At 37.5% G+C, this 67192-nt stretch overlaps 3 protein-coding genes and 1 long non-coding RNA gene across 4 annotated transcripts; 2 read left to right on the plus strand and 2 right to left on the minus strand.

The window, feature by feature from the left end:
* Positions 1 to 5779: 5779 nt before the first annotated feature.
* On the minus strand, positions 5780 to 6290 carry LOC128868152 (uncharacterized). Its single transcript, XR_008455066.1, has 2 exons — positions 6097 to 6290; positions 5780 to 6017 (listed from the first exon to the last, which is right to left on the minus strand). It is a non-coding gene; the product is annotated as an uncharacterized LOC128868152 (long non-coding RNA).
* LOC128868134 (inhibitor of nuclear factor kappa-B kinase subunit beta) lies at positions 5921 to 34890 on the plus strand. The gene is made up of 6 exons (XM_054109901.1): positions 5921 to 6032; positions 31896 to 32302; positions 32366 to 33409; positions 33480 to 33667; positions 33748 to 34182; positions 34371 to 34890. The coding sequence occupies exons 1-6, from the start codon at positions 5921 to 5923 to the stop codon at positions 34429 to 34431; spliced, it is 2247 nt and encodes a 748-aa protein (XP_053965876.1). The 3' UTR covers positions 34432 to 34890.
* A 5541-nt stretch (positions 34891 to 40431) lies between these two features.
* LOC128868142 (circadian clock-controlled protein daywake) lies at positions 40432 to 44854 on the plus strand. Its single transcript, XM_054109913.1, has 3 exons — positions 40432 to 42980; positions 43047 to 43421; positions 43488 to 44854. Exons 1-3 carry the CDS (start codon positions 42881 to 42883, stop codon positions 43787 to 43789), a joined length of 777 nt encoding a protein of 258 aa, XP_053965888.1. The 5' UTR covers positions 40432 to 42880; the 3' UTR covers positions 43790 to 44854.
* A 3635-nt stretch (positions 44855 to 48489) lies between these two features.
* On the minus strand, positions 48490 to 55019 carry LOC128857139 (circadian clock-controlled protein daywake). Its single transcript, XM_054092737.1, has 4 exons — positions 54584 to 55019; positions 49166 to 49406; positions 48901 to 49087; positions 48490 to 48802 (listed from the first exon to the last, which is right to left on the minus strand). Exons 1-4 carry the CDS (start codon positions 54711 to 54713, stop codon positions 48560 to 48562), a joined length of 801 nt encoding a protein of 266 aa, XP_053948712.1. The 5' UTR covers positions 54714 to 55019; the 3' UTR covers positions 48490 to 48559.
* Positions 55020 to 67192: the final 12173 nt, after the last annotated feature.

Raw genomic sequence — 67192 nt, forward strand, 5'->3', positions numbered from 1 at the left:
TGCGTTATATTTGGCTGGAAAATCACAACCAGCCATTGATCGTGACCTCAGTCACCTCAAAGTGAATAAAATGTTTGTGTATCGGACTATAAAACGTTACAATAATACTGGTAGCATTGCAAAACGTTATGGAGGTGGACCAAAAAAAAACGCAACAACGCCAGAAATGGTGCGGAAAGTGAAGGCTCGACCTGAACGAAATCCACGTCGAAGTGGAAGAAAAATGGCCAAAGAACTGAAAATATCGCAAGACAGCATTCGACTCATATTGAAAAATGAGCTCAAGGTCAAAGCTTACAAGTTCCAAAACGCACACGGTCTTTCACCCCGCAAAAAAAAATTCGGTGCGAAAGAGCAAAGGAGTTGTTGCGTTTGCTCGAACGTGGCGAATTTCCTAGCATTGTGTTTTTTGATGAAAATAATTTCCCAATTGAGCAGTTCATAAACACTCAAAACGATCGTGTTTACTTGACCGAACGCTCATACGAGACTTTGAGCCTACGTATGGCCACTCGAAGCAATTTCCCATCGCAAGTAATGGTTTGGGCCGCAATGACCGCTGATGGATACGCTCCAATCGTTTTTATCGAGCCTGGTGTCAAAGTGAATGCGACTTATTATCGGGAAAATGTTTTACAAGCTGCTTTAGAGCCGTGGACACGCAAACATTTCGGTCGTAGGCCATGGACGTTCCAACAGGACTCGGCACCGTCTCATAAAGCTCATGTGAACCAAGAATGGTTAAAAAATTATGTTCCACACTTCATTTCGTCCATACAATGACTTTCGAATTCGCCAGACGCAAATCCGATGAACTATTCCATCTGGTCCATTTTAGAGACCAAGGTGAGGACTAAAAAATATGCCAGTATGGATGCGCTGAAAAAAGCAATTATACGAGAATGGGCCAAAATACCTCAAGATCACATTCGTGCAGTATGCAACTCATTTTTTGACCGTTTGAAGGCTACAGTTAAGGCAAAAGGTGGTCATATGGAGCTAAAGTGAATATATGTGAAAATTGTTTTTGAACAATTTTGTCTTTCAAAGCAATAAAAACAAATTTCACACAAAAAAGTTATGGTGTTTTGAATAGGTAACACTTCATATCGTTCACCCGTATTTATACAAGGTGGCACATTGGAAGATTTATAATTTTTTCGAACGGCGTCGTCCGTCAGTCATACATTTTTGACACTTGTGAACTAAACAGCTGCAGTATACGACCAGACAGGCAATGGAGTGCGTAAAGGTCAAAACAAAGATTTCCATCACTTAACCCTTTACCGCATATTGATTCAATTTTATTTCCCAATTAAGTATTATAAAATAACTTAAACTATTTTAATCCATTAAATTTGTATTTAGCAAAAATAAAATGCAAAAAACTTGTCTATGATTTTATGACATTTCGAAATAACCTCACTTTTGTGCATGGGGTGAAAAAGCAGAATTGAAGTACAAGTGATTCATTTTCAAAAAACGCTGACAGGGTAAAACGTAAGTACTTTTTGACAAAAAAAAATATTTTCATGGAGTCGATTGTACATATTTCTCGACGGATAATAATTTTTCTGATTTTCAAATGTTTTTTGTATTTTACAACTAGTTTTTATATAATATATGGTTACCTATGAAAAAAAAACAAGCTTTTTCATTATTTTTCTTTTAATATGTCTTATTGAGAATTAAATAAAGCTATTTCCACCGAGAAACAATTTCTTTCCAACGCTTTATTATTTCATGCAGGTTAAAATATTTTTTATTTTATTTAGTAAAAAAGTTATTCAAATTCAAAATTAGATTATTAATTTTGCGCCACCTTGTACTTGATTTCATTTGGAATTTTTACTCAATTTAATAGCTGCATAACAACCGATTTTAATTAATTGAAAAAATTTAAGCGAGGAATTGGCAAATTTATTCCGCTTCTCTCATTTTGATCAAGAACGAAATGCAAATTGATATTTATGAAATTAAACTACTTTTTTGAATTTATTTTCATATATGTATGTATATTACATATGTATGCATGCCCATAAATATAGTATGTACAACTGACATTGTGCTAAAAACCCGCATCGGACATTTAGAGTCTCGTTTCCGGTGTCATTAACCCTTTACGTAGTAGTAGTTACTTACTTGCGACCTATGGTCCACTTAAAGGTAAATCAAATCATTTATTACGTAAATCAAATCATTTATTACGTTATTACAGTTGCACGCGTTTCCATAGATTATTAAAATTGTTGTGTACAGGTGTGGACATATGAACTCTCCGTTGGGCACCAGGGTCTGGCTCCACTTTTTCGTATTTGGATGTGAATTTAACATACAGTGGCTCACAGCTTATTTCAAGCAGTTTCAGTTTATGAATTTAAATTACAGCGCACGCTCGATAACGTGAACTAATTCAAACCAAGGCAGTTCACGTTAACAAAAGTGTTCACGTTTTGGAATGCCCAAAAAGACTATGTAAATATATTTTTTCACATTTAAATTCACATTTTATTCTTGTTTTCGTTACATATTAATTGAAAATTAAGTTATACGATGGTTTTATTTAAAAAAAACAGTCATCTTATTTTGTATCTTCTATTTTTCTAAAACTTGAAGCACAGCTTTCTCCCTTAACCGTTTTAGCACACTCATATCATTTTGATCGACGTCTTCATGACCAGTCCATATTAACGCCTTGTTGAAAATTTCAACTGCTTAAGCGGCTTCATTTTCACCAGTTGCTCTGATGCGCTGTCATCATCGGATTCGTCCTCTTGTTGATGATCGCCATCTGCATTGCGCTCTTCGATATCTTTGTTCCATTCATGAATGGCTGGTAATGTGAATTCAACCTGCAATTTTTAATAAAAGAAAGTTTTTTCAATAACTCACATACATATCTTTGAGCATACCTGCGAACACGAACGAACCTCAGGACTTAAACTACTAAAGAGATCGACAGTGTTGCTCATCAGAGTGCGAAGTTCAGCTTCCCTTCTTTTTTTTTAAACCGCCAACGGAACATCAACTTCGGGATCATCATTGTTTACCGCAAAATTTAAAATACTGTTCCAGCACTTAGCTAATGTTGCTTTACCAATACGAAACCAAGCCGCATCCAAAAGATTTATAGCTGTTTATAAGTTAATTTTTTTCAACGACTCGAGCAAATCAGACTTTGTCGCTGTTATTGAAGCTACAAGGCTGTTTCTGTAATGCAACTTAGTGATTTGTACAGCATTCTTATCCATCGGTTGAATGAGGGGAGTAACGTTTGGTGGCATAATATACATATATATAATTGGAGCGTACACCCTTTTTGGGTGTTTAGCCGAGCTCCTCCTCCTATTTGTGGTGTGCGTCTTGATGGAGGGACCTACAGTTTCAAGCCGACTCCGAACGGTAGATATTTTTATGAGGAGCTTTTTTATGCCATTGGTGGCATAAACCTTGCCGAAATTCGCCCATTCTCCGTTGTCAGTTCAGCTTCATTTGGGTGAGAAGGAGCGTTGTCGATTAGGTAATTTAATTGGTAAAGCTTTCTCCTTTAAAAACGATATAACCTTAAAAAACAACCAGTTAACCTTAAAAATCGGGAAAAACTTAAAAGGTATATTCACCTGTGGAGCAAATGACTCATTTAGCAACATCATATTTCTTTGCTAAAATCGTGACAGATGAGCCTTTTTTTAAAAAGCCGAGAATTTTAGCCCTTTGTTTTAATGTCGAGCACACGGGTTTTTTAGAACTCATTTTCACCAGAAAACATAAGACGAAACACTCTTTGCAAAACAAAATGGGCCGACGTACTACGATTGAACAGCGAGAACTGGTCATCAAGCATTTTCAAAGTGGAAAGTCGCAGCGAAAAATAGCGGAAATAGTTTGTTTGAGTAGTGCTACAGGGCAAAGTATCATTGCACGCTTCGTTCATGAAAATCGGGTGCAAAATAAAGGCCGATGTGCCCCGAATACAATTTTTGACGAGCGTTTAATTGGTCGAAAAATAAAAGTAAACCCAATGCTATCGGCTGCCAAAACTGCTAAACTGCTAAACGAAATTCAGCAAGAAGTGGGCAAATCACGTTGCGTCGAAACAGTGGGACGAGTACTACGTGAAAAGAACTTTAATAGTCGAGTAGCACGAAAGAAGCCATTCATAAATAAAAAAATCAATTGAGCCGAGTTGCCTTCGCCAGAGAGCTCGAAATTAAAGATTTTGATTTCTGGAAAACGGTAATATTTTCTGACTAGTCCAAATTCAACCTATTCGTCTCAGATGGAATATCTTATGTACGTCTGGCGGAAACTTAATACAGAGCTCTACAAAGGCAACTTAAAACCGACTGGTGGTAGCAATGTAATGGTATGGGCATGTATGTCAGCAGCCGGAGTAGGAAATTTAGTGTTTGTCGAGGGTATTATGGACAAAACAATGTACCTCAATATTCTAAAAGATAATCTACTCCAAAGTGCTGCGAAGCTTGGAATACCTCAAGATTTCCGTTTCTACCAGGACAATGACGCTAAACATAAGGCGGCAATCGTGCTGACATGGCTCATATGGAACTGTCCACATTTAATGCAACCACCGGCTCGATCTCCTGACATGCACGTCATCGAAAATTTATGCTCACTACTGGAAAATCCGCACACATCACATAAGCAATAGAGGTCAGATAAAAACCGTAATTTTGGAGGAGTGGAACAAAATCGGACGGAAAGGCTAGTGGAGTCAATGCCAGAAATGTTAAAAGCTGTTAATAAAGCCAAAGGATACCACACAAAGTACTGAATCATTAGTTTAACTTAAATTTAAGAAAAAATTAATACTGCATGAAATAAGCTGTGACATAAAATTGTGAACTGTTCTGTGTTTTTGTTTTTTATATTTTTTATTTAAAGCTTAATAAAATATTTATACTGCAATTCCGTATTAATAAATAAATTTTTTCAAAAAAAGTTTTAGCTTTCAAAATACAGCATTCGAAGTTTTAGTGAAATTATCGTGATCCACTGTATTTCTATTATGGCTAATTTGAACTTGCAGGTAAATTCCTAGAATTTAATTTTCTAAAAAATATCCGCGAACAAAACGAAAAAAGGTGCCAAAAGGAGGGTAAAAATCAAATTTAAATTCAACACCGTTTGACGGAATTGGGGACATTATCAATTATTTTTCTTTTTTTTTTGTAATTTTCTGTACACATATGTATGTATATGTGAAAATCTAATCAAAATGGCGCTTTAGTGCTACTTGCGGAGTGCCAGACTGGCACTTCAACCATTTCACCATTTCATGTATGTACATTTACTTAAACTTTAAATATTTACATTTACTTATAATTGTGTTAATCAACGAGAGAAGCAATCAACCTGCTTTCTGTTCAGATTGTGTAAGCGATTATTATGGTATATAGGTATTTGAGATGCAACGCTGTGCTACATCAAAAATGCCTCAACTACCGCGTAAAAATCCATCGTTTAGAGATTCGCTGCCAAATGCATTCCGTATAATTTTAGTGAAGCGTTTCCAAGAACTGCTGCTTACGTTTAGTGGTTTCTGAATAACTATTTTTTTGTACTTTTAACAATACAAAATGTTATTAATTCTAAATTACACATGGGAGTAAATATTGTATTTGTAATGATAGTCTGATAATCCTCATAGCACACTTGGTGGCACTGGCAACACTGGTGCGTTATCAACTTCTATTCTGTTTTGATTTTAATTTCCACGATACCGACATTTTTCAAGTTTGTGAACCTGAATTTGTTATTTGTCGTCTATTGCTTGTTTAATGTGATTTTGTGCGGAAGTTAAACGGGTGGCCGGTAATACAATTGCGTGGCGCTGAACTGGCTCGCGACTAAAAAAAGATACACTCTGCGCGCTTAAATCCTACGTAACAAATTTATAATGAATAACTCTTTGGGATATTTCGGTCCTTGGCAGTTGAAGCGTCAACTAGGTGTGGGCGGCTTTGGGGAGGTGCACCTGTGGCAGAATGTTAAGACTGGACAAGAGATTGGTATGTGTACAAAATTTGTTATTTTATTATTAATGTCTGATTTCTAACAAAGGTAACAACTTACATTTTGTTGAGCACTGCAGTTACATGCAAACAATAGCATTTTTCGTAAATCTGTGCCAAGTGGATTAGCTATAGATATTAAAAGTTTGCAAATGCACACACAGCAATCTATATAAGCAAACGGCAAAACAAAACTGACTGCATTAGTCACCGTATCAATTCCGAGAATTCTTAATATAACTGCATATGTAGGTATATGCATATGCATATATGTTGGATACTGATAGCAGGCGCATGGTTAGTTGGCGCGCGTGTTTGTACATTAGTTATTACATTCATAGTCATTTATTTTCATTGTGAGCTAAACGCCACCGCTACTTGTAATATATGCACAGGTTTCTAAAGAGTTGTTGTATGCATTGTCGTCCTACTACGATTATTATTGCATTCATAACAAATACACTAAATATAACTTTGTTCTTGTTTATGAAGCGGCAAAATACTCCTACCTTGAGACACATACATACATACATATGTACATTTAAAAGGGAGAAATTATTATTTTGTGTTGTGGCATCTTGCCAAAGAGATTAAAATAGTTCTATGCCCTGTGTCGATTATCACTACGCGGAGCAAACATTTGTAGAATCAAATGCATAAATATTTCTGTACAGAAGAACAACAAAGGGAGGTATACTTTCGCTGCTCGAATATTATCGGTGAACACATTTTGCACGTTTGTGTCAAATATCATTTATGTGCATACATATATAACCGCATTAATATATGAAGGTGTATATATATTATATATGTATATGTATACACATATATGTATATCTACACAAATGCAATATTAAATACATTTGTGTGTTAAGGAATTGAATTTATTAGTTTGTTTAGCAAAATTTACACATTCATAAAAATATTGAGAATGCCGTGTGTAATTGCATTCTTCGTTTGAGTTTGCTCAAATGGTTGTAGGGTTTGAAAATGAAGCACTTTCATTGATAAGAAGTTGGTCAACAAGTTTTTCCTGGAAAAATATAAAAATGGTATTATAGATAAAAAGTCATAAGTGCAATAAAGCGGTGCAACCGTATTTCCGGTGCCTGCCAGAATTAGTCCGTTTCGGCAGCGCTTTTGACGGACAGCCGAATTAATTTTCTGTATTTGTATGGAAAGTGTCTTATCGTGCCGCACCTTTTGACGTAACGGACAAAAGGCTTCAACGCTCTACTTATGCCGCACAACAAGTCTGACGCAACAACAATATAGGCAACCTTGAATACCTAGCGGGATTTCTGTCTCTGTCCAGGATAGGAGGCTAAACTGGGGACTCACAACTTTACGGACCGACCCGGATTTATATCCGGCCAAGGCACCATTCCCCGTACATGTAAGGGAATGCTTAGGCTGCTACAACAACAACAATGACTTTACACCTTCTACGCCACTGTCCTGCTCTATCCTGACACAGATTTACCATTTTATAGTCGGTACATAACTGTTAAAGGCCGACGGCAATGAGCTGATTGAGTGCATGCATCAGTAAATTACGGCTAGGAGTAAGCATGCCCAATGATTGGAATCTCTGTGTCCTTTGTCCTATATTTAAGAAAGGCAACCCTACTATATTCGCCAACTACCAGCTCACTAATTGTACCTTATCAGTGTAGTTTGGTCTAAGAAAGTCCACCATCTACCAGTTCTTCAAACTATGCCAAATCCTGACAAAAACCCATGAAAAAGATGACGACATTATCCATCATCTCTTTGTCGATTATAAGGCTGCCTTCGATAGCCCGATACGTCACAATGTCTGAGTTCGGTATTGCTGCAAAACTGATTCGACTTTCAAAATGACAATGAGAAACATGTCCAGCTCTGTCAAGGTAAGAAAAGATCTCTTTTAACCCTCTTAACCGGTTCAACTTCCACATGAAAAGGGTACCGCGGAGAGCCGGTGTTCATTGAAATGATACTATTTTCCCCAAAAGTTGTCCAGCTCCTTACGAGATGTTACTGCAGCATTTTCCGCTATCAAAAGAGAGCCCTCATCTTACCCGTGCTACTCCATGGCGCTTAAACATGGGTTGTGTCACAGACTGATGCAGCCGCTCTTGGGGTATTCGAGAGAAAGATGCTTCGGAAAATCACACAGCAGAGCCGCCTGGTGAGACCTGTTGCAGTCGGTCTTAACCCGGTAACGGGTTGTGATCCTTGATTAGGCCATATAAGTAAGAAAGTAAGTAAGATACTTTTTCAATGCGTTTGAAGATTTCAGCTCGGTGGAAATCAGGGACCTACTAAAGTTTATTAACAGTTCACGTTGGTTTCAGGACAGATAACGACAAGTTCGACATCCGGCATCACCATTACCATTAACATACTACATACACACAACAGTTGATTTTTTTTTGTATTTTCGATTTCCCTCTGCATTTTGTATCGGTATGCCAATCGACGCCGTTGCCGCCATCGAGGCAGGGAACTTATTCTGACAGGCCTGTAATAGCGATACCGATAGCAATTCGGTGTGTATACTTGCCACAATGCTACTTTCGCAACGTAATCGCCAAAAGTGTTAGTTAGTAGGGTAGTTATCTCGCCCGAGTACGTCGAGAAGAGGGGTACATATGTTCGCCCGTCACTTTTGCTCTTCACTTATCCCGAGTCTTCATACCCATAAAATCGAACCCTCGCTAAGCACTGCCCAATAAGTCAAAGACACCCTGAAACTTATCCACCAAATGGACTCGTCCATAAACATTTTTTCGAAAAATGAAGTAAAGTCAGCAATAAAAAGACTCAAAACAAAGAAAGCTCTCGGATATTATCTCATCACCGGAGAACCACCCAAACAACTGCCCGATAAGGCAATCTCTTTTCTAACTAACAGGTGTTGTTCCTCCTCAATGGAAATTCGCACAAATAAATAAATATGATCCTTAAACCAGTAAAAAAGGCATAAAAAGTGTAATCTTATAGTCCCATCAGCTTATTGCCCATTGCCTCTAGAGTTATGGAATATCTTTTTTCCAAAATAATGATGCCCATAATTGAAGACCGAAAATTAATCCCAAATCACCAATTCAGCTTGAGAAAAATGCACGGTACCATCGAATAGGTACACAGTGTCGTGAATAGTATTCACAAAGCTTTTGAGCAGAAGAAGCATCGCACGGCCGCATTTCTCGACATATCTCAAGCCTTCGACCGCGTTTGGCATGACGGCTTACTTTGCAAAATAAAACTCACTCTACCCACTAATTATTGTACTTTTATCAAGCCCTACCTCAAAGAGTGAGACTTCTTTGTTAAACAAAACGAAGAGTAGTCTGAACTCTATGAGAGTTTAGCTGGCACAAAAGACTTCAATCACACACAATCCCTTTGGTCACAGAAATACCTCTCAATCTCATCTGCTATAACAGACTGAAGAGGAAGTCAACAATGGACTTATTATGCTAATAAGCTAACATTTCAGAAATGGTTGCACCACTGGGAGCTTTCAAAAAGTTCTTAGTTTTAAGTACAAATATTGCTGAAAACAGATTGCAGTAAATGAATATGAAGATTACAAAAAAAAAAAAATTCGCCCGCTGCCATTCTAGGTTTATTGAGTAAACTGGGTTTGCATGAGGCTCTGTGATGAGTAGAGTTCGCAAAAGATGCTACGATCGAAGCGCAAACTTAGTTTTCAGTCATTCATTCATAGTAGCGTAATCGTGTGACGCCTAACGTAATCGTGTAGGAGCCTACTGTGCACAGGTGTGTGTGCATGCAAATGTTTGTAATTATTTAGCTTAATTATAAATGTTTAAATATTCATTATTGTTTGATAGGCAGCCGCCATTAAACAGTATTTAAAATATAATATATAAAAACGGGGTTTTCGTATTATTCATGTGGCGATGCAAAAAAGATCCGTTACACAGCACATGCGACTATCTCTGGGCTATTCAAGCGGGACTTAACATCCGTGTTAAATCAAACACGTTAATGAGGGTTGAGTAATCTTCTTAAACAGAACATTATTTCCCAAAATATTTCTTACCTGCTAGGTTTGGCAGCTGCATCGCACATTGGAACAGCGATGCCACTCAGACCACGAAATAGGTCCGCTGTGAGCAGCAGAGGCTGGACTACATTTCCCCTTCCAGATTGAATCATCCTGAGCTTTGGACAAAGCCTAAAATATTGTTGATACCTAAAGTGTATAGATCATCCATAGATATTCAGTAAGAAGTAGGATCTTAAATATCGGTTCCTGCTTTTGGCCAGAGCCAAGCATTTGCAAAGAAGTTGTTGAATTGTTTCCAACTCCGCCCCTTATAATCGAAGTTATCGTAAGTTGGCAGATACAATAGAATTCATTTCTGAACAAATTACAAGAGGCAATTACCATCCAGTTCCAGGTGTGCACACCTAGAAATAATCTATCTATAATATTTAGAAAACTTAATTAAATTAAATTAATTTTTAACATCAAATTCATTAAATAAGCCAATTAAATAATATTATTCTCGGTTGACTTTTCAAAATCCATTGATTTGCCTTTTTTCTGGCTGCAGTTGGCCGAGATACCTCAACCTTCTCCACGCCATAGCGCTACATTGAAGCAAAAGGTGCATTGCACTCGCCTGGGATTAGTCGCAGTAACAGCAAGAATCAGTAGACCACAGCCCAATCATGTGCCGATGACTGCTCAGTCTGAGACCGAGGCTCAGTTTATCCATAGGGAGGGTTATAAGTCTTTTAAACTTATTTTGGTTGTACCCTCCTAATAAGGATTTTGCCTGGGGTAGCTCCATATTTTGGTGCCAGCAAACCTCCTTATCCTTAGTTCTTCACCCCTAAGCTTCTCCCAGAGGGTATGTCGTCCCATAGCAAGGAAGGGTTCGGGGTTTTATTAATGGCGAAGCCGCAGTCTCTCTCGCCAATGCGTCCGGTATTTCGTTCCCAGTTATACCCCTATGTCCTGCGATTGTGCGTACCGAACAGATTCGGTTTCTCGATACACTCAAGGTCCAGTGAGGACTTAATCTCACAGGATGAAATAGCCTGGCTGTCGCCTAGAATGGCAATTCGCTCATTTTTAAATTGATCTCTGTACATTGACAGATGATATCCATCCTCCGCTTGGAGATGGTTGAAAAACTATACATCGGTTTGGTGCGGGGGCCATATATATCAGCGCCTATGCTCTCTTGTGTCTTCGAGCCATCTGCGTACCTGTGCAGGGTACATTCCTGGAATTTCCTTTCAAAGGCAGGTATATTCCAGTTTATCTTATCATCCAGTTCAATTCTGAACTTCTTTTTGAATTTGATGACTTTAGTGATATCTATGACATCACTTTTCCTCTCCCGAAGCTATCCCTGGTAATAATATCAATAATATTGAAGCTCAAGCGTCATCTCCATCGCAGCTGTAAGGCAGGTCCGTGTTAGCGCTGCCTGCTCTGTCGACAGAGCGGTTTTCGATGCCCGAGCGACCGCTCCATATGTTATGATTGATCTTATTATCATGATGTACATCTATCTCAGGATTCTTGGGATGCAGCCCAGGATTTTCTCCCTAGACGTTTGGAGATCATGAGAGCCTTTGTTGCTTTGGACAAGGTTGCTTCAGGATACTTAACTTTTCTTAAGATGATAGCATACCCCTGTTTGCTTAGGGTTGTTAAGGCTTAAGCTAATGTACGTCTTAACTGCAGCAGCCTTACCTCCAACGTTTTGTGGCGGGAGCCATTCGATCCATTCGAGACCTTCGAGTATTGTTTGCCTTTGCGTGCATTTGCTGAACGGCTGCTGGTTGTTGTGTTATTCCTTGCATGCCATACCTAACAAGCCTTCGGCACGACGCATACACAAAAATACAAACCAGCAATCATGCCAACTCGAAAATAGAATGTTTCGTCTCGTACATGTCTGCATAGCTGGGGACGGTTGTACCAAATTTAGAGGATGATGCACGAGACGGCTCGAGCCGATGCCGGTCTCTGTTGTTTATATTTATATCACGTCTTCAGAACTCATGTCGTTAGTATGTAAGTACCTATAAAGGGAGATGAATTTAGCGGTATCGGATTTTAAATTGAAATAACATAACGAAAATTCAAATTGATTGGGCAATATTTATTACTTTTGTGTGGAACCATTCATCATGCCATTTATTATTTAAAGATAATCGTGCGACCGGCGTAGCCGAATGGGTTGGTGCATGACTACCATTTGGAATTCACAGAGATAACGTTGGTTCGAATCTCGGTGAAACCAAAATTAATAAAAACATTTTTCTAATAGCGGTCGCCCCTCGGCAGGCAATAGCAAACCTCCAAGTGTATTTCTGCCATGGAAAAGCTCCTCATAAAAATATCTGCCGTTCGGAGTCGGCTTGAAACTGTAGGTCCCTCCATTTGTGGAACAACATCAAGGCGCACATCACAAATAGGAGGAGGAGCTCGGCCAAACACCCAAAAAGGGTGTACGCGCCAATTATATATATATATATAATCGTGCCTCATTCGCAGCTGATTTATCCACAAAGCATTTAGACTTTATAAATCCACACAAATAAAAGTCCAAATGTGTGACATGACACGATCTTGGTGGTCAATCCACTGGTTCGAGACGAGAGAAAAAATTGCTCACCGTTGTTTCACGGGCTGTATGGCAAGTAGCTTCGTGTTTTTGGAACCAAATGTTGTGGAGTTCATGGACTTCAATTTCCGCCATCAAAAAGTCGTCATGACGCGATAGCATTCGCCATGCACTGTTACATTGGCGCTAGCCTCGTCTTTAAAGAAATATGGGTCGATGACTCCTCCGGCTTATTGGCCGCACCAAACGGTTGTTTTAAGTGGATATAATGGCTGTTCTTGAATGGCTTCGGGTTGCTCTTCATCCCAAACACGGTAATTTTTCTTATTGACGTTAACCATTAAATTAAAAATGGGTCTCATCCCTGAACGATTATATTCTCCATAAATTGGTCTGAGCGCGCGATCAACACTTTTAACAGAGCATCGATTTTCGTACTAAAATTGTACGATTTGTACACGTTGTTGAGGCGTAAGTCTTTCCATGATGAAATACCAACGAATACTGAAAAAATTCATATATTTAGTTAGACAATAGTCACAAAAAACCCTATTGGAAAAAGTACCTCCAATCTGATCACCCTTTATATGTATTTATGTCTTGGGTGGCCAATTAAACATTGGCACGTACACTTCTGTGTTTAGGTATTTGGCCGAGCTTCTCCTCCAATTTGTGGAGTGCGTTTTGATGCTGTTGTACAAAAACGACACAATTTTAAGCTGCCACCGAACGGCAAATTATTTTTTGTGAACCATTTTCCATAGCATAGCAACACTCGGTGGTTGCCTTTGCCTGGTGAGGGGCGACTGCCGCTATTAGAAAATAGTTTCTATCTTTTGGTTTTCCCTACCGCGTTAAGGTACTTGACCACCTTGGAAAGCTAAAAAGTACAACATATTCAATAATTTTTTTTTCATGTTCTGTATAATATATTAAAATAAATTTTTTTTTTAATTTTTATTTAGAGCTTATATAATACAAAAAAAAATTGATTTATTAAAATTTCTTTTTTTAACATATATCCAGGAGGCGCCAAAGTCGAGGCCTGAAGAAAATCATGTCTTGCGGCGGACAGTTAATCTTAGAAATGGTAATTCTAAAACAAAAGAGAGAAACAAAATTTTCAAAAGGAAGGTTCCTTGCGTGAGAATTTACCACAAACTGACAAAAAAAAAAAAAAAATAATAAAAAAAATGGCGGATGTTTGAAAAAAAGTTAAGAAAACACCCCTGTTTTTCACAATGTTATGCTTAAAAAGCAATACTTTATTAACTTTTTTTTTGCAAAATGTGGTAAATTGGCATACAAAACATCTTAACAAATAAAACAAGACCAAAATCATTAAAATCGGCTAAGCAGTTTCGGAGATAAAGTGTCCGCCATTCGAAAAAAGTAATTTCTGGAAAAACGCGTTTAAAGTTAAAACTTGCTATTTTCTTTCCGCTGAGTCAGCAAGTAATGAGTGCAGGATGCGCCTGCACATTTTCACTGATTTCACTTTGTTAGAATTCGAATTTAAAAAAACAGTTTCAGGTGATGATTTTTAAAAGTATAAGGATTGAAAAAATGTAAAAAAAAAAATTTAATTTTTTGAAACTTATAAGGTGGTCAAGTACCTTAATAGAAAGATACTTTTTTGCTCTCTTTTAAACTTTTATTCGATAATTTTAATGTCCGCTGCTCCTTTTTATTAAAACAAATTACTCGGTCAACTTACTAAATCGCGCAGACCGGGAGCCGTTCTGCAAGTTATTTATTATTATTATTATATTCATAAAGACTACAACCATTTCCCCTCCGGGCGGAATACAAATTTGATTCGGCTGGTTTCTCAGTAATGCATGCGTCAAACTCAACACAAACAGCAGTTTTGGTATTCGCCCATAGGAATGGTTTATGGATTGTCTGCAATACATCAATTTTTAAGGGGTTATTCTGGTCTAGAAATTTGAAAAAATCTATTTTTTTTGGTTTTTGCGTGTTTTCAAAGTTTAGACCTTCAAAAATATGCCCTTCAACGGATTTTTCAAAATTCGAATTATTTTCGGAGATACAGCGGATTTTGTGACGTGGCGTCTAAGCCGGCCGAGTGGAGCGAATCGCACAATGAACGGCAGAGGACTCGTTCTTTCCAGAAAATCTTTTGTATCCCACACAACCTTTATTTATTCTATACATACATATGTATATACTTTATACTTCTATAATATTTACCTGGAAATATATCACCGATTAATCCAGAGTGAGTAGTAAATATTGCGATCTAAGTTATTCTATTGGAATTGTTGCTCAAACTTCAAACGCGATTTTCTCAAAACTACTTTTTTTGAGATGGTCGTCATAATATCTCAAGTTCTACTAGGCCGATCGCTTTGAAGTTTGATAAGAATGTTTTATTATACATCTGTCTATCGCGTATGTCTCGGATTTTTAAAAATTTAAGTTTGAAGTAGTTTAAAAAAATTTAAAAAGGTAAACAAAGAGGGTAAAAAAAATTTCTTTGTCACTTTGACGCCATTTTGTGATTTTTTTTCTTTGATTTGGCGTAATCTGACAGCGACATCCTAACTAATGAAGAATTTTTTTAATTTGTTTGTTTTAGACACCTACAAGGGTTGGAATCATGTCAACCATGGAGCACCGTTTTTTATGTAGCCCCCACTCCGCCGGCCTGTAATTCCACGATTTTTTTATTTTTTTTAATATATTTTTTTTATACTTTTCCAATATTAATAAAAACCATAAAAAATGGGTAGTAAAAATGTTTTTCATTTTTTTATCTTAGTTTTAAAAATACCTAAAATTAAGGCGTCTAGACCAGAATACCCCCTTAAAGCACCTCACAAAATAATGTGCAGTGAGGCCAAATAGAAGCTCCCAGGTATTTAACTAGCCCTGTCAAGACAGCTAATAGTTTATTACCACAGGCCCAACTCCAGCAGACAGTTGTAGGGTACAGCCGATTCGCTTGCCAGATACATGGAAGAACTATGAACGGGCTTAAAATGGCATTCATCGGGAAATGGGGAAATGAAAATCTTGAGCTGCCTCGTATGAACCGCGTAACACTAAAACGTCTATGTACGTTCAGCATTTTGTAACAGGTTGAACTGCTACTTATACAGGATAGACCATGATATGCCAAAAATACGAGGTGTGCTCAAAAAGTATCGCGAATTTTGTATTTTTATTTAAATTATTTATTTATTCATTAATATCTATTTTGTCCCATTTAAAGTAATCCCCATGAGATATTATGCACTTGTGCCAACGTTTTTTCCAATCCTCGAAGCACTTCAAAAAATATTTTTTTTGTTTTTATCTTGTTCAGCTCTTCCTTCGATGCCGTCTTGCCGTATGCCTCTTTAATTTCGGGAACAAGACAAATTCACAGGCGGCCAGATCTGGGGAATACGGTGGCTGTGGCAACATTAGTGTGTTGTTTTTGGCCGAAAAGTCACTTACAAGCAACGATGTGTGAGCAGGGGCGTTATCGTGAGGGCCATTTTTTGTTTTTCCACAAATCGGGGCGTTTCTGGGGGATTTCTTCGCGCAAATTGCGCTTAACTTGCAGGTAATATTCCTTATTGACCGTTTTACCCTGCGGCAAGAACTCATGATGCACAACGCCCCTGCAATCGAAGAAAACGGTAAGCCAAACTTTTACATTCGACCGAACTTGGCACTCTTTTTTCGATCTTGGTTCGTGCAGCAGCTTCAATTGAGATGATTGAGCTTTGGTTTCCACGTCATAACCATAGGCCCACGATTCGTCATCAGTTATGACCCTCTGGAGCAAATTCGGGTCGTCGCGGACAGAGTCCAATATCTCATTAGCAATGTTCATGCGATGCTACTTTTGGTCGAAATTGAGCAGTTTTGGTACGAATTTTGCGGCAACCCGTCTCATGCTCAAATCATTGAAAAAAAATCGAATGGCACGAGCCAATGGATATGTCTGGGTCCTCAGCAACTTCTCTAACGGTGATTCGACGATTTGCCAATACCATTTTCTTCACTTCATCAATTTTTTCGTCTGTTGTTGAAGTGCTCGGTCATCCGGAACGCTTTTCGTCGTTCACATCTTCTCGGCCTTCTGAGAACATTTTGTACCACCGATAAACGTTGCTTTGGCCCAAAGTAGCTTCTCCGTATGAAAGAGTCAACATTCGGAATGCATCCGCGCACTTAATTTGTTACAGGTTCTTTGATCCATCTTTTTGAATAGGTAAAAATCGAAGGCGAGCCGAAACACGTGCAAGCAAAGCAGCTGTCAACAATTAACTGAACATTCAAAATGACCAACTCGTCCACATGAGTGAGAGACATGAGTACCAACATATCGCCACAAAAAAATCGAAATTCGAATATACGTAATCTGCGAAAATTCAAAATTCGGGATTTTTTTTTGAACACACCTCGTATCAGGCATTATTTTCGAAAGGAAACTCGGCTCGCTCTCCAAATTTTGTTTATGACATCATCAATGTCGGTTCCATTTCAAGTATTCTAGAAGAGGTTTTTATATCCCAGCGTCAGCAAATAAAACTTATTCAATTAGCGGATTAATTTAACGGGCGTACATTTTGTTCCAGATTAAATTTTTGCAACACCTTCTCCACTTCCAAGTTTCCAAATATGAATCAATATGAAAATATGTATGCACATTAAGTTGGGTCAAATTATTTCACCACTTTGTTTCGGCGACTGAGGTACATTCTATCAAAAAAGTACCGAGAATCGTTCAACAAAACGCAAAATTATTGTTTAATCATCAAAATTTATTTTATCGCCTTCAAAATAGGCTCCATTCGAAGCAATACACATATGCCAACGATTAGTCCAGTCATCAAAGCACCTTTTAAACGCGCTGGAAGAGATCTTCTTCAGCTCCTTCAGCGAATTCTCCTTAATGGCCTCTATCGACTCAAAGCGGCGTCTGCGGAGCGGCAATTTAAGTTTTGTCAAACTCATATACCCATGTCTCTTCACCTGTTATGATGCGCTGGATAAACGTTGGGTCCAAATTCACTTGCTCAAGCGCGTCTTCAGCCACCTTTTTCCGATGAATTTTTTGAAAGTAATTCAACTCTTTTGGCACCAGTCTCATGCCCAATACTCGTAGATGGTGTAAAATGTTGCGAATTGATTCGTGCGACACACTAGATCACGAGCTACCACCCTCAAACTTAAATGATGGTTTTCCAGCACCGCTTTCCTTGACTTTGACGCCTTTTTCATCCGTTGAAGACGTTGATGGGCGACCAGATCGGGGCAATCTTTCCACGACTTCTCGGCGCTCTGCAAAAGCCTTATACCACTCGTAGACCCGTGTTTTTGAGAAAGCACACTCGCTATAGGCTTTCTGCAACATTTTCAACAAATCGGCGCGTGAAATCCTGTTCAAAACACAAAATATAAGACACATTTTTTGTTCGATATTTTTATCCATAGTGAAAATCGCAGAGCACACCTGCGGTTGATTGATATAATTAAATGCCAAAAACAAGCTAATTGACAGATCGCGCTCAAACTCTGCGGCACTATAGCGGACAGTTGTACCAACATTCCAGGAAAAAAAATTAGACATACATATGTGTAACGTGTGCTTTTTAAATGAACAATTCCTGATATTTTTTTACCGGCAATTTTGAACAAAAAAATCTACGTAAGCATAGCTCTAAAGTGGGTATCTCACCTCCTTACTTTTAATTTTAGTTATTTATCCACAATAAATTTGGTTTTTATATTTTCCTAAGCTTTAAGAGAATGTTTTTACATACATCAATATGTATGTGGTTTTTGGGTAAGAGAATTCATTTTTGGGCTATTTTGCTGAGAACAGGGCAAACAAAGTTTACTCAATTTGACTATAAAAGTAATATCGATTTCAACGTTAGTTTTTTACAATTAGCTTCATAAAAACATTCAAAATATTTTGGAAATGCATAAAAAACGAAATTTGATTAATAATCGTCCCCGTGTTGTTGTTGTTTTAAATATTTCCCAAGCATGTACGGGGAATGCTGCTGGAGTGACAGTCTTTGGCCGAATAGAAATCCGGGTGGTTCCGGTAACGTAGAACCGATTGTCGTGGGAACGCCCACATGTCTCCTCTCCCAGTGTGATTACTCTAACATTGCAACATTCTCTGTAGCTCTTTCGCTCTCTTGTCACTTTTTTCGTCCGTTGCTTAATTGCCTGCCTTTTCAGTAAATCCTATTATAGAATATCTTAACATTGCGCAGGGTGAACTATAAAGATGTTGACATTAAAATATGGTTTTGTAACAGCTTAAACATGCTTTCTATATGTTTGCGGAATGTTTCTGGAGTCTCAGCAAATCATCTGATTCATTGAAAGCCGCTGAGAACCGATTGAAGGTCTGATGTTGGCCACACCTCTGCATTCTGTAAATCGTGATTCATTTCGCCATACATTAGGGATCGGTTGACAATGTTCATTTCGCGTTGTTCGCCACGGGAAAGAAAATAGTTCCCATGTTTATTGGTGTTTATTACCCCCTGCGTCGGCATGCGAACGCTGATCGCACGCAAACCATCTCATGGGAAGCAATGCAATATAATGGGAGTCCACTCATCGCAGAGCTTATGGTATGAGGTTTAGGTTTATCGCATGCAATGAATTGCCACCTTGGCGTTTTGACAGCTATATTTTCATATACAGTCTGTGTCAGTAAAAAAGAACCGCGATTATTCATGAAGTATAAAAGATATATGTATGTACATATATTTAAATTTTTTTACATGAAAATATGTACAAAATTACGAGCCTCAATTACTCAAAAAGCGTGTAGTCTTCATCGTGTTCGAGTCTAGCCTGGCATCTTCTTCATGCTTTGAACCAGCGAACTTGACGCACGAGTTGCTTTAAAGCATGGACTGGTCTTCCGGTAAGATGCGTTTTCACAGTTCCCCACACATTATCAATGGAGTTGGCGTCTGGAGACTAGGAAGGCCTGTCCAATACTGTGACGCCATTTTCTTGTTTTGTTGTTTCTCAATGTGTTTTTCTGAGAGCAGTGGTTTTGATGATGTGGGACGGTAGGATATGTTCGCCTCCTTCAGTCGACGTTCGCTGGTGTTGATACTCACATCTATTCCCTTTTTGGCAAGAACTAATCGTGCTTGGCGTAGTCACAAAGAAGGGTCCCGCTTAAAAAGTTGGACGATCACTTTATCCTGCTTTTTTGTCGTCACTCGCTTCAAGCCGCGCCCGGAAAAGTCTCAACATTTGTACCCAAAAAATCAAAAAAGTTTGTTGTGATGTGGAATCAGCGGTATTCACATCACAACCAACTATTTTCATTTTTTAATTACTTTTGCAGCCGCGGTGTAAGATAATTTCGGTCCTTTCGAATGCGTGCACAAAAATACCGCCTCAAAACACTTCGCGTACTTCTCACTCATTTTTGTTTGGTTGCGTTTACGGAAAAGTTTTGAACGACACTAACCTGAGTTGGCACTTTCGTCGTAGCCCTTGAGTAGAACTATTATGCAGCAAAAAGCAGAACGAAATATATCTTGAAGTTACCGATTCTATTTTTTTGACACAGACTGTAGACGATTTTTTTGCAGTGGCAATATTAGCAAATTAAATGAGAAACTTAAAAGCGAAGTATTTTTCTTTCATTCCATTAGCCTATTTAACATTTTTAGCGCATAAAGGCAGGAAATAGTTTGATTTGCCGACATTTTTCTTAATTTTTTGTTGAACAAATTATTTTCTTTTGCTCGAAAATGTGAGGGAATTCCTTTGTACGGGGTCTTTATCTAATGAAAGTAATTCGATGTAATGCCCACAAAGAAGATAAATCTACTATAGGCCTCTTCTATTCGCCATTTTCCCGCTCGCTATCTCTATGCTCGATTAACTTAACGAACAATTTGCTTGCGAAAGCAACAACAAAGTTATCGAGCAAGATTCGCCGCTAGCGAGTATGGCTACAGCTCATTAGACTTGTGTAACTCACTGTCGTACAAACACATGAAATTTAAGGCAGCTTTATTACCGCGTTGCCAATATGTGTACATACATATCTGTTACATGATGCCATAATGGGTTAAGAGCCCTAATTCAGTTGTTCAATATCCACTTCAAAATTTGTTTGTATAATTGTTTGTTTATAAAAATTGCATCAAGTAAATGAAGGAACATTTCACATTGTGTGGCATTTGTGTACTTAATATATATGTATATATATTAGGGTGCATCACTCTCCATACGAAAAAATCGGTACTGTTTTTCCATCGGAATTACAACATGCATTATGTTTCGGCAAAAAATTTTAAGACTTACCTAAGCTGGACCGTTGTGAAAGTACCTCCGAAAATCGAGTTTTTTTTGTAAAAAAAATATGTTTTCCAAAAAATTATCTTCAAATTTAGTAAGCTAAACATATCTGTATAAAAATGTTCAAAAATTTAAGTGACTTCGATTCGCCACTTCTCTGCTCGCTATGCTTTTGGACTCTGTTCGCTTGATGAAAAATTTGCATGCGAAATCAACAACAAAGCTATCGAGCAAGATTCGTCGCTAGCGAGTATGGGTCATAGTAAAAAGTTGTTAAAGGTCAGCTTTTTAGCAGACCGTTATTTGGCTCTGAACGCTTTTGACAGAATCAGTTGATGAGCTGACGTCACTTGGGCTGTGTTTTAAAAAAAAACAAAAATGAGATTGTGTTAGTGATGTACGAAAAAAATCAACCAATGACACTTCGTTGCCGTCTGAACAATGACTAATTGGACGAGTGTGTGAATGCATGTGAAATAATCGGGCAGAATTCGACTGCCGAATCTTCCTAGTTGCGTGGCAGGCGAAGTTCCCCCTACGCATTTTGTTTTTCACCATAGCTAAAGAGCAAACCTGGGAATGTATCATCCTTGAGTATGATTTTACCTCATGGTAAAAAAGATTTTTAGAGGTGCACTACCAGCAGACCGTTATTCGGCTCTGAACGAATTTGACAGGTATGCCGAAGTCATTCGTTTTGTGTTTCACTAAGCCAAAGCCAAATTTTGTAAAACACAAAACGAATGACGTAGAATCCAAAGTCCCCCTCATTTTTTTTCAACATACCTAACGAGAAAACCTGGGTTTAACTCATAAAACTGGTATTCTTCTTCTTAATTGGCGCTATAACCGCTTACGCGATTTTGGCCGAGTTTAGCAAAGCGCGCCAGTCGTTTCTTTCTCGTGCTAACCGGCGCCAGTTGGACACACCAAGTGAAGCCAAGTCCTTCTCCACCTGATCTTTCCAACGCAGAGGAGGCCGCCCCCTTCCTCTGCTAGCACCAGCTGGTACCGCATCGAATACTTTTAAAGCCGGAGCGTTTGTATCCATTCGGACGACATGACCCAGCCAACGTAGCCGCTGGATCTTTATTCGCTGCGCTATGTCTATGTCGTCGTAAAGCTCATACAGCTCATCGTTCCATCGCCTGCGATATTCGCCATTGCCAACGTGCAAAGGTCCAAAAATCTTACGCAGAATCTTTCTCTCGAACACTCCAAGCGTCGCTTCATCGGATGTTGTCATCGTCCACGCTTCTGCGCCATACGTTAGGACGGGCATGATGAGAGTCTTGTAGAGTGTTAGTTTTGTTCGTCGAGAGAGGACTTTACTGCTCAGTTGCCTACTTAGTCCAAAGTAGCACTTGTTGGCAAGAGAGATTCTACGTTGGATTTCAAGGCTGACATTGTTATCGGTGTTAATGCTGGTTCCTAAATAGACGAAGTCTTTTACAACCTCGGAATTATAACTGCCTACAGTGACGTGGGTGCCGATACGCGAGTGCGCCGACTGTTTGTTTGAAGACAGGAGGTACTTCGTTTTGTCCTCGTTCACCACCAAACCCATTCGCTTTGCCTCTTTGTCCAGTTTGGAGAAGGCAGAACTAACAGCGCGGTTGTTAAGGCCGATGATGTCAATATCATCGGCATACGCCAACAATTGTACACTCTTATAAAAAATTGTGCCTGAGCGATTAAGTTCTGCGGCTCGTACGATGCTCTCCAACATCAGGTTAAAGAAGTCACACGACAGCGAGTCACCCTGTCTGAAACCTCGTTTGGTATCAAACGGCTCGGAGAGGTCCTTCCCAATTCTGACGGCGCTGCTGGTGTTGAGCAACGTCATCTTACATAGCCGTATTAGGTTTGCGGGGATACCAAATTCAGACATCGCGGCATACAGGTAACTCCTTTCCGTACTGTCGAATGCAGCTTTGAAGTCGACGAAAAGATGGTGTGTGTCGATTCTCCTTTCATGGGTCTTTTCCAAGATTTGGCGTATTGAGAATATTTGGTCGATGGTAGACCTTCCAGGTCTGAAGCCACACTGATAAGGCCCAATCAGTTGGTTGACGGTGGGCTTCATCCTTTCACACAATACGCTCGCTAGAACCTTATAGGCGATATTTAGAAGACTAATCCCGCGGTAATTGGCACAAATGATGCATGCACCTTACCAGCTCCTCGCCGCCATGTTTGAATAGCTCACCCGGCAGTCCGTCGGCGCCCGCGGCTTTGTTGTTCTTTAGCCGCGTTATCGCTATTCTCACCTCGTCATGATCGGGTAGCGGAACGACAATTCCGTCGTCAACGATTGGGGTATCGGGATCTTCACTTTCTCGGTGACATGCGCAGCTGTCACTGTTTAATAAGTTCGAGAAGTGTTCCCTCCATAATTTAAGATTGCTCTGTACGTCAGTCACCAGTTCGCCGTCTTTGTTCTTACAGGAAAACGCCCCGGTCTTAAAACCTTCTGTAAGCCGCCGAACTTTCTGGTAGAATTTTCGGGCGTTGTTCCTGTTGGCCAGCATCTCAAGCTCTTCGCACTCACGTATTTCGGCCTCTCGTTTCTTCTTTCGGAAGAAACGTCTCTCTTCCTTTTTCAGCTCTCTGTAGCGATCCCACATGGCTCGCGTTGCGCCCGATCGCAGCGTGGCTCTATAGGCGGCATCCTTTCTTTCTGCGGCAGCATGACATTCCTCGTCGTACCAATTGTTTTTTCGGGCTCGCCGGAATCCGATTTCTTCTTCGGCGGCGGTACGTAGAGAACGAGAAATGTTGCTCCATTGTTCGTGGATGCCGGTTTGTTGGGCAGTACTCTCTGAGAGCAGGAGTGAGAGTCGAGTGGCGAATCTTCTGGCTGTCTGTTGTGATTGCAGCTTTTCGATGTCGAACATTCTTTGCGCAGGTAGATGTACGTTTTTTGCTGCACAGAGGCGTGTGCGCAGTTTGGCTGCAACAAGGTAATGATCCGAGTCGATGTTGGGTCCTCGGATCGTACGTACATCTAATACACTAGAAGCGTGTCTTCCATCTATCACAACATGATCGATCTGGTTTCGTGTTTTTCGATCAGGAGACAGCCAGGTGGCTTGGTGAATCTTCTTATGCTGGAATTTGGTGCTGCAGACTACCATGTTTCGGGCCCCGGCGAAGTCGATCAGCCTCTGTCCGTTACCGGATGTTTCGTTGTGCAGGCTGAATTTTCCGACTGTGGGACCAAAAATTCCCTCCTTGCCCACCCTTTCGTTGAAGTCGCCAAGCACGATTTTTATGTCGTGGCGGGGGCAGCGCTCATAGGAGCGTTCCAGGCGCTCATAGAAAGAATCTTTGGTCGCATCGTCCTTCTCTTCCGTCGGGGCGTGGGCGCAAATTAGCGATATGTTAAAAAAACGGGCTTTGATGCGGATTGTTGCGAGACGCTCGTCCACCGGAGTGAACGACAGTACTTGGCGACGAAGTCTCTCTCCCACAACAAATCCGACACCGAATTTGCGCTCCTTTACATGGCAGCTGTAGTAGACGTCGCAAGGTCCTATGGTTTTCTTACCTTGCCCCGTCCATCGCATCTCTTGGATGGCAGTGATGTCAGCCTTTACTCTCACGCGGACATCAACCAGCCGGGCAGAGGCACCTTCCCCATTAAGGGACCGGACATTCCAGGTGCATGCCCTCAAATCATATTCCTTATTTCGTTTGCAGGGGTCGTCATCAGCATAGGGAGGTCTCATCCGAGGCTTTTTCAAACTTTTCATTGGGGGGGGATTTTTAAGTGGCGGGTCCCAAACCCAACGCACAACCAGCTATCCTGGAATGTTTCGCCTTCTCACGTTAGCTCACTCCCGAACGGGTGTTCGGAAGCTACCCAGAGGATACGTGGGATAATCCCGGCCGTTGTGAGCTGCTTGAACCATATGCAGAAGAATCGTCCTGGCCATTCCCAAGTGAATGGCGATCAGTAACTTTCCCCACTTGCGTGGACTTCTACACATGGAACCATCCTCCAAAACTGGTATAACTCACTATTATTAATGCTCCCAACTCTCTTTTTTGATATTTCGTAAGTTTCATTAGACCGCGTGCATACAGCGCAAATTTTATTGCTTCAATTTTGCGAATTTTTTCTTGGTGTTCCCGTTGTGTTCACACACTTTGCAATTATTAGTTTTTAATCAACAGGCGACAAGAACGGGAAACATAAAAGGGGTTGACAGGGCACGAGCGTCACAAGTAACGCGTTAAAGCCACAAAAGCTGCCCTATGTGAATGCGGTCTTGCTAATACTCATTAAGTGCTTCCAAAGAAATGTAATTTTTGGCAGCTCCTTCCCAGTTTAGCCTTCATAGGTTTATTTATTCCAGTTGCTTCATCTATTCGCTACTCGCTAACGTTTGGCGAACCGAAGTCGCCTTCTATCAACTGAAGCAAAGTAATGCGATTTTTTTTCGATCTAATATATTTTAGACCTATTTTTTGCAGTATGGGTTTAGGAAAAACTGGAACAACTCAGCCAAAACTTCATCGATTTAGGTATAATACATTTTAGGCTAGACTTGTTTGATCCTGTATATCGCACATAGACCAGAAATCGATCCATAGTGAAATTGTTACCTAAATATCTAGAAATAAATCCTAAATCACTGGAACGTGTCGGCAATGCTGTGGTTCAATCCTAATTGTAGATTATTTTTGATATTTGAAAAGTATTTCAACCTAAATTGAACTATCGAGTGAGCAAGTTTTTATAATATTCGTAAGGAAATGGGGCATAATTTATTATATTGCTAAAGGTACCAAAGTCGATACAAAATTATTCATTTTATACATTTAATTGATAAAAGTAGACAAATTCAAATTTGAAAACCAGAAATTTTGGTTGCCAAACGAACTCGCACTCTTTAGCTGCTATTTTTCTATTGGGTTGGCAACTAAGTAATTGCAGATTTTTTTAGAAAATCAAAGACAATTTTTTCATGGAACTGAATAGCTTTATTCTATAATGTATTGCCCATTTGAATCAATGACCTTTTGCCATCTTTCAGGCAGCATCCTAATCCCATGTTCATAAAACTTCTGGTTTTTATTGGCAAAAAACTGAATCAGGTACGATTTGCCATCATCACCATTATTGAAATTTTTACCATTCAAGGAGTTTTGTAAAGATCGAAACAAAAAGTAATCAGATGGTGCAAAACATCCCAACCAAGCTCTAATAAATTTTGCCGAGTGGCCAAAGATGTGTGTGGCCTTGCATAGTCATGATGGAATACAATACTTTTTCGATTTCAATTCGGGCCGCTTTTCTTCAACTGCATTGGATAATTTCGTTAGTTGTTCAATGTAGATATCTGGGTTGATCGTTCGATTGGTTGGTAAGAGTTCAAAGTAGACAATTCCTTTGTAATCCCACCAAACTGATAACAACACCTTCTTTTGATGAATATCAGCTTATGATGTTTTTGAGTTAGTTCACCTGGCCTGCTCCACGATCTCTTCCGCTTGATATTGTTGTCAACAACCCATTTTTCATCGCCAGTTATCAGTCAATTTAAAAATGGATCATTTTCATCACGTTTCTTTAGCAAATCGCAGCTGTTAATGCGTTGTATTAAATACGTTTCTTTCTGCAATCTCACGTGTTTTACTGTGACGATCCGAATCGATTTTTACTTTGATTACGACATCATCAACTTCAACTGGACGACCAGAGCGTTTTTCATCTTTGAGTGAAAAATCACCAGAACGAAATTTGGCAAACCAATTTTGACACTGCCGTTTTTTCAAAGGCTTCGCCACCATAACTTTTTATGAGCTTGCAAAGCAGTTTTCCCTTTGCGGAAATAAAAAAAAACAAAATATGACGAAAATCTTCCTTATGGATTTTCCATTTTTCAACGAACGCCAAACAAAAACTACCTAACCGATCAAAACAGCTGAGTTGTCAACTATCAAATAACAAAATATGTTTTACATTTGTACTACGCCTGCAAGCCTAAAATTCAACTGAAGCCATCTATGAGAGAATTCCGCAATTACTTACAGTGGCTCACAGCTATTTCGTGTGGATGTATGTTAAACTAAAGAATTGTAAAATTATTTTTATTTGATTTACTTTAAAAAAAATTTAAATGCACAATCAAAGATAAATTATTTCTAATTACAAACATGTATAAATGCATTCAAATTTTTTCTGCTTTAGTAGAATATTTACAACAAAAACAGAATACTAGGTAAATTGACGTCACAGCTTATTTCGTGTGTTCACTTTTACCGTTATCGGCGCCAGTAAACCGGTTAGCAATTATAAGAAATTTGTTTTGCATAGTATATTAGATTATATCCTTATTTAGTTTACACATTGAAAGTAGTCGGTTGTCCAGCTTAATTTAAAAATACCGTGATGGGTCGTCGTACGTCGATTGAAAGGCGCGAATTAGTGATTACGCATTACAAAAATGGAAAGTCGAAGAAAAAAATTGCTCAAATTGTTAATTTAAGTACTTCCACAGTACAGTACATTATTCAACGCTTTTCTCGTGAAAAAAGAGTGGTTGACAAAGGCCGCCAAGCTCCAAACAAAATTTTTACAGAAGCTGATGAAAGGTGGATATTAAGAAAAATTAAAAAAGACCCATGAATTAGTGCGTCAGCTTTGACAAAAGAGGTTGAAAAAGTACTTGGTAAGTCATGTAATCCTGAAACAATAAGAATTCTGCGCAAAGCTGATTTCCATGGTCGTACAGCTCGAAACAAACCGTTTGTTAATGAGCGTAACAGAAGATTAAGGGTGGAGTTTGCCGAAAATCATGTTAATAAAGACCAAACATTTTGGAATGACGTTATTTTCGCCGACGAAAGCAAATTAAACCTCTTTGGTTCCGATGGAAAGTTTTTCGTTTGGCGTAAGCCCAACGCGGAGCTGGACCCGAAGAATCTGCGTGGTACAGTAAAACACGGTGGGGGCCATGTAGTGGTTAGGGGCTGCATGTCAACAGCTGGTGTCGGAAACTTGGTTTTATCGACGAAATTATGGATAAAACAGTTTATTTGAATTTATTAAAAAATAATTTACTACAAAGTGCTGAAAAATTAGGCATTCGGGACAGGTTCAGGTTCTATCAGGACAATGATCTGAAGCATAAGTCGGAATTAGTGCAACGGTGGCTTATATGGAATTGCCCTCATGTGGTAAAAACGCCAGCACAATCACCTGATCTCAATGTAATTGAGAATTTATGGAATATTCTGGATCAAAAAATTGGAAAACATAACATAAGCAACAAACAAGATCTAAAAACAGCATTGCAAGTGGAGTGGGAGAAAATATCTCCTGAATACACTGGAAAACTTGTTAGCTCCATGCAATCCCGGTTAAAAGCTGTATTAAAACAAAAAGGCTACCCCTACAAAATATTAGATTAGTAAAAGTTTAATAAATTTAAAAAAAAACATGTTTTTTCTAGTTTGGTTAAGCACACGAAATAAGGTGTGACGTGGATTTAGTTATAATTTTGATTTTGCTGTAAATATATTACTTAAGAAGAAATAATTTAAGTTTATTTATGTATGTTTGTAACAAGAAATAATTTATCTTTGAATGTACGTTTAAGTTTTTTTTCTAAATAAAGTTTATACAAAAATATTAAACTTTTTTATTTTGTGATGATCGGGCACACGAAATAAGCTGTGAGCCACTGTAGTTGCCAACCCAATAAATTAAAGCAGTACTGGAAATCTCCAGTGCAATATTAGTTTAGATGCTAAAATTTAGACGAACGCGCACACAGCCATAATTCCGATGGGAAAATCCCAACTGTTTTTTTGGTGAGGCACCCTAATACGTACGTTTTTACATTTTTACATTTGCTTGGCGATTTGTTTGCTTGCTTACATTCACACACATACACGTATATGTGCATTTATAAATAAACAAAACGTGTATGTGCTTCACAGAAATTTTGAAGTTATGTACATCCATACATACCTACAAATATACGGAAGTTTATATTCATATCAGCAAAAACCCAACCCACTGCGCTGTGCCGCTGTAATTCACACGTTTTAAAAATGGCCATTGGCAGCAGTTTAATACGCAAATTCATTCTCAAGTGGCCGTCATCAAGAAAATACTAAAAATCTCTGATTTGGCCGGTCGTTGTGTTTTGCTGAAACCCTGATAAAAACATAGTAAAGTAGAGCCGTTCCCGCAATTCGTCCGTCATGATTTTTTTGTTTGTTTTGTAAGTTTGCCGGCATAGTAAATCGTTTATCAGAGAGTATGCAAATGCCATATGAAAACAAAGTACATATAAACATACATATATGTACATATAAGTAAATAAATATAACCATAAACAATCAGTTTCAAATTTCAAGTTTATTACTTTTACTTGGGATTGATTTTGAATTGATGCCCTTTCCAAAAGAATAGAGAAAATGATTTATAGTTATAAGGAATGCGCAAATAAAATATTTAAAAAATCATCGCATTATTCAAGCCATTTGTTTTATTTCCTAAAGGATTGTTTACCTTATAAAGGGTGATCAATTTAGAGCTATCGGATTTTAAATTGAAATAAAACCAAGAATATTCAAATTATGTAATTGGGCAATCTTTAATATTTTCGTGCAGAACCATTCATGACACTTCTTTTGTAATGATAATCCCTCTCAAATGTTGCCCGCAACTGCGCCCAAATTCGGCCATACGTAAACACCAATTTTGAATCACTCGCTGGACGACTTCGGTCGGTATCTCGTGAATAACTTTAGTAATGTGGGCTTTCAATGCCTCAATCGGCGAAGCGGGCTTATCCGGAAAGCATTTAGACTTTGCATACTCCTACAAATGAACATCCAAAGGTGTGAAATCACACGATCTTGGTGGCCAATCCACTGGTCCGAGACGAGAGATAAATTGCTCACCGAAACGACGACACAGTAAATCCATTGTTTCACGAGCCATATGACAAGTAGCGTCGTCTTGTTAGAACCAAATGTCGTCTTGTTAGAACCAAAAAGTCGTTTATCATGGCGCGATAGCGTTCGCCGTTCACTGTTGCATTGGCGCTAGCCTCGTCTTTAAAGAAATATGGGTCGATGATTCCTCCGGCTCATTGGCTGCACCAAACGGTTGTTTTCAATGAATGTAATGGCTGTTTGTTGGTTCTTGAATGGCTTCGGGTAGCTCTTCAGTCCAAATATGGCAATTTTGCTTATTGACGCAGCCATAATAGGCTTCATCGCTGAACAAAATTCGGGTCTCAAAATACGGATCTTCGGCGAATTTTTCAAGACACCAACGACTGAAATTATGGCGCTTTGGAAGATCGGTCGGCTTCAAATCTTGTACTAGGTTTATTTAATACACTTTCAAACCAAGATCTTTGCGTAAAATCGCCCAAGTAGTGCCATAAGATAAGCTAAGTTGTTGAGATCGGCGCCGAATGGATTCTTCGGGGTCTTCGGTTAAACTCTCTTTTACAGCCGCAATATTCTCTTCTTTTCGGGCTGTACGTGGCCTAATCGGTCGAGTATCATCCAATAATGTAAAATTATTCTCAAATTCGCCGACGGTCACCGAATAATCGGTAGGACGGTTTTATAGTATATTCCATAAATTGGCCTGAGCGCGCGAAGAATACTTTTCACAAAGCATCGATTTTCGTTGTAAAATTGTACAATTTATGAGGCGTAAGTCTTTCCATGATGAAATATCAATAAACACTGAAATATTATATTTACTTTGACAGTAGACACACGCGCGATCTGTCAAAAAAATATTGGAAATCTTTATTTTAACCTTTACTCGCTCCATTGCTTGCCTGTTTGTATACTGCAGCTGTCTAGTTCACGAATGTCAAATAAAATTGATGTACGACCCCACTTACGAAAATTATTTTCGGATAGGGTGATTAAATTTGCGCCACCTTGTATAACGAGTATTCCTATAAATATAGATGTATGTGCTATATATTTAAAATCGGAAGTAGAAACGAAAAACTTCTTATAAAAGTAAATGTAGAGATTCTTGTAAAATGCTTCAAAATTTTCCAATGGGTGTGAGAGAGTTAAGACCGCCGAAGGCTACGCTTGCTTATGGCGTACTTTTAAGGTACTTGACCACCTTATAAGTTTCAAAAAATTAAATTTTTTTTTTACATTTTTTCAATCCTTATACTTTTAAAAATCATCACCTGAAACTGTTTTTTTAAATTCGAATTCTAACAAAGTGAAATCAGTGAAAATGTGCAGGCGCATCCTGCACTCATTACTTGCTGACTCAGCTGAAAGAAAATAGCAAGTTTTAACTTTAAACGCGTTTTTCCAGAAATTACTTTTTTTCGAATGGCGGACACTTTATCTCCGAAACTGCTTAGCCGATTTTAATGATTTTGGTCTTGTTTTATTTGTTAAGATGTTTTGTATGCCAATTTACCACATTTTGCAAAAAAAAAGTTAATAAAGTATTGCTTTTTAAGCATAACATTGTGAAAAACAGGGGTGTTTTCTTAACTTTTTTTCAAACATCCGCCATTTTTTTATTATTTTTTTTTTTTGTCAGTTTGTGGTAAATTCTCACGCAAGGAACCTTCCTTTTGAAAATTTTGTTTCTCTCTTTTGTTTTAGAATTACCATTTCTAGATTAACTGTCCGCCGCAAGACATGATTTTCTTCAGGCCTCGACTTTGGCGCCTCCTGGATATATGTTAAAAAAAGAAATTTTAATAAATCAATTTTTTTTTGTATTATATAAGCTCTAAATAAAAATTTAAAAAAAAATTTATTTTAATATATTATACAGAACATGAAAAAAAAATTATTGAATATGTTGTACTTTTTAGCTTTCCAAGGTGGTCAAGTACCTTAATGCGTAAATTTTCTGATTACTTTTTAACAAAACATACGTTATAAAGATCTGTTTTTTGACTCAATCTCACAGCCACAAAAAGTTTAAAGGAGAATCCCAATCTCAGCAAAGATGAAGTGGCCAAACTACACCAACGTTGGGAGCAAGAATGCCAATGGATGATGCAATGTGACACACCATACATAGTGCGCGGCCTAAACGACCGGGTCGATCAAGAGTTTATCGCATATCTAACAGAGCGCCACCCCTGGCGGCCGTTGCAGCCCGTTGTAATGGAGTACTGCAACGGTGGGGACCTGCGTACGCAATTACAGTTAGTTCACAATGTAAATGGACTAGTGGAATTCGAAGTGCGCGAAGTATTGCATGCCCTCCGTCACGCCATCGAATATTTACACATCAAATGCCACATCGAGCATCGAGATCTCAAGCCGGACAATGTGGTCATACATCAGGAAGCTGGACGGCGGATCTATAAGGTACCAAGTAAATCGTTTTTTAAATGCTTTGCACTACTCTAACATTTCCATTTTCTTCTCCAGCTCACTGATTTCGGCTTCGCACGTACCATCACCGAGAATACGATGCTGAAGAGCATTGTCGGTACGCGAAACTATGTAGCGCCAGAGGTTTTAGACACCGCGGAATATAAAAATACGGTCGATTATTGGTCATTGGGCATAATTGCCTACGAAGTGATTTGCGGTAATCTACCATTCATACCGCATCAAACTTTGTACGATATCGTAACAAGCATACGCAAGAAGCCAGCCAAATGCATTGCGATAACTGAGAATTTTGGCGGAGAGAAAGGAGCAAAGTATGAATTCCATGAGCGAATTCCGGTTGAGAATCACATGAGTCCAGTATTCTTAAATAAAATTGAAAATTGGTTAACCACAGCTTTGGATCAGAACTATCACACGCGCGGCACACGACTAGCGCCGTCCTCAAAGGAGCGCACGCTCACATTTTATACTGAGTTAGATGCCATTTTGGCACAAAAGGTGTTGACCGTTTTCTTTTTACCAACTTTAAAGTTTTATTCATGGGAAATAACGGCTGACATGACACTGTTAGATTTTAGAAAACTTGTGCAAGGTGAGACGGGTGTAGCGGATATTTATTGTATTTTCCCAACGGGTCATCCCAGGCCGGTGCTTTCACAAACTTACAAGCCGATCGATTTTTTCGTTGAAGAATGGGAGCACAATCGTAATGGCAACAATCCGCCGGTGATGCTGTATATTGCGGGCATGAAATGTGAATACAATGCAGCGCCACCGGAAATTCCCACACATTTTAAAAAATATTTGCATTCAAAAGAAGAAATACCCAATTGGCTGTTGAGCAGCATCGAACAAAGTACGCATTTTTTGCTTAGTAATGAACAGTTCCATCTCGAGGCATTCGTCGGCGGGTTAAAGGAATATGCGCTGACTATGGAGCACGAAATATTTCAATACGATACAGACCAAAATGGAAATAAGTTGCAGCAATACTTCAACGAGCTCATCGAAATGCATGGACGCGTAGAACAATTTGGCGTGAATATTGAAGCAGCAAAGCAGGCGTCCGCAGCACAGGTGATATTTATTACCAATGCTTGCAAAGCATTTAAGTATTGAAAATTGTTTTTATTTTTATAATTTTTAGATTGAAAATTGTGACGGCTTCTTTGGGGAATGGTGTGCTCGTGCGTTGAAATTTAAAGAAGATTTCGCTACTTTGGAGGGTCTCAAAAACAAAGTTAATCGCTACTATAAATCCGGATTGCGGCGTGCCAAAGAAATGGCGATTAATCCCTTTTTCGACCAACTGAAGAATAAAGACGCCTACAAACTGTAAGTTCTTAGACAAAACAATATTCAAATTGATTGCTTCTTTGTTTCACAAACACATTTATATTATATTTACTGCTTAGCCTTGAGTTTAGACGCCATCTTGAAAATGTGCAGAAAGTGAGACTAAATGGAAAGGAACGTTTGGAGCTTTGCAGAACGGCCGTGTATGATTGTCTGGGTCAAAGGGAAAAAATCATTATGAACGAGCACTTAAAATATGCATACTCGGCGATAACTTCAGTGCAAATGGAATTTGGCATGTTGAAACGCATCGTCCATCATAGTTTAGAGGAATTAGTCGAAATGAGGAACGCCTTAGCGCAAAACACTATAAACTTCCATACCAAAATTCTGAACATTTACAAAAGTGGCAAAGTACAACGCACCACTTTGGCACAGGACGGAAGTTCGCCTATAATCGTTAATGGCAATAGTGAAATGGCCAACAGCATTAATGAAATTTTCCAATATCCTTTGACGTCATTAATCGAAGAAGTTACGGGGAGAATTATCCAGTAAGTTTTGCATTGCTACTAAAGCACTTATAATATTAAAGCGCTAGCTACTGGGGCCTTTGGCTTATTGCTAAAAGGAAGAAGAGTAGTCTGAGAGAATTAAAAATATTTAAATATTTATTGGCTCCTATGGTTAAAATTCCAAATGTTGTAGTTTTAAAATAAAATCGTTTCTTATTTTATTACAGGATGGATATCGATGAAGATATGAATAGAAATAGCGATCTGCCAGCCACCATCGACGAATGACGAGCATTAACATTTATTTTGACAAATACGCATTTGCATTTGGAATGAGTAAAAGAGATAATGTTTAGGCAAAACATGACTGATTGTGATAACACATTTATTTATTACAAGTGTTAATGTTTAATTACTTTTATGTCCTACATCATGTCCATATGTATACTAGATGGCAAAAAAAAAAAAAATGTTTTCTTGATGCTGCCACCTAAATTTGTTCTAAGGCCAAAGAAATTAGTCACCTAAACTTTTTTTTGCTTTTCTCTTGAGTTTTTTTTTTTTTAATTTTTAACTGTGCTGCCAACGCTTGAAAATCAGCATTGAATTTGCATGAGAAAAAATGCACGCTTCCGTAAATTTTGTATGAATTGACTTGCGGATCGATATTATTTAAACTCCTTGAAATTTCACTACAAAAATGTACAAAAAATGTTTTCAAAAATAAGAAAACAAAACGAAAGTTATACGTATTTTTTTAAATATATATTTTTTTCAGTATAGTTTATTTGTTTTTTTGAATATTTTTTATTATAATTTTCATTAAACTTTTTAATTATAATTATTTTTATTAAATTTTTGTTCTATAATTCTTTTTATTTCATTTTTTTTTTCTTAAATTGTTGTATTATAATTTTTGTCTTTATTAAAATTTTTTAATGAAAGTTAGCATTGAATTTGCATAAGAAAAAATTCACTCTTCCATAAATTTGATATGAGATGATTTACTACAGATCGATATTATTTAATCTCTTTGAAATTTCACTTCAAAAATGTACAAAAAAAATTAACAAAAATAAGAACAAAAACGAACATAATACGTATTTTTTTAATTATAATTTCTTTTATTATACTTTTTTTTCTTAAATTTTTAATTTTTTATTCATTTTTTTTTTATTATAATTTTATAAGAACTATAAATTATATTATAATTTATATATAAGAAATATTTTTTATTAATTTTTTTTTTATTATAATTTTTTTAATATTGTACATTTTTTGATTATAATTTTTTTATTTTGTAAAATTTTTTTTATAAATTTGTTTTTTCATAAAATTTTTTTTTTTTATTATATATAAATATATTTTTTTTTTTTTACTTTTTAATGAAAATTAGCGATTGCATAAAAAATGCACTCTTTCGTAAATCTTGTATGAAATGATTTACAGATCGATCGATATTATTTAATCTCCTTTAAATTTCACTTCAAAAATATACAATACAAAAAATATTAATAAAAATAAGAAAAAAAAGGAAAATAATACGATTTTTTTAAATTATACTTTTATTATCAAATTTTTGTTTTTTATACATTTTTTTTATTATAATTTTATAAGAACTGTAAGTTATATTATAATTTATATATAAGAAATATTTGTTATTCATTTTTTTTTATTATACTTTTTTTAATACATTTTTTGGTTAAAATTTTTTTTTATTTTATTTCATTTTTTATATTAAATTTTTTATTTCTTCATTAAAGTTGTTTTTTATTATAATATATTTTTTTTACTTTTTAATGGAAATTAGCCTTGAATTTGCATAAAAAATGCACTCTTTCGTAAATCTTGTATGAAATGATTTACAGATCGATCGATATTATTTAATCTCCCTTAAATTTCACTTCAAAAATTTACTAAAAATGTTTACAAAAATAAGAGAAAAAAACGGAAGTATGTAATACGCTTTTTTAAGGTAATTTTGTTTTTATTATACATTTTTTTATACATTTTTTTCTACAAAATGATTTTGTTTTTCATTATAATTTTGATTTTATTAATTTTTTTATTACAATTTTATTAAATTGTTTTTTTTTTATTATAATTGATTTTTCTTTTTGCTCTTATTAAATATAATTGTTTTTTGATACATTTTTTTCTACAAAATGTTTTTGTTTTTCATTATAATTTTTTTATTATAATTTCGATTTTAATATTTTTTTTAGTACAATTTTATTAAATTTTTTGTTTTTTTTTATTATAATTTTTTTATTTTAATTATAGATACTTCTATCTTTTTTGTGCTCTTATTTAAATTTTTTTTATTATAATTTCGATTTTATTAATTTTTTTTATTATAATTTCGATTTTATTAATTTTTTTTATTACAATTCTATTAAATTGTTTTGTTTTTTTTTATTATAATTTTTTTTTATTTTTATTGTAATTTGTGTTTTTTTTTTGCTCTTATTATAATAGTTTTTTTTTATATATAATTTTTTTATGATAATTTTTTATTATAATTTCGATTTTATTAATTTTTTTTATTACAATTTTATTAAATGTTTTTTTTATTATACTTTTTTTATTTTTATTGTAATTTGTTGTTTTTTTTGCTCTTATTATATTATAATTGTTTTTTTTTTTTTAAATACAATTTTTTTGTATGATAATTTTTTTTTATTAAATTTGTTCGTATTAATTTTTTTTTTTTTCATTTTGCGAAATTTTCAGCTAGTTTTCACTATAAAAAGTAGTTGATTCTCTTTTTTTTTAATAAAGCATTTAAATAAATAAAAGTACAGGTGACTAATGTTTTTTACTATAGATTTAGGGGGCAGCAAAGCGAGAAAATATTTTTGTTTCGACCATCCTAATATACAACTTTCCTGCAATAAGTCAGGATTTCTCACAACTAGCGTTAAATATCTAAGAAATATTTTTTAAAATGTATATTTTATGTAACTTTTATTGTAGTCAAGTACGACCACAGTCACAAAGCGGGTAGTATTGAACAACTACTACTTTGTTCCGTATTTTACTGCAGGCCAGCTGGCAAATATGGCTAAGTGTATTTTAAACCTGAATCGTCTAAATGCAAAAACAAATATTCGGCATAATTTGTAGTAGTTTTGAGTAAACGGCAAGAAATGCTTGTAGGCAAATATTTTCGTTTGATTTCAAAGAAGTCAGAGAGCCAATTTAGTTTTTATGCTTATCTTACGAATAGATAAAATTATGTTTTAAGTCGTTATCTTCGTCCTTCTAAACGTATCGTGTAACGCATGAAACCGTTTGTAGTTAAATGGTTTTTCCTCTTTTATGCTTCATTTAGTGTTTCGCAATTATCCTTCTGAGTGTTTGCTATCATATTTTTCGCCACTTTTGCGGAAGTGGTAAATCACTTTTTCTTTTAATGTCGAATGTGTGTTTTTGCATCTAGAGGCTTCACATACTTTTTAATTAATGTATATGTATGTGCATATATGTATATTATTAGAAATACTTACGTATAAGTCGCAATAATGCAACAAAAACTTGTTCTTTTATAATTATAAAGAGAGGCGCAGATGCTTGACAAATGCCAGCAGTCGTTGTATTGGTTTGAATAAATGTTTATGGGTGAAAGTACGCGTATGTATGTACGCCTATAGATGAATATTTAGAGAAGTAACATTTTCGGCGGCCGCCGTAGCCGAATGGGTTCGTGCGTGATTACCATTCGGAATTCACAGAGAGATCGTTGGTTCGAATCTCGGTGAAAGCATAATTAATAAAAACATTTTTCTAATAGCGGTCGCCCCTCGGGAGGCAATGGCAAACCTCCGAGTGTATTTCTGCCATGAAAAAGCTCCTCATAAAAATATCTGCCGTTCGGAGTCGGCTTGAAACTGTAGGTCTCTCCATTTGTGAAACAACATCAAGACGCACACCACAAATAGGAGGAGGAGTTCGGCCAAACACCTAACAGAAGTGTACGCGCCAATTATTTATTTATTTTATTTAACATTTTCTGAATGTTGTATTTTCTGAAGCATTGCAACGAATGCAGCAGCAGTGCGCTGATTCCAACGATTACGTTCTGGTAAATACATATACAGCGCCTCACAAAAGTATTCGGAAATACTTATTCTCGATTATAAAATATCGGAAACTCCTTTCACTTTTTATTTATTGTTCAAAAACTCATTCAGTCAATTCATTGTGGTCTAAGTTTCAATTGAAATATAATTTTTTTTTCTCAGCGAGACTCCTATAAATTTCTGGGGCTGAAGTGCGTGGCCCTCGCTTGATTTTTTTTTCTAATAATAACGACCTTCTGGTGGGAATTCAATTTTTCAGCACCTCTTGATCGCTGTGCTAAGTTTATCGCTTTACAAAATGTTATGGCTGGTTGAATTGCTTTTTTTTATATCTGATACCTTGTTTTGAAATTAGAAATCTCTTTTAATCTTCATTTTGTAAATTAAATATTATTTTTCTTTCTTCGAAAGTGATTTATTTTGACCCATATTTTAAACAACTTCTCGTATTTTATTACAAATTAAGTGAAAACTAAGGAAAGCATCGAACTTTACTAATAGAACGAAAATTAAATTACACCAACAGCAACGCGCTTTTGTGTGGATAATGGTACCTTTGCAAAGCTTATTACTACTAATTAAGATTTCGAATACTTATGTGATGTGAATTCAAGTGGTCGCACTTATAATTTTTTATTAAATTTTCTTTTTTTTTCAAAAAAAGCAAAGCGTTTATCAGTGTTAAAAAATGAGTTTTTGAATGTGAACCCGAAATAAAGTTTTTGTGTTTTTGTATGTACTTTCTACTACGAAAACTAGATTTCCAAATACTTTTGTGAGGCAGTGTATACGCATTTACCGTACATATATACATTTCATGTAACTTTTTTTTTTTTTTTTTTTTTAGCTTTTATACCTAAAAAGTAGAGTTCTTAAGAAATAAGAGCTGTAAATGTCGTTGTTTGGTACTTTTATTATACTGACTTGAATAAATGTGTCTCTTTTATTGAGCAAAGAATTTTTTTAACCATATTCTTAAGAAAAATTTTATATGAACTAACAAAATGTTATTAAAGCCAAAAATTTTTAAAAATGTTACAAATTACAAATGTGTTTTTTTCTTATGTCTCGTTTTCATTTTTAAAAAGTATTATAACAGAATTATAAATTACAAATTTTTATAACGAGAATTGCCTATGTTGTGAAAATGCCCGACATTCCGATTGGCTGCCATGACTAATAGTGTAATTACTCTTCACGTAAACTCAACTTAAGTTACGTGAGACTTTAAGGTATTTACTCAAGCTGTCAAATCAGTTTGCGTGTACAGCCTCATGCCAAATAAATAAGAGCTCACAATTTTTTAAATGTTTTTCTTCTCAGCATTCTTGAGCTCAATGAGCGCTCACACCAGTTGCTTAGTGTTTAGCCGAGCTCTTTCTCCAATTTGTGGTGTGCGTCTTCATGTTGATCCACAAATGGAGGGACATGCAGTTTTAAGCCGACTCCGAACCATACACGTTTTTATGAGGAGCTTTTTATGGCAGAAATATACTTGGAGGCTTGCCATTGCCTGCCGAGGGGCGACCGGTGTTAGACAAAACTTGTTTCTATCAATTGGTGTTTCGTGCCCGGTGTCTCGAACCTCTGTGTTTCCGAATGGTGGTAGTCACGTGCCAACTCATTCGGTTACAGCGGCCGCCGAGCTCAATAAGTACTCCTAACAAAAAGCGTCGCCACCTGCCGTAAATTGATCCTAACTTTAAGTCTGGTTGTTGTTGTAGCCGTTTTCTCTAAACCTGTGGTCGCATCATCGCATATGTGAACTTTTGTTGAGCGTATCCGTTTGATCAAACTGTTGAGGTGACAGTCCTTGGCCAGATATAAACCCGGCTCGTTTCGGTTACGTAGAACCGACTGTCGTGGCACATATTTGGTCTCTTATTGGAATCGTCGTTAGTCCATGAAATATTAATTAATTTGCGCACTAATTTCATTAATCGTGAAAACGTCAATTAATTTTGTGCAGGATTTATAAAAATTCAAGTTTTATAGACCATAGTCCTCTCAGTCTGATTGCTGTACGTGAACTCTCTCCAGCTTCTTCCCCGATGCCATCGTCTCCACCAGATAATGACTCCATACTACAAAGTTTGCTTTTTAATGGTATTATAGAGCCAAAATACAACTCTAGGCGAGAGGCTCCATCTTTTGCCAATCGCGCCATTGCATCCATACAAGGCTATGGTGACCTTCGTTATCCTCTCCTTAATGTTGGCCTTCCATGTCAGGTTTTTGTCAAGGACTAGACCTAGGTATTTCACCTTGTCAGAAAGCACTAACGAAGCACGCCCTATCGTTACAATGATACTGGTAGCATCGCGAAGCGCCATGGAAGTGGCCATCAAAAGGCTGTAATGTCACGTGAAAATGTTCAAATAGTGAAGAAGCGACTTGAGCGAAGTCCCCGACGAAAATATCTGACCGTAGCATCCGCCGTATACTGAAAAATGATCTGAAAGTCAAGCCTTACAAGATCCAAAAGGGGCATGATCTCACACCAAAGCAGCAACAAGTTAGACTCGAGAGCGATCAATTTCGAAAGCGGTCAATTTCCGAACATTGTTTTTTTTGACGAGAAGATTTTTCAAATTGAGCAATTCGTAAACTCCGTAAGGTTTATTTGACCGACCGATCGTACGAAAATTTGAACCATCGATTGGCCACCAGGAGGTAGCACCCGTCACAGGTAATGGTTTGGGCCTCTATAACCGCAGATGGGCGCTCCCCAATCGTTTTACTCGAGCCTGGCGTCAAGGTAAATGCCAAATATTATCGGGAAGTATTCTGGAGGTTGCCTGAACCACGAATGGCTAAAAAACAATGTTTCGAACTTTAAAACATCCGCACAATGGCTCTGAAATGCACCGAATGCGAATCCGATGGATTATTTTCTTTTGGCTATTTTCGCGAGCAAAGTCTGAACTAAAAGATTCACCAGTTCCGAATCGTTGAAAAAAGCCATTGTCCGCCAGTGGCCCAAAATACCTACAAGTCACATTCGGGCAGCTTGCGATTCGTTTCTGGACCGTCTTAAGGCCATAGCTAAGGCAAATATGGTGTTCATATCAAGCAAAAGTAAATTGGTTCTTAATTTTGTATTATTTTTACACATTTTATGGCTCTTTCAATTGGTTAAAATTTGAGTGCCGGACCCTGTATGTATGAGGTCATAATTAAATAATAAAAGGTTTACTCAGTAAGCAGCTTTCCCGTTCCCTCTTGACAAATCGGCTCCCTTAGCAAGACACTGAGTTGCTACTCTAGAAAATTTGAGTAAAAGTAAAATTTGTAGAAAAAACATTTCGTTTTCGGAATGTCTAGGTTCAAAACGATATTGAATGCATCCTGACATACCGCTTAAGTCAGGATATCATAGAGCATCTTTCTGAAGCAATGCGCGTGAAAGATGGATACTTAGGCAATTTGAGCTCGATACGCCTTTAAAATAAAGGTTGCGGAAGTACTTAATAGGTTCCTAGGTTCAAAGAAATCGTGCCAAATATCTTGGCGATTATTTTTTTGAAGCTGGGAACCAGTTTGCAAAATGTCTCACTGGAGGGAGTAGTTACCTTCTCAAAACGATGTAAGTATTTAAGCAACTTAGTTAGCGGATAGAAATCAAAGGCAGGGCTACCGAGTGCCTTTTTTGGACTAACAACCTGGCTAACCTAAACAAATACATCCATAAGTTACCAATTAATCCCAGCGTCCGAACGGTCAGTGGTTTTTTATGAGGAGCTTTTTCAATACACTCGGAAGTTTGCCATTACCTGCCGAGGGGCGATCGCTATTATAAACATTTCCTATCATTTGATGTTTCTTGCCCGGGGTTTCGAACTCGTGGCACCCCGAGGTAATTAATAAGTACAGGTAGTTTGTCGAGTAGTTAGGAATGTAAGAATAATCGTGAATTCCGGGTCAAAACTCCAAACTTACGTGGGCCAAGCCTAGTAAAGTTAGCCGTGATTTTCCGCTTCCTGATGAATCCGCTTCTTCTATGAAAGAACTCATTAGGGTCATAAAGCTTAGGTAACAACAGCATCATATTGGCGATCAGTTTTTAGTTTAAAATTAATTCACAAAATATAATTCTGGGATTAAGGAAGCCCATTTTTTATATAATACTTGGCAATTTACAGATATTTACTTATAACTATTCGAAACAGTTCTACTCTCCACTCTTGACAATTCGCCTTTCAGGCGCATTTAGTGCGACTTATTAGCCACTGGAAGAGTCAGAAACAGTCAATAACTGGTCTTGGCAAATTGAGTGAACAACTTGCGCTACTGCGAGAGCAGTCAAGACAGGCACTTTGATAAAATTGCATAGCGATTAAAATAGATTTTTATTAATTCATTTTATTTTTAAAAATAAACTTTTATTTGGACTACCCTGTATTTCCATCTGCGTTTTAAGTTAAATACATTGTACGATACTTAAAGTAAGATTCTCACTTAAAAAAGTTCCATTTGCAGACTCAGCAATGCCAATGGTTGATCAGCGAAAATGTGGGCTGTAACCCTGAAGAATTCTTTAGGAAATTGATTAGTTCAGCGATTTCTGCGCTTTATAAAACCAACCGTTAAGCGCTTGCAACAGCTTACAAATAACTAAGCTCTGCGCGGGTGTAAAATTCCGCACAAATTTCGAAATGGAAAATATGAAATTTTATGCCATTTTAATGCTGTTGGCCACTTGCAGCAGTGGCGTGTTGGCCGCACCCAGGTTTAAGACGGAGCGCACCCAATTACGTAAGATGTACGTTTTTGCTTTTACACTTCTCAACTATACATTTTTAATTTTTCTATTTTCGATAGCATCTTTTGTGAAAGTTTGCCATCGCAGTGATCCGAATTTGGATATGTGCGCACGCCAATCGCTGCTCGCTTTGAAAGACCTATTTAATTATGGAATTCCAGAGCTATTCATACCACCCATCGCGCCGTTGGTGGTGCCCGAGATTAAAATGTATCAGGACTCGGGCGCAATTTATCTGCACTCAACCTTCAAAAATATCACCATAAATAATTTGGCCAATTTCACGCTCAACGAGCTGCACATTGATCCGGAGAAAATGAGATTGTCGCTGTTGATGAGCATTCCGAATGTGACCATGGACGGGAAGTATGCGATGAGTGCCAAAATTATGATGATGCCTTTAGGTGGCGAGGGCGATTTCAGGGCGAATTTCAGTGAGTCTCCTTGTTAGCGAAAAGTGTTTATTGATTAATAACTGTTTTGTATTAATTCTTTGCTAGCCGATGTCGAATTGGACACAGTAATTACCGCAGAGCGTTACGTGAAAGATGATCGCGTATTTGGCAAAGTGAAGGATGTGAAGGTGCAGTATACGCTGGGTAAGGCGCAATTGCATTTGAGCAATCTCTTTAATGGCGATGAAGCGCTGGGCGAGCGTATGAATACATTTTTGAATGAGAATTTCAATTCACTTTCGGATGAGTTACGGCCGCTGCTGGAAAGTTCAATATCGGATATTGTGCGCGCCTCGGCGGTGAAAATCTTCGATACTTACAGTTTTGATGACTTGCTGCCGGAATGATTTCTTGCAAAGATGTAAATTAGGAAAATTAAAAGTAAAGTGTTTTTTATAAGTAACGTATTTGTAGTTTGCGACTTGGGTCTTCAAAACCAGCAGAAAATAATTTCCTTAGAAAAAGAAAGAAAAATAATATCAATATAAGACGATCGAAGTGTTGATCTATTTAGTTTTTCAAAAAACTTGTTTGTTGTTGATGTGTCTCGGATTAATATATTAGTTTAAAGATGCTTCGATGGAACTCTCTTGAAATGTATGTTAGTATTGGATTTAAATTTTTCTGCTATAGCCGAATTGGTTGATGCGTGACTACTATTCGGAAGTGTGTAGGTTCGCATCTCCATCTAGTCCGGGAGCCAGGGGTCATTTTGACCTCATCATTTCATGCCGATTGATTATCATAATATAATAATGATGGTCAGCTGCGTTTATAGCGGTGGGTCAGCCGAAGCAAAAATGTATCATTGCGTTCATACATCTCGGCGGCGCGTGGAATTTTCAATGATTCGGCTGACCCACCGCTATAAACGCAACTGGCCAGCATTATTATATTTTTATGTGTCCAAAATTATGTAAAAAAAAAATTCAATCGGCATAAAGTAGTTTTACTTTTTAATTTATTTTACAAGTTCGCCTGTTCAGCTGACGTATTTTCCCCCCTCTACGGCGCAGCTGACTTTATTTTTTATTCTACTAAATGTCAACAATACATGAAAAAAATTTCAGCCGGTATAAAATGAGTTGGTGGACTTTTTTTTTCGACACGTTTCGTACCCTCCCACAATCACACCCACCGCTAGTGCGCCAGCTGACGTTCACTTTCGTTATTCATGAAGGCTAAATCACAAGTATAGTCAAGAATTTAAAGGTATAAAAACGCAGTCCAAAATCGACCCCTGGCTCCCGGACTAATGGTCCCTCCATTTGTGGAACAGCATCAAGACGCTTGCCACAAATAAGAGGATGAGCTCGGCCAAACAAATTAGAACGAGTAAAAAAAGAGGATTTAAAAGGAAGCAAATAAAAAAGCTGTAAAATGTATGTTCTGTATTAATATAACTAAACTATAAATAAAAAGAAATTTTTGAAGTATATAGTATGTACTTTTATGTGACTTCCATAGGTGTAAAGTTGTAACAATCAATGGAGAAGTCAAGCATTGCATTGATACTGTAGTAGCCCTTTCGGTTGTTGCGGAGGAATTTTTCTTTAGTGGGAGAAATAATTTTTATGTGCGTCCCATCCACACACAAAATGATGCCAGGAATTCTATATTTTTGCTTTGCCGTTTTTCATTGGCACTCATGTCGAGATTTACCCACTGAGGACACAATCGTGTTTGTAGTGACGCCAATACGTCTTTTAGCACATAGCTAAATGTGGACTGCCCCGAAATCTTTGCCAACTCCGTGCTGATAGCCTCCCTTCGCAAGAAATCGTAAAACAGAGGATAGTCGAAGAGCTGGAGTTAAGGACGACGACCTCGCTGAGCTTATGCTGTCTTCAATAAAACTCAAAACGTATGTAAATAAAGCTTTATTTAATCGGTAATTTTTGATAAACCTGTTTTAAACCATATTTAAATAAACGTTGTCTTTAACAAAAAGGCTACTACTTACATTGGTTCGCCCATATCGAAAGGTTTCCTGCATTTTTCAATATTTTTCGCTCAACTCTGAGACTCCGTTTGCTTTTCTTACTTTCCTGCTCCATAACACAACCGCACAAGTCAACGAATACATTTTAATTTGAAAATTCAGCTAACTTGACAAAAAACTTGAAGATTATTTGCGAAATTGTCTATTACATTGATGTGAGCTGTTGTCGAAATATCAAAATTTCACATTTGAGTTTGGCAGCACTTTTTTCGTGTTCACATGGAACCCACAATTACAATTTTTTCGTATTCGTAGTAGACATTCGTATTCGAAGCTTTTCTACGACGGATTCTATGATAGGGGAGCCATTTTTTTTTATTTTATAATAAAAATATTTTTGTTTTTATAAATTTTGCTTTTTACAATTTTGTTGCTTTTTTTTGGCCGAGTTTAAAAATTAAGGGAATGAAGGATGGCTCCGTGTATAGAAATCCGCGCAAGTGGGGAAAGTCGCTGATGGTCATTCACCTGGGAGTGGCCTAGACAATTTTTCGATATACGGTTGAAGCAGCTCACAACTTCCGCGTTTCGCCCGAGGATACTCTGGGTAGCTTCCCAACACCATTTTAGGAGCGAGTTAAGTTGAGAAATCGAAACAGCACAGGATATCTTATTGCACGTTGGGTTCGGAACCAGCTATGTAATAATCCTTTCCAATGAAAGCTCGGATACGAGCTCCCCTACTCGTATGACGACTACGGCAAACGTAATCACTTTATTACTCCCATCCAAATCGGATTTTTGACGTTATTGTAAAGAATGGTGGCCATATACCATATTAAATAAAATAACTAACAGTTAACAACTTCAACGTTTTTTTTTTTATTTTAACATTTTCCTCTGCGGCCTTAGTCAAGGCAATAAAAAATTATTACTCGTCAAGGTAAATCAAGTCTTAATTAGCAGTTATCTTCGAGAGAAGAAAATTTTTCTAGCGATTAGTTTTCTTATAAAGGAATTCAATTCTGGGAACTCTGAGGAGTATTTCGACACAAAAACTAATGGAAAATAGTTGGCCCGAATCAAGGTAGAGGAAGTGTATTTAAAAAGTATCACATCTTTATTTGCATTTATAGAAACTCTTTGATGACTTGTATTCCAAAATATATGTTTAACTCGCTGGCCTTTCTCGCTTCTTCACTACGAGGAATATCCAGGTTTCCCCCACTAAAGGAGGTCAAACTGTCGTTCAAATGTGAAAGCCGGGGACACACCAATGCCAGCCGCTGAACAAATCTAAAATCCTGTGTGTCCCTTCGCCAGTTTGCTTCCATCTCGACGAATACAACCACAATTGACACTAAGGTCTAAAACCGCTACAAGCAGCTCAAATCCTCAAATCGCTAACCGGTAGCAGTTGGGGCAAAGACAAAGAAATGGTGCTGGCGACATTTAAAGCAATTGGCGGGTCTGTGATAAATGATGCTGCGCTCAACTGGCCGCGTGGCCGCGTGGCGCTAGTGATTCACAGTGGAGAAAGCTTTATGCCTATTAGAATACTGCTATCAGGATAGCCACGGAATGTCGCGTGATATCTCCCTTGCAACATCTTCACAACGAGGCTTCCATGCTCTCCGTTAAGGAGCATAGTAGGATGCTCAGCAAGCAATTCCTGCCAGGTCGTTACCGCAGAGCCTGAGTCACCACCCAGCCTCGAGTCAGGAGACATATCTTCAACCACTCCGATGAGATCCAGGACCAAACACGACTACCATTTCTGGATCGAACAGTGCGCAGACAGACATTAAACGACATTCAACAGAAGCCTCTTACATACTCCTAAACTCCCAAACGTCGAACGCCTTCATCGCAATTCAACCACCACTCATTGCGACGATGAGTTTCAGCTTCCTTGTGAGGCCCGCATAATTTTGGTTCAATCACCTACCCATTCGCATGCCCTATTAAACATACTCCCCTAACACCCCTCTCCCTCTGGACCCAACCTGTCGAAACAGCACGTTTTTTGGGTCTACCGTTAGATGAGTTAGTGGAAGACGACCAGTGACTACATCGCACTGGCAGGGCTTAATGAACTGCTTCAATAACAACAGACTCAAATTTCCATGGTGGAGAGATAAATTTGCTGAGGACAAGCGACGAGTCGAAATCAAACTATACATACTTACTTATGTGGCGTAATGACTGGGTGTCGGTTTGGCCGAATTCAAAATAGTGTGGTGCTGTTTCTGTCTTGCGCTTGCTGATGCCAGTTGGAAATCTTGAGTGATGACAGGTCCTTCAGAAGTTGGTCCTTCATATGAAGATGTGGTCTTCCTCTTCCACGTCTTCCTTTTGGTCCACTTCGTCCTTCCGTGTCGTAAATTCGCCTTGCTGGAGCGTTTTCTTTCATATGGATGACATGGCCAAGCCAGCGTACCTGGTGTATTTTCACACGCTTAACTATGTCTATGCCCGTATGTACCTTATATAGATCACTGTTCCACCGTAGCGGTACTATTGACTAAAGCGGAGGGGGCCAAAGATACTACGTAGAATTTTTCTCTCGAAGGCGCCCAAAACTTTTTCATCCGCTGTTGACAACGTCCATGCTTCTATGCCATGTAGCAGGCTGGGAATGATGAGCTTTTTGTAGAGTGTCAGTTTGGACCTTCGAGAGAGAAAGCTCTATTTCTCAAGTGCCTACTGAGCCCAAAGTAAAGCATGTTGGGTAGAGTTTTTCTCCGTTTCCGTTCGAAATCAAACTATATGACTATGAATCTAATTTAGTTTCATAAAAAAATGTAATAATATGATCTTTTTGTTAGAATATTTAGAGGATTTTATAAAAACAAACATTAAACGCAGCTTATTTTAAAATTTGGGGGATTGGAAACTGGCCTTAGAGCTATGCTCTGATGGACTTTTATTCTTATAATCTTATACAGAATCCGAATTTGCTAGACACGAAGTCGAAAAACATCGTTCCAAACAAATTGATCCGCCCTAATATACATACCCACATACATATACAAACGTACCATGGCAAAGTTTAAATTAAAAAATATTTTTTTATTGTAGAAAATTTTACCTAAGAACTATGTGAACTATAATTTGCAAATAAATACAACTACCAACAAATATTTAATTGCTATAAAAAATGAACTCATAACCATCACAGCAGCCACAATTTGAGCGGCATTTTCGCAAACACGTTGTTCCATAGTCCATGGAAAATATCCGCCAAGCCCAACTCCAAATCTGGACGCAATTCGGCAATCACCTCGTTTGCATTTTGATTGAGAAAATTATTGATGGATGCTGCTAAAATTTCATTGCCATTAAACAGGTCACTTAGATGAATACGCATGGCACCCACATGGAAAGTCACCTTCATCTCATCGATCCGAATGACTTCCTGAAAAAGCAAGAAAACAACAAAAACACAAATTGACCAACCGTTCCCTGATTCCCTGTGTGTTTGCTCAAATAAGTAATAGGCAAATTATATCGCACCTCCGGTTCATTGCTTAGATGTATTTTGGTGTACACAGCCGTTTTCACATCCTTCAATGCCATCCGCACATCACCGTTACCAATCAGTGGCAGCAAGAGAATATTCCCTTTCAAGTTGTACTTGGCGCGTATGCGCAGCAACGGTATGTCCAGCTCAAAGTTCAACAACTTCTTGTCAAGGTCGAGACTAAATTGAGGTGAGGGTTAAAATATTTATTTAAAATTTAGTTTTCTTCCTTGTTTTGTTTTTGTTTGCTTGACTCACTTGGCTCGCCGCACGGTGGCGTTTGAGGGCCCACGTATGATAAGGTTTTGAAAACCACCCGATAAGACCAGATTGCCACTGCCTTTCGAGACGGAAACCTGGTCTATGTGCAGCGGCTCGAAACTGTTCACACCAATCTCTGGTATGCCGGCCGCAAAGGCGGGGAAACATCCTTCAAATAATCGACGAAAACATTTATCCTCATTGGGATTGGCGCGCTTACATGTCTGCAGCCATGACGCTGTTTTGGATAAGAGAAAAGTTTTGTGAATTTTCTGCTTGGTAATCAAATGTTTTAGTTATTATTTAGTTCCAGTGGTAGTATTGAAGAGATTTAGCACTGCGACCAAAAAGAACTATTGAGTCTCCTTCACGGGTTCAGAGTATTTCGCTGTGCTCAACTTCTTCAATAAATTTTAATATTTGTTCTATTTTATTAAGTTTTATTTTCTTTTCTGGTATAGTATGTTGGCCCGGGCATGCTTGTCCTTCTTATACGATTACATCAGTGATGAGCACGATGCCAGTACATACTTGGAAGTTTCATCATCCTCTCTACAGAGCGTGCAAATTCCATTGGAGTAAACGAGGATCGTTTGAAAAACCCGTACAAAATCAGAGAGATGGCATTACTGACCCGCATCGAGGCTTAGTTTAGTTGGTAGCATCTCTTGGAAGAACACACACCAAGTTTCAGCCAGATCGGATTATTTCTTTGTGCTTGGCATTCGTCTGAATCGAGGAAGTCGAGTGAATTTCGCTTTCCATCACGACAACGTACCAACTCACGCCTCAGCAGTTGTGGGCGCAAAATTAATGGAAAGAGGGCTCCAACTGGTTTCACATCCCCCCGATTTCAAGAAATGGCTAGCGGGGAAAAGAATTTATTCAAAAGCGGGGTGATTGCAGAAACGAAATGCTATTTTTCAGACTTGTACAAATCCTATTATTCCGAAAGGATCAACAAACTATAGGGTGGGCCATGTAAAATTTGCTTTTTAAATCGGCTATAATATTTTTTCAAACTTTTTGTTTTATTTTGAAGATTGAACATTGTCATTTATGAATAAAAAATAATATCGTTCAAATGACTTCCACGACTGGCTTTACAGTAGACCATTCGATCAAGGCAATTTTTAAGCACATTTTCGATTGTTTGGGCTGCAATTTCATGAATGGCAACTTGGATTTCGTGTTTTAAAGCATCAATCGTCTCTGGATGGTTCGCATAGCATTTGTCCTCAACGGTCCCCCACAAAAAATAGTCCAACAGGCTTAAATCACAGCTCCGAGGCGGCCAATTGATATCGATGATTATTCGGTTTTCAAAAACGGTAACCAAAAGTTCGAGTGTAACTTTGGCAGTGTGACAAGTTGCACCGTCCTGTTGAAACCAAATGTCGTCCATGTCATCCTCTTCAATTTTTGGAAACAACTCGTTGAGCATGTCTCGGTAACACTCACCATTTAATATAACCGCTGCTCCCCGCTCATTTTCGAAAAAAAATGGCCCGATGATGCCGCCAGACCAAAAACCGCCCCAAACAGTGACTCGTTGTGGATGCATTTGCTTCTCTACAGTAACGTGTGGATTTTCTGAGCCCCAAATCTGACAAGGTTGCTTATTGACGTAGCCACCGATGTGAAAATCAGAAAAGAAGAAGAAGACTCACCACTTTGGAAATAGGTTTTCAATATTTCCCAATTTTGTTCAAGCGTATAGCGTCCCATTTCGTAAATGTCAAACCTTTAAGTAAATTATGAACACACTTGACATGTCATTTGTGTTATCATTCTCAAAAAAATAGGTGGTTTAAAAAGCAAACGCTATATGGCCCACCCTGTAGAACAACGTTGGACAAAGTGTACAAGCTTAAAAGCAAACTATGCCGAATAATAAAAAAGTTTACCCTAAACGATTAAGTAATTTTTATTTTTGCACGGACTTTTTAACTGACCCTCGAGTGCTCAGGTTAATAAGCTGATAATTCAAGCTACAATACCCGGTTAGAAGGCCTGTGATGATGCTATATGTCCTTTGATTCTGATTTTTATGGGATAAACCTGGTAGATTGCCCCAGTAAGATCTTCCTTGCCTTTACGCTACTTCCTTTCCTAAGCCATAGAATGACTCTAGACCTATAAATTGGAGGCCTAGTCTCTTTTCTGACTTATTTAGCTACCATTTCGTTCCCAGTAATTCCTAAGTCCTGGAAGCCATCGTATTCGTTCTTTATTATACCTGATTGATCCAATTGGCTTAAGATATTCAACTTATCAAGACATTCCAGCACTAGTTTTGGTGCAGACTTGTAATTCCAATGGTAACAACGATAAATGAATCAAAATTTGCTGGAATATTAATTCACTGGATATAACTGCTTTGAAACCTTAAGCGGAGTATTTGAAAACTTTCGGTTGCCTGAATTTGTTGGTAGAGGTTACGTATTTTACTTTGTGTTTTTTTAGAAAACAAGTAAGGAAGTGCTATACGGTGGCGTGAAATTTTAAGTATCCGTCTGTATATCTACATTCCAAAGACTTTTGAACAAGATATATCTGCTATTTTAAGGGTTCATACCTCTATTGGATACATGAGTACTGACCATACGTAGCTTTTGACGAAACGAATTTTTAATTGCATGCTAATTTTATATTTTGTATTCTTTTTTAATTTCCTCGGTGTCACATTGCTTTTTAATCAAAATCAAAGGTATCGGTTTTGAGCATATATCCATGAATTTAGTTCTTGTGGAATTAATCTTAAGGCTGTATTTATAGTTGTATTTGCGTATTTTATCTAAAAGACTTTGTAGATCTTCCACATTGTCTGTAAAAAGTGTTGTGTCATCAGCATATCTGATGTTAATCACATCATTCACTTTTCGTGTGCTGTACAAAGTGTTTCTTGAAAAATCGCTTCTTGTCTAACGCCTTTTAATATCTGGACTTCATTTGTGTTTTCATTGTTTACTCCAAATTCTACGGCTTGGTTCCAGTAGAGATTTCGTATACAACGCAAATCTTTTTCATTTCTGTTTAGTGACTGCGGTTAGCTGTAGCGTAGCTTGTGTTTTACAGCGTCGAAGGCTTTTTCATAATCTATGAAACATTGGAAAGTGTCCTTATGCACGTCTTTGCAATTTTGAATTAAACCGAATTGGGAGTCTCCCAACACAGCCTCGCATTTAGCATTTATGCGGTTATAAATAATGTTTAAGAAGATTTTAAAGGATTGGTTCATTAAGCTGATCAGCCGATTCTCTTTACATTTTTTAACTTAAGGTTTCTTTGGCAATGTTATAAAAATGGATTTTGTACAAAGTTTGATGCTTTGAGTTATATGAATTTTATTGTAGAAAAAAATAATTAAATACACAAAAAAAAAAGTTAAAATTTGGCAATTCGTCACGCCCTTATTATACCTATATCATTTTTATAGACAACTCAAGCACAGCATCAATTAGCTAGCGGCTCTAGGTTGGGTTAGGTTAGGTTGACCTGGCTGGCTGAAAGCCATCACATAGACCTATTGATCCCTAGTGTTACCAGATAGAGTTAGACCCTAACGTTTCTTTGTAGTAGACATCTTGTAATACGTCTGCATCTAAGTAAACTTTGGAGCTCTATCCCCGAGAGGCGCTCTAACTTCTCATATTGTAAAGCTCCTAAGCATTTTAATCTGGTTCTAGCTAATGCAGGACAGGAACATAGAAGGTGTTCTAGCGTTTCCCTCTTTTCTAGTTCATTGCAAAATCTGCAACTATCGTTGTTTGTAATTCATATCTTGTATGCGTGGGCCGCTAGCAAATTGTGGCCTGTCATCATACCTACGATAGTTCTGCTTTCTTTTCTAGACAGAGCTAGTACGAATCGGACGTATTTATCTGCACTCTGTGTACACATGATTTTCGCGGTTTTGCAAGTGGCTAGATTACTCCACCTCCTAGCTAGCGGCTCTACTTTCTAAAAAAATATTTCTGCTTTCGCGATTGCTTCATGAAAAGTGAGTCATCTGTCAGGCTAGAAAAAAATTGTTTTAGCGAGTTAATCCGATGAATTAAAAAAAAAAACTTATAATAAAAAAAAAGTTTCAACACAAACTTTCCACTCAGTTGTTTCAAGTTAATTCCTTGAATTAAAAAAAAAAAAAAAATAAAAAAAGGTTCAACACAAGCTTTCCACTCAGTTTCAAGTTAATCTCATGAATTTAAAAAAATATTGAAATTAAAAATATATTCAACACATGTTGGGTGGAAAGCTTATGTTGAATATTTTTTTTTTTTATTTCAATATTTTTTTAAAACTCATCAGATTAATTTCAACCTCGTTACTCGTAAGTCAAATTTTCAAAATTCACAATTTCGGACGTATTTTTTAAATTAATCGGATGCCCTTCAAACTTGTCACTCGGGGATTTTCGAGGGCGTTAAGTAAAAATATATGCTGAATATCATTCAATCTGGTCGTATACGATTTTTCGAAATATCTGAACTTCAGCGCCATCTATTGAGCTTTTTTTAAACCACTTTCTTTTTAAGTATACACTGCGTTAAATAATTATAGCACGAGGAGGTATTGAGAGCTTTGACTAATCAGTTGTTTAAAATTAATTTGAAAATTTTTTATGAAAATATACTCTATATATACAAAATACAAATAAATCCAAGTTAGAAACTTTGTGCAAATTTAAAAATATTCTAAAAATTTCCATCAAAATTTTACAGTTTTCATTCGAATTATTCAAATTAAATAGGAAACAAATAATTGGTCAAAACTTGTCAATAAGTCTCGGTGCTATAGTTTTTTAACACAGTGTACGTGTACAAGGTGACGCAAAATTAATCACCCTATTGGAAGATCTAACAATTTTTTTATAATTTTTGCAAGTGCCAACGTACATCCATCATATTTAACACTTGTGAACGAGACAGTTGCGGTAGACAAACAGACAAGCAATGGAGCGCGAAAGGTCAAAATGGAGATTTCCATCACTCAAAATCATTTATTATTTATTTATTTTTTAATTTTATTTTTATTTTTTATATTTTCAAAAACAAGATTGCATGATTAATTTCGCGCCACCTTGTACTTACAGGTAGATAATACCTATATTTTCCGAGTATGATCCAGAAATACGATTTCTATGAATATCTCGACCCCAGCGCCACCTCGCTTTCAAACCTTTCCAGGCATGCTGGCTACAAATTATCAAAATCTCAAAGCAACCGGATTAACGGTTTCGGAGTTATGTAAACAACAGACAAACCAACTTTCATATTTAAATAAAAGTATAAAAAATATGTTTGCTCTCTCTTAATTTTTTTCGTTATGTTTTCCACTTATTTGTTCTTTTTTATAAAATTTTTTATATTCCATTGATTTTTATAAACATTTATGCAATACAAATTTCCTTACGTCGCACTTGCAGCTGCGGTGCATTATTGATTATTTCGCGGGTATAGATTGCGGCCGCCTGTGATAGGCAAATCGCACCAAAAATGCACAAACTGTATTGGATTTTCCAAATATCGTAACGGAGTGACATTTTTTTTACTGATTTATTTGTTTTTATTTTGTAAATACCACCGCTACTGCAGTTCGTCACTTGGTCAAAAAACAAAAAAGAAGAAAATTGTACTATGTTGCGCAACCGTTATAACCGTTATTTACAACTCTGTGCCACTTCTTTTGCCTGTATTTCAATATGTCTGAACTCAATCCCTTTTACTTCTGCTGCCGAGGTAAACGGATTTCGCGCGCTCCTTAAAATGATTTTTACTTTCAATTTGTTGCCAACTCGAACACGACCACAACCGTTAAGCGCGACGACTCGCAGCGAAATGTGACGCCATTTTAGTGGCTACTTTGGACCAAGTCTTCACAGCTGCCAGCAAATGCAGCTAACCTGTCGAAATGGTTAAGCAATATTTGTTTTTGGTGCTTGTAACTACATACATACAAACATGTGTTTGTTGTGATTGTAGCAAAATGTAAGTCAAAGCTGTTGTTGCCACTGCCACCACCACCACCGTGGTTGTTAATGATCCAAGCTATTTCTGCCAATTTTCCATCTTCATGCAATGCAGTGCGCAAGCAAAACAAGGCAACAACAATAACAAACATGTCTTTCAGTCATCCGGTATGCAGATATGTAAGTGTATGTATATGTATGTGTATATATGGCATGGCAGTTTGACCACTTTCCGTTTTTACAAATGTTGCAGTTATTCGGCCTTTAAGTTGACATTTTTTTTCTGGTTTTTAGCTGCAAAGACGTTTCCTTAATGCTCGTCAAAACTTACATACAAATGAGGATTTAACTGCCTATTTATTTATGGCGAAGGCTCTCATAGCTTTGTTTTTGGAGAGTTTAATATATGCACATACTTTCAATAGCCGTATCTGAAGTGTCATACTGCCCCAAAACTGCTTTGCAATAAAAAAAAATAATTTTAATTTTCTATATTTTTCAAAAGTTTTTGGAAACATCAGTAACAGGAAACATCAGTGCAACGGACATATTTCTTATTTAAAATCGGTTTCTTTATATTTTTACTAGCGGCGCTAAAATACATTAATACATAGAGTAGTCCTAGCGAGGCACAGTCGCCTCAGTTTAGGACAGACAAAATTTACACATGAGCAGCTGTCCGACACAAACCTTTCCAGAATCTGTTCCTACTGCAATAATAATAGTTCTGCTAATGTCAAACCCATACTGAGAGATTGGATGAGTTTTCACAACTTGGTAATAAAATTATTCACCCAACACCCAATGTATCTGCTATCAATCTCCAATCCAAAAAAACAAAAACACAACAATAATCCAATTTCTGAAAGCATCCGGTCTTTACTTTAAAATATAAAACATTCGCATTATTTTTATAATTCTTATTTTTTTATTTTCAAATATTACAAAATTCCAATTGTTAAATGTAACAAAGAACAAAAGTACATCGGTGCATACTCAGCATTTTCTCCATGTAACGAAGGAGGAAGAAAATGCACAGCACCTCAGCGAGGAAAAATTGTCAAAAATTAACCCGAATTTCGAGCCACTTAAAACTTGCACTTTACTAAAATTAAATGGACTATAAGACTGCACACTTGAAATTTTTCTAGAATTCTGATAAAAAATATTGAAATTTTCTCCATATAAAAATAATGAACGGCATTCATCAAATGGAGAAAATAACCGCGTCACGATAAAAAATTATCAAAATATAACAAAAATTTTGAACTATTTAAAGCTTGCATTTTGTAGTACTAAAATTGATTGCGCTATAAAAGTGCTTACTCAGAATTTTTTGAAAAAAAAAAATTTAAGGAATGAAAAAAAATTTCAAACAATTCTGACTAAAAAGTATAAAATTTCAATGCAAATTTGCCGAATTTTTATGAACTTTTCTCAAGTCTTAAAACTTTTTGCTATACATTTTTTGTTGTAATATAATATGAACTATATTTTTATAAAAAATTTCAAAAAATAAATAATGAATTGTCCGATTTTGTTAATATGTGCTGTTCAAGGAAACGAAATTGCCGATGAATTGGCCAACCGTGGATCAGCAGTGCCCCCACATGGGCCAGAGCCAATAATCGGAATCAGTTCCACAAGAATCATGAATTGGATCAGCGATTATAGAGACAATCTATATAAAGAGCCATGGTCCGGTCTAAAACGCTGCAGAACTGCAAAGGGTTATGTGACAAGTCCGAACCGAAAACTGTCAAACTTTCTACTAAAACTTAGAAGGAAAGACGTTGATCGGTTGATGGTCGGTATCATTACAGGACACAACCCATGGGTTCAGCATATGACCACCATTGGAATCATTGAGGACCCAGTGTGCCTGTCATTGCTTGAGGCGGATAGCACCGAGCACTTTCTCTATGAGTATCCTGCCTTTGCTAGAGCACGGCTACGAGTTTTGGGTTCCGATGTCATGAGAATAAGTAATATTCGTTCTCTAAAACTGGAGGATATTTACAGATTTGCCAAGGTATCTGGAAAATTCTTACAGGAATAACTATCTCTATCTCTGTCTCTATTCTTTCCTATCTCTTTCTCTGATACTTTTTTCCTTCCCTCCTTGACTATCTACCCCTTTCCAGAGCTTTAAATATAATGGGCTTTTTAGCCTGAGTGTTTTAGGAGCCACCAGATCTCCTGGTGCTCCTTGGCTCGACCTTTTCAAATTTCAATTTCAATTGCAATGTCATGCAAGTCATCAAGAAACGTGTAACGGCAGAATAACGCTTCCAAATTGTGGAAATTGACTTTGAAACTAATTGATAAATAAATCTGTTCGCGAAATTCATAGAGCACTGGCGCGTCTTTATTTCTTTCGAAATGAGGAAGGAGCTGCCGTTACAGTGAATGGCGAGCACAATCGACTTAAAAACAGTTGTTTAGCATTTCATTCCATTGAAAAATGTTTACATTTTGGTGCACTGCTCCGTCACTCTTTTTGCTTTTGTAATACCCACTTGGTTTTCACACAATATCTCTTCATCGAAACTCGTTTATGATAGCAAGAACTAAGAGGATACGTTATTAATGTTAGAAGGAAGAGGAATAGTGAAAAATCTCCCAGAAAGTTTCTATTCCGAATCGGGCTGAATGTAAACTCATTTTACAGACTTGTAACTACGAAGTTCGTTACATAAGTCTTTCATTTTCGGAGGGTTAAGCCTCGCTACTTTTTTAGATTACAAAATATAATTTCACCTTCTTTCTCTTAACTAAGCTTAAAACTCATTAATCAATACTCGTTTTTTTTTTTGCTTTTATTCGAGTGAGAGATTAAAATTAGTAGCTTGCAGTACTCGGCTTGCCCGCTGCTACAAAAGCATTTGGCAATGACCGAGGAGATGACGGTTCATTCATTTATTTGCATTACATAATACCGAGGCTGAAGACATTTAGTTACTAAATATTTTACATAATAGATACCCGTACATCTGCTACAGTATGGCATAGAGCTGCCCATTTGGCGAACCAGTTCCCCCATTAATCACAAAATAAGACATCACCCAAAAATCAAGTTACTTAAGATTTAAATGAAGCAATCAAACAATGGGGCACATAAATATATATCTGTAAGTATGTAATTATTTATGGTAGAGTGCGTAGCCAATGCGCGGAAAAGTCATTAAATGTCATTACTAAGTTGTAGATTTATTTGAAACTAAGTAAGAAAGCAAAGTATATGAGAGGATGGGATAAGCGATGATCCATGCCATCAACTACATATTTGTAAACAATACAACTTGCTCATGGCTGGTGTCGAATAGCAAGCAACAACAATAACAACAACGCAATATTTGTGACGTACCGGTAACACCAAAGAAGGCGCCCATGCAACCGGCAGGTCTTCCGCCACTGCCAGCGCTGTCGGCGTCAAAATACTCGTCGTATTATGCAATTTTGTTTTTTCCCCCCTTTCTTGGCAAAGCGTCCTGCTGCTGTTGCTTAGGCGTTTCGACCGGTTTATAGTTGTCGTGCTGCGTTTACTTCAAATTTTATTGTGATCTTTCTCGTTTTTTGTTGCTTTGAGATTTCAAGTCACGTTTGGCGCGTCAATTTACAGTCTATTGCCAATGTTCGCTTGTGCGAGTTTACCTCATATTTTTTGTCATTTTTATATTCAAGTTGGCATTCCAGTAATCTCGTTAATTTCTGTTTTTGTTGACGTCTGTTCATTTTTTTTTTTGTATTTGTATTTTGTGTGTTTGTTTATAAGAGTTTATGTGCTAAAACGAAATTGCCTTGACGTTGTGAGGTGTTGTAAATTTTGCATGCAGTGTACCACGCGCCAAACGGGAAAATGGTGCATATTTTCAAAAATATTCAATTGCATGCTTTTCTAGGTTGCATGCAACAAACGAGCCACAATGTGCATAGGTATGTGTGTACAATAAAAAACCAAATCAACGACAGCCATAATGAACGCAACAGTCTGTTGTTGATTGCTATAACAGTAAAGCTGCGGAAGTGGACATTTTTTGCCACGGAAATCGTTGCAGTGCTGCGTGTGGAAAACTTTTTAGTAAACATTATTAAAAACATTTATTTGCATATGTTTTATGCAATAATCCATCCGAATTACGAAATAAAAAACCCGAATAGGTGCGGAAATTTATCACAGCGTTTAAGCCGTGTGTAGAAGTCCACGCAAGTCAGGAAAGTCTCTGATCGCCATTCACTTGGGAGTGGCCAGCACAAAATCTTCTACACACAATTCAAGCACTCGCAACTTCCGGGCTTTAACCAAGTATCATCTGCGTAGCTTCTGACCATCCGTTTAAAAAGAGCAAGCTAATGTCAGAAGGCGAAACCACCCAGGATATCCAGGATTGGGACCCACCCCATAACAACATCAACCAACGAAAATACGCACAACTGCCTCGTATGAAACCCGCCTTTCTGTTGGCGACCCCCGCAAACGTTTTAAGAACCACGATTTGCGGATATGCATCTGGAATGTCCAAACCCTCTGCAGTAAAGGTGTCTCTCTCCAGCTGGCGGGTGCCCTCTCAAAATGTAAGGCTGGCATTACCGCCATTCAGGAAATGCGATAGATAGGAGAAGGTACTCATAAAATGGCAATCTGCGATATCCACTACAGCCGTCATGTGGAGAGGCACTTGTTTGGGTGGGGATTTGTGGTAAGCGCGAAGCTGCGAGCCGCTGGGTCGCGATTTAGTGCTGTTAGCGAACGGCTAGCAGTAATACGCGTTAAAACCAAGTTCTTCCACATCAGCCTCATATGCGCGCATGCACCGACCGTTGAGAAGGATGAATCGATGAAAGACGACTTCTACGCGCTACTCGAGAAAACCTACGACAGCTGCTCAAAATACGACTATAAAATTGTTCTCGGGGATTTCAATGCGAAAATTGGGACAGAAGAAGTCTTGCGCCCGACTGCTGGAAAGTTCAGACTACACCGCAGCAGCTCAAACAACAGTTGATCGACTTCGCCGGCGCACAAAACATGGTAGTCTGTAGTACCAGATTCCAACATCTCGATATCCATAAGGCAACCTGGCTGTCCCCTGAACAGCGAACCAGGAATCAAATTGATCATATTGTGATTGAGGAAAGGCACGCTTCCAGCATCCTCGATTTTCGTATCATGCTACTTACTTGTAGTAGCCGAGGCACGCACACGCTTATGTGTAGCGAAAATAAAACGAGCAATGTGTCAGAGAAAGCTGGACGTGAAAAAGCTGCTATCGCAACAGACAGCCTACGCCTGCTCCGCTCATCTTACTGAACTTCTTTAACAACATCCCACAACTGACGAGGTTGGTGTATATTGGACGCACATAACGAGCTCACCAGCGCACTGTCAAACGTAACCGATGGTATGACGATGAGTGCCAGGTGGCGACCGTAGCGAAAAACGCCGCTTACCAACGCACGTTGCAGCCTGAAGCAACTCGTGATGTGCGAGAACAGTACAGGGCGTTGAGAAGGAAAGAAAGGCACCTCATCAGACGCAAAAAACGGAAAGATGAAAGGTGAGTCACAACCGAAATAACGCCCGAAAAATTTTCCAATAAGTGAAGGGTCTGTCACAATCGGGGCGTCATCCAGTAGAGACGAAAATGATGATCTGGTATCGGATTAGCAAGGTGTGCTGAGATTGTAAAGGAGACACTTCTCCATGCTGTTTGCAGATGCAGAACACAACAATCCTGCCTCTGGAGCTGATATTCCGCAATCCCCAATCAGGGATGATGGAGTGTTGATGCAGCCCCCAAGTCTTGCCGAAATGAGAGTTACAATACAGTGACTCAAAAACGACAGAGCTGTCGGAGCTGATAGCCTGGCGAGCTGGAGCAGATGAGTTGGTAGGGAGTTTGCACTGACTTATCGGCTTGTTATGGCAATCAAAAACCATGCCTGGTAATTGGAGTCTCTGAACCCTTTGTCCTATCCTAAAGAAATGTGACCCATCGCACTGCGCCAACTATTGAGAGATCAGCCTTATCTTCTCGCATATGAAATTCTATCCTGCCTGCTATGTGATAAACTGAAACCTTACGCCCAATCCTTAATTGGGCTATGCCAGTGCGGTTTCAGACCTGGTGGCTCCAACGTCGATCAAATATTCACACTGCGGCAGATTCTGCACGCACCACCTATTCGTCGACTACAAGGCAGCCTTTGATAGCCCGATTCGCGGCCAACTATGTCGCATAATGTCTGAGTTCAGTTTCTCTGCTAAGCTAATGAGGCTGTGCAGAGGGACGTTGAGAACCGAACCTTTTGAAATCGTTCGAGGTTTCGGACAAGGTGACCCATTGCCATGGGATCCCTTCAACTTTATAATCGAAAGTGTGGTTTGCAGGGCGGGGGTACTATGAAACGGTCATACCCAGCGGGATGTCGCCCCCGCTATTACGGCTATTGAAAAGGAGTCCGCACGATTTGGTCTGAGGGCAAACGAGGGGAACACCAAGAATATTCTCGAGTCCTAACGGGAGTCGTGGCGTCTGGAGGCACGGACGAAGTTAACATCTATAAATTCAATGTGGTCAATTACTTCATTTATTGAAATCAAGCGAAGGATAAGTAGTGCAAACAGGATCTACTTTGGGCTAAGTGCGCCATTGAGTAGTAAAGTCCGCTCTCGACTCACGAAAACAACACTCTTCAAGACGCTCATTATCTCGGTACTTTTCGAGAGAAAACTATTTCGCAAGTTTTTTGGCTCTGCTCGCGTGGATGACGGTTACCGCATTCGAATGAACCACGAGCTTTATGATGTATGATAGATGTACCCTTGGCAAGTCTTACAACACGTCAAACAACCCCGACTTGTCGCAGCACAAAGCACGCATACCAACTAAACCTTCAGAGTGTAACTTGTCGTGAATAGCAAAATAATTAAAGATTTACGGCATTTTAGTCGAAATAGTTTTAATTTTCAACTTAAGCTAATAAGAAATGGAATAATAGAAATGAAGACATCGATTAGTGACTTCATATTTTTTACTTTAATATTTTTAATTTTTATTGACATGCACGTCGCATAGCGAAGCAAAGGTGCTTAACATTCTGCTAACGGGTTTTTTCTTTGAATCGCGATATGAATAATTAATTCTCTAATGGCATTGACCCTTTAATCTAATTTTAGTCAAATGCAAAAAATGCATGCAACGCCTTTTGTAATGAAACTACGCATTGATTTACCGCCAAAGTGGGGAACGCTTACTGGCTGTTAGTTTGAAAGTTTTTGTGAATACAAAGTTAAACTTTTCAAGTGGTGAAAATCAATCAGCATCTCATCATTTCATCTGAAAACTCTTGACTGAATTGACCGGCAAATCAAATTATGTTCACAGTGGCATTGCTATAGACTGTGAGTTTGATTAGCACCGACTTACAGGCGCTCTAAAACACTTGCAAACTTCGCATTCATTCCTTTTGGCACTAAACAAAGTTTCATAGATTAAGATTTTAAGAGATTCAACAAATTTTCAAACTATGAATTAACAAACTTTTTAGTCAGAATTTTTCGAAAAATTAAAGCTTTTCAAAACTCGTCTTGATTTTTTATCGTCTCTTATTGTAAAGTTATGCATTTTTTCTCTATATAACGACTGTTTAAAATTTCTCTATACATATAACGACTGCCTTCTCGTTCAGGCCTAACTGGCCTTACGCCCTGAGCGAACGAAAAAGCTGTTCATAAATGGATTCAGCATTTGACTGTACTCGAACCCAGGCAAATTAAGAGCAAAAAGAGAATTCTGCGTCACACTCCGAATTGTTTGACGCTAACGCTTTCCTTAATATGTAATCAAAATATTTTACACATGGGAATTGTGTACTGGGATAAGCTTTCATATGCGCCTTAATTTAGCTGTATATTTTAGGTACCGTAATCCACGCTTTGCTTTGTCTTTGATGCCAGCGAAATTTATGTCACAAAAGATAGTATACAGCAAACGATTGTTCAGTTAGCATAACATTTATTTTTACGTATTGATTAAAATAGTTAAAGCTATTAAAAGTAAATAATTAAAGTGAGTATAAAAATTTAGGGAAGTACGTTTCGTATTAATTTTTGCGACATTTTTAGTAATGGCACCAAGAGGAAAATAGCTTTCTGATGATTTAGAAAAACTGATTATAAAATATCACAAGGAACATAAATCATTGCGAGAAATCGGTCGTTTGATAAATAGGAGTTTTGTTACAGTTCAAAAGATTGCGAATAAATATAAAAGTGCGGGAAGTACCACTAATAAAGAGCGTTGTGGGTGTCCGCCGCTCTTAAGTCCCAGAGAAAAAAGCTTAGTCGTACGGAAAATCAGGACACACCCCAAAATAAGTACCCCCAAACTGAAATCTGAAGTTGAAAATGAGACTGGAAAACAATTTAGCACCCAAACGGGTTTTGCATAGTGCTGGTTATCATGGGCGCAATGTTAGGAAAAAGCACTTCGTGAGTAGTGTCAATCGGAGTTAATGGATTGCATTCGCAAAAGATCATGAGAAATATGACCAAACGTTTTGGAACCAAGTCATATTTTCTGATGAGTGTAAGTTCAGTACCTGTGGATCTGATGGCCGTGAAAAAGTTTGGAGAAAAGTTAACGTGGAATTGGATTCAAACAATTTGACCGGCAGTGTGAAGCATGGAGGGGGCTCTGTGATGGTTTGGGGATGTATGGCTGCGAACGGGGTTCGAAACTTGGTATTTATCGAAAATTTAAAAGAAAGCGCTACGAAATTAGGCCTTGGAGGAACGTTTATCTTCCAGCAGGATAATGACCCTAAGCACACATCCAACATTGTACGAGAGTGGCTGTTATACAATGTGCGAAAACAGCTGAAAACACCGCCACAGTCCCGGGAAACCAACCCAATCGAACATTTATGGGAGCATTTAAAGCGGCAAATACTAAACATCCGATAAGAAATAAGGAACAACTGAAAAACGTCGTTCAAGAGGAATGGAATAAAATACCACCAGCTGTAACTGAAAACTTGGTGAAATCAATGCCATCACGACTTAGAGCGATTGAAAAGTCTAATGGTTATCCTACCAAATACCAGGATTTGATTTTAATTATGTTTTTGATTTCACAAATTAATAATAAGATGAACTGTATACTTACCTTTGAGATATGAATTTTTATAAAGTAGTATTTTATTTATAAATGTATTGTAGTTTTTTTACCAAAAAGTACTTACGTTTTACTGTTCTCGTTTTTTTTTTTTGAAAATGAATTACACGCACTTCCATTCTGCTTTTTCGCCCCATTGCACAAAAGTGAGGCTATTTCGGAATGTCATAAAATCATAGACAAGTTTTTTGCGTTTTATTATTGTAAAATGTATATTTGATGGATTAAATAGATTATTTATTTTATAATACTTAATTTGGAAATGAAATTGCATCAGAACTGCAATACTATATACAGTGCGCTCGGGAAAACGTCAACTAATTAAAACCACGAGTGTTGACGTTTAACAAATTGTTGACGTTTATGAATGTAGAAACTTTTAATAGAAAAACATATTGATAGTGTGCTTTAAACGTTTTTATTGACTATAAACTTAAACTAAACATAAACAAATACAAAAAAAGAACAAAAAAGGCTTTCAGCCTAACTAAAACTAAAGGAACGCATTTCAAAAGAGATCACATTTCACATACATACTTATGCATCTAAAAAAAATCGGTTATTTTTGTTTCTTGTTTTTTCCTTTCCAATACTTGCTCATTTTGCTCAACATTCTCGCATTGAGCCCAATCCAAAGCCCGGTTAAATATTTCGACAGCTTCGTTTGGTTTTATTGTCTTTTTTAAAAAAAAATCTGTTTCCTAAAATTAGAAAATCTTAGCTATTAAAAGCGATATTTTTCTGTAGCAGAACAAATATTAACCTGTGGCACAAAGGATTTGTGAAACCAATCGTAGAAAATAGCTGATGTCATCCATGAGGACTTGGAACTCTTGTACTCAGTTGGGCAGTTAAAATTTTTGAAAATGCGTGGATTTTTTGCCTTCCCAATCACCAACAATTGAAGCTTATGATTTCTGGAAGCATTAGCACAACATAAAAAAGTATCGCGTTGTTTTTCTGTCTTTACGCCCGGAGCAGTTTTTTCGGCACTTTTCTGGCAAAATTTTCCAAAATAAGCCAGACTCATCAGCATTGTACAATTGATCATGGCAAAGACCCATTTCTGCAATTTTTTGTTTAAGTTTGATTTTAAATGGTTCGACCAGCAAAGGCTGTGAAGATAGCTTTTCTCCAGTTATTTTAAGCAGCCGGATAATGCATTTCTCTCTGCTTTACAAACCATTGATACAGGCGCTTTTCCATTTTCGGCAACTCTGATGCTCTTAATGTCTTTCTTTTTCCCGGGCCGGAAAGCGTATTTTTGACACAGTCCAACATTTTATTTTTTTTCATTTTTATCTTGCTAATTGTTGATTTTGAGATACCATATTGTTTTGCTAAAGCTACCGCACTTGCACCCTTTTGTTGTTTTGAACACATTTTGGTAATGTGGCACTTACGAGAACGAAAAATCCACTGAACATAAAAAAGACAACACATTGAGATGGAATTTTTTTTCTATTCTACATACATAAATATGTATGTACTTAAATATAAGGGGAATACCCGAATTCTCAACTAATTTCATGAAATAAATGTGTGTGTGTGATCAAAACTGTGTATTTTAACTGTTGCTTAATTCAAAATGTTTATTTATTTAAAGTTGACGTTTTTGAGCTTTGTGGTTTGGTTGACGTTTTAGAGTAGACAATGTAAAAAATTAAGGGTTGACGTTTTGGGATGTTGACGTAAACTAGTGTTAACGTTTTCCCGAGTGCACTGTATGGGCTCATATGCGGTAGAGGGTTAAATAGTATTTATATAATGGTATATGTTTCTTAATCGGTAATTAATAGGATTGCTCATGAGTATATTGATATACTAATGTAAATTCTTACCCTTTTCGCTTCCCTGCAAAAGGAAGTCACTTCTGAAGCTTTATTCGATTGTGTGCTTATTTTAATATCCCTGCGATGGTGTATGAAGTGCGTGAATTCACAGATGTGGATTTGAAAACAAACTGCTTTTATAATTTATATTTTTATAAAAATTTTACATTTGAAATCATTTTACGTTCTCTGCTTTCTCGTATTTTTTTACGTTCTGTGCTTTGACTAAATAAGAAGTTGGGGACCGTATACAGCGCCATCTACCCGTGACATGCTATGGTTTGTGACCAAATTAGTTTTGTGAGCCGTCTGTTGATTGAAATCGGCAGCTGAACTCAAGCATTGCACTGAAAAAATTATGTACATATATACATTTTCTACTCAACGGCAAAAATGAATGTAGCTTGTATGTTTTTAAAACTAAGTACAGACGAAAAACATGGTTGGCTATCTGTGTTGTAAACAATCGACATTTCACGAATTTGACTTGCCTGCAACGATGTCACCAACGCATTTTCGTTGCCTTTCGACAGAGAACTTTCGAAGTGTGCGAGCTGGTTGGCAACACTTAATAGCAGTTTTAAAATATGGTTTGCAATGCGGTTTGTCGTCCGTATTATTGTTGGCTACTTAAAAGTAAGCATCATTCTTCAGGCGGGTGTAATGCGCTATATTTTTGTTGGTTTTTTGTTAAATAAAATTTGTTAAAATATTCTTCCATACCTCACACATAACAGCGGACAGATTTTTTTTATTAGAAAGCAATTTGTGGAAATCTAAACTTCGTAACTCAAATTGTTTACTTTTTCCTAGTAGTAGAGTTATAAATCCTGTACTTTTCTGACCCAGGGATCTTCTTCAGAATGTCTGTTCAGTTTATTTAGATGCACAGCCCGCGAGAAATGAGAGCAAATCAATATTTTGGAAACTTTCGACTATTATTTATTTTGTATGTTAATTTTTTGTATAAAATAGTAATAACAGTTTTTTTATATGGAGAAAATGCGAAACAGCGTCAGAGAAAAAAATTATGCAAAATCAA

This window comes from Anastrepha ludens, chromosome 2, assembly GCF_028408465.1.
Source record: "Anastrepha ludens isolate Willacy chromosome 2, idAnaLude1.1, whole genome shotgun sequence".
Lineage (NCBI taxonomy): Eukaryota > Metazoa > Arthropoda > Insecta > Diptera > Tephritidae > Anastrepha > Anastrepha ludens.

Bases quoted from the DNA above. Each gene is read 5' to 3' on its own strand.
- LOC128868142 (XM_054109913.1), top strand. From the start codon at position 42,881: ATGGAAAATATGAAATTTTATGCCATTTTAATGCTGTTGGCCACTTGC. The intron at 42,981-43,046 runs GTAAGATGTACG...TATTTTCGATAG, and splicing joins GACGGAGCGCACCCAATTAC to CATCTTTTGTGAAAGTTTGC. The intron at 43,422-43,487 runs GTGAGTCTCCTT...ATTCTTTGCTAG, and splicing joins CGATTTCAGGGCGAATTTCA to CCGATGTCGAATTGGACACA.
- LOC128857139 (XM_054092737.1), bottom strand. From the start codon at position 54,713: ATGTCACTCCGTTACGATATTTGGAAAATCCAATACAGTTTGTGCATT. The intron at 49,407-54,583 runs GTAAGGAAATTT...TATCCAAAACAG, and splicing joins ACCGCAGCTGCAAGTGCGAC to CGTCATGGCTGCAGACATGT. The intron at 49,088-49,165 runs GTGAGTCAAGCA...ACCTCAATTTAG, and splicing joins GCCACCGTGCGGCGAGCCAA to TCTCGACCTTGACAAGAAGT.
- LOC128868134 (XM_054109901.1), top strand. From the start codon at position 5,921: ATGAATAACTCTTTGGGATATTTCGGTCCTTGGCAGTTGAAGCGTCAA. The intron at 6,033-31,895 runs GTATGTGTACAA...TCAATCTCACAG, and splicing joins TAAGACTGGACAAGAGATTG to CCACAAAAAGTTTAAAGGAG. The intron at 33,668-33,747 runs GTAAGTTCTTAG...TTTACTGCTTAG, and splicing joins AATAAAGACGCCTACAAACT to CCTTGAGTTTAGACGCCATC.